We start from the raw sequence: 71,881 nt of genomic DNA, 5'->3' as shown, positions 1-71,881 counted from the left end.
TCTGTTGTCTCCCTCTCATCCCAGAATGTGTGTGTGTGTGTGTGTGTGTGTGTGTGTGTGTGTGTGTGTGTGTGTGTGTGTGTGTGTGTGTGTGTGCGTGCGTGCGTGCGTGCGTGCGTGCGTGCGTGCGCGTGCGTGCGTGCGCGTGTGTGTGTGCATGCGTGTGTGTGATGTGTGCATGTGTGCGTGCGTGCGTGTATGTGTATGTGTGTGTGCGTGTGTGTGTGTGATGTTTGATGTGTGTGTGTGTGCGTGCGTATGTGTATGTGTGTGTGTGTGTGTGTGTGTGTGTGTGTGTGTGTGTGTGTGTGTGTGTGTGTGTGTGTGTGTGTGTGTGTGTGTGTGTGTGTGTGTGTGTGTGTGTGTGTGTGTGTGTGTGTGTATGTGTATGTGTATGTGTGTGTGTGTGTGTGTGTGTGTGCGTGTGTGTGTGATGTTTGATGTGTGTGCACGCCAAGCATCCAGACAGGTATAGCTTTCAGCAGGTGCCTGGACACCAAAAAAAGCACTGTCAGAGCCATGGTCATCAACGCTTGAACACTGTGTTTGATCTCAGTGTCTCTGTACACTACCTGTATACCTCTCTTCTGAAATACACTACCTGTATACCTCTCTTCTGAAATACACTACCTGTATACCTCTCTTCTGAAATACACTACCTGTATACCTCTCTTCTGAAATACACTACCTGTATACCTCTCTTCTGAAATACACTACCTGTATACCTCTCTTCTGAAATACACTACCTGTATACCTCTCTTCTGAAATACACTACCTGTATACCTCTCTTCTGAAATACACTACCTGTATACCTCTCTTCCTACCTCTTCTGAAATACTACCTGTATACCTCTCTTCTGAAATACACTACCTGTATACCTCTCTTCTGAAATACACTACCTGTATACCTCTCTTCTGAAATACACTACCTGTATACCTCTCTTCTGAAATACACTACCTGTATACCTCTCTTCTGAAATACACTACCTGTATACCTCTCTTCTGAAATACACACTACCTGAAATACATACCTCTCTTCTGAAATACACTACCTGTATACTCTCTTCTGAAATACACTACCTGTATACCTCTCTTCTGAAATACACTACCTGTATACCTCTCTTCTGAAATACACTACCTGTATACCTCTCTTCTGAAATACACTACCTGTATACCTCTCTTCTGAAATACACTACCTGTATACCTCTCTTTTCACGAGAGAGGTATTACAGCAAATGAGTGGGGTATGAAGTCAGCTTAAGTGAGCTTAACACGAGAAAATGTAAAAACTCAAAGGTATTCACACTGTTTCTGTTTCTACAAGTCTCTTCTTATTATTGGTGTCTTTAATGGTTTCTTTGCAGCAATTCGACCACGAAGGCCTGATTCACAGTCTCCTCTGAACAGTTGATGTTGAGATGGGTCTGTTACTTGAACTCTGTGAAGCATTTATTTTGGGTTGCAATCTGAAGTGCAGCTAATGCCAATGAACTTATCCAAATAGGGCTATCTTCTGCATACTAAGCCTCCAATTGGCTCAAACACAATAAGAAGGAAAGAAATTACACAAATAAACTTTTAACAAGGCACACCTTAATTTAAATGCATTCCAGGTGACTGCCTCACGAAGCTGGTTGAGAGAATGCCAAGAATGTGCAAAATTGTCATCAAGGCAAACTTTGAAGAATCTCAAATTTAAATATATGGTTACTAAGTGATTCCATATGTGTTATTTCATAGTTTTGATGTCTTCACTATTATTCTGCAATGTAGAAAATAGTCAAAATAAAGAAAAAAAACCTTGAATGTGTGTGTGTGTGTGTGTGTGTGTGTGTGTGTGTGTGTGTGTGTGTGTGTGTGTGTGTATCATAGATCAGCTTAGTGGGCCTTGCACAGTTTAGAGCCACAGCTGATGTGAGATGAGGAAGCTGTTATTAAATTACCTGAATCCAGGAAGAGGAAAGGGGAGGGAAAAGGGGGATACCTAGTCAGTTGAGGAAGGGGAAAAGGGGGATACCTAGTCAGTTGATGAAGGGGAAAGGGGAGGGGAAAGGGGGATACCTAGTCAGTTGAGGAAGGGGAAAGGGGGGATACCTAGTCAGTTGATGAAGGGGAAAGGGGGGATACCTAGTCAGTTGATGAAGGGGAAAGGGGAGGGGAAAGGGGGATACCTAGTCAGTTGAGGAAGGGGAAAGGGGAGGGAAAGGGGGATACCTAGTCAGTTGAGGAAGGGGAAAGGGGGGATACCTAGTCAGTTTAGGAAGGGGTAAGGGGGGATACCTAGTCAGTTGATGAAGGGGAAAGGGGGGATACCTAGTCAGTTTAGGAAGGGGAAAGGGGGATACCTAGTCAGTTGAGGAAAGGGAAAGGGGGGATACCTAGTCAGTTGAGCAAGGGGAAAGGGGGATACCTAGTCAGTTGAGGAAGGGGAAAGGGGGATACCTAGTCAGTTGAGGAAGGGGAAAGGGGGATACCTAGTCAGTTGAGGAAGGGGAAAGGGGGATACCTAGTCAGTTGAGGAAGGGGAAAGGGGGATACCTAGTCAGTTGAGGAAGGGGAAAGGGGGATACCTAGTCAGTTGAGGAAGGGGAAAGGGGGATACCTAGTCAGTTGATGAAGGGGAAAGGGGGATACCTAGTCAGTTGAGGAAGGGGAAAGGGGGATACCTAGTCAGTTGAGGAAGGGGAAAGGGGGATACCTCGTCAGTTGAGGAAGGGGAAAGGGGGGATACCTAGTCAGTTTAGGAAGGGAAAGGGGGATACCTAGTCAGTTGAGGAAAGGGAAAGGGGGGATACCTAGTCAGTTGAGGAAAGGGAAAGGGGGGATACCTAGTCAGTTGAGGAAAGGGAAAGGGGGATACCTAGTCAGTTGAGGAAGGGGAAAGGGGGATACCTAGTCAGTTGAGGAAGGGGAAAGGGGGATACATAGTCAGTTGAGGAAGTGGAAAAGGGGATACCTAGTCAGTTGAGGAAGGGGAAAGGGGAGGGGAAAGGAGGATACCTAGTCAGTTGAGGAAGGGGAAAGGGGAGGGGAAAGGAGGATACCTAGTCAGTTGAGGAAGGGGAAAGGGGAGGGGAAAGGGGGATACCTAGTCAGTTGAGGAAAGGGAAAGGAGGGATACCTAGTCAGTTGAGGAAGGGGAAAAGGGGAGGGAAAAGGGGGATACGTAGTCAGTTGGGGAAGTTGAAGGGGAAAGGGGGATACCTAGTCAGTTGAGGAAGGGGAAGGGGGATACCTAGTCAGTTGATGAAGGGGAAAAGGGGAGGGAAAGGGGGGATACCTAGTCAGTTGAGGAAGGGGAAAAGGGGAGGGAAAGGGGGATACCTAGTCAGTTGAGGAAAGGGGATACCTAGTCAGTTGAGGAAGGGGAAAAGGGGAGGGAAAAGGGGGATACCTAGTCAGTTGAGGAAAGGGGATACCTAGTCAGTTGAGGAAAGGGGAAGGGGGGATACCTAATCAGTTGAGGAAGGGGAAAAGGGGATACCTAGTCAGTTGAGGAAAGGGGATATCTAGTCAGTTGAGGAAGGGGAAAAGGGGGACACCTAGTCAGTTGAGGAAAGGAGAGGGAGAAAGGGGGATACCTAGTCAGTTGAGGAAGGGGAAAGGGGAGGGAAAAGGGGATACCTAGTCAGTTGAGGAAGGGGAAAGGGGAGGGAAAAGGGGGATACCTAGTCAGTTGGGGAAGGGGAGGGGAAAGGGGGATACCTAGTCAGTTGGGAAAGGGGGATACCTAGTCAGTTGAGGAAAGGAGAGGGAGAAAGGGGGATACCTAGTCAGTTGAGGAAGGGGAAAGGGGAGGGAAAAGGGGGATACCTAGTCAGTTGAGGAAGGGGAAAGGGGGATACCTAGTCAGTTGAGGAAGGGGAAAGGGGGGATACCTAGTCAGTTTAGGAAGGGGTAAGGGGGGATACCTAGTCAGTTGATGAAGGGGAAAGGGGGGATACCTAGTCAGTTTAGGAAGGGGAAAGGGGGGATACCTAGTCAGTTTAGGAAGGGGAAAGGGGGATACCTAGTCAGTTGAGGAAAGGGAAAGGGGGGATACCTAGTCAGTTGAGCAAGGGGAAAGGGGGATACCTAGTCAGTTGAGGAAGGGGAAAGGGGGATACCTAGTCAGTTGAGGAAGGGGAAAGGGGATACCTAGTCAGTTGAGGAAGGGAAAGGGGGATACCTAGTCAGTTGAGGAAGGGAAAGGGGGATACCTAGTCAGTTGAGGAAGGGGAAAGGGGATACCTAGTCAGTTGAGGAAGGGGAAAGGGGGATACCTAGTCAGTTGAGGAAGGGGAAAGGGGGATACCTAGTCAGTTGAGGAAGGGGAAAGGGGGATACCTAGTCAGTTGAGGAAGGGGAAAGGGGGGATACCTAGTCAGTTGAGGAAGGGGAAAGGGGGATACCTAGTCAGTTGAGGAAGGGGAAAGGGGGATACCTAGTCAGTTGAGGAAGGGGAAAGGGGGGATACCTAGTCAGTTGAGGAAGGGGAAAGGGGGGATACCTAGTCAGTTGAGGAAGGGGAAAGGGGGATACCTAGTCAGTTGAGGAAGGGGAAAGGGGGGATACCTAGTCAGTTGAGGAAGGGGAAAGGGGGGATACCTAGTCAGTTGAGGAAGGGGAAAGGGGGGATACCTAGTCAGTTTAGGAAGGGGAAAGGGGGGATACCTAGTCAGTTTAGGAAGGGGAAAGGGGGGATACCTAGTCAGTTGATGAAGGGGAAAGGGGGGATACCTAGTCAGTTGAGGAAGGGGAAAGGGGGATACCTAGTCAGTTGAGGAAGGGGAAAGGGTGGATACCTCGTCAGTTGATGAAGGGGAAAGGGGGGATACCTAGTCAGTTTAGGAAGGGGAAAGGGGGGATACCTAGTCAGTTGAGGAAAGGGAAAGGGGGGATACCTAGTCAGTTGAGGAAAGGGAAAGGGGGGATACCTTGTCAGTTGAGGAAAGGGAAAGGGGGGATACCTAGTCAGTTGAGGAAGGGGAAAGGGGGATACCTAGTCAGTTGAGGAAGGGGAAAGGGGGATACCTAGTCAGTTGAGGAAGTGGAAAAGGGGATACCTAGTCAGTTGAGGAAGGGGAAAGGGGAGGGGAAAGGAGGATACCTAGTCAGTTGAGGAAGGGGAAAGGGGAGGGGAAAGGAGGATACCTAGTCAGTTGAGGAAGGGGAAAGGGGAGGGGAAAGGGGGATACCTAGTCAGTTGAGGAAAGGGAAAGGAGGGATACCTAGTCAGTTGAGGAAGGGGAAAAGGGGAGGGAAAGGGGGGATACCTAGTCAGTTGAGGAAGGGGAAAATGGGAGGGAAAAGGGGGATACGTAGTCAGTTGGGGAAGTTGAAGGGGAAAGGGGGATACCTAGTCAGTTGAGGAAGGGGAAGGGGTATACCTAGTCAGTTGAGGAAGGGGAAAAGGGGAGGGAAAGGGGGGATACCTAGTCAGTTGAGGAAGGGGAAAAGGGGAGGGAAAGGGGGATACCTAGTCAGTTGAGGAAAGGGGATACCTAGTCAGTTGAGGAAGGGGAAAAGGGGAGGGAAAAGGGGGATACCTAGTCAGTTGAGGAAAGGGGAAGGGGGATACCTAATCAGTTGAGGAAAGGGGAAAAGGGGATACCTAGTCAGTTGAGGAAGGGGGATACCTAGTCAGTTGAGGAAGGGGAAAAGGGGAGGGAAAAGGGGGATACCTAGTCAGTTGAGGAAAGGGGAAGGGGGGATACCTAATCAGTTGAGGAAGGGGAAAAGGGGATACCTAGTCAGTTGAGGAAAGGGGATATCTAGTCAGTTGAGGAAGGGGAAAAGGGGGACACCTAGTCAGTTGAGGAAAGGAGAGGGAGAAAGGGGGATACCTAGTCAGTTGAGGAAGGGGAAAGGGGAGGGAAAAGGGGATACCTAGTCAGTTGAGGAAGGGAAAGGGGAGGGAAAAGGGGGATACCTAGTCAGTTGGGGAAGGGGAGGAAAGGGGATACCTAGTCAGTTGGGAAAGGGGATACCTAGTCAGTTGAGGAAAGGAGAGGGAGAAAGGGGGATACCTAGTCAGTTGAGGAAGGGGAAAGGGGAGGGAAAAGGGGGATACCTAGTCAGTTGAGGAAGGGGAAAGGGGGATACCTAGTCAGTTGAGGAAGGGGAAATGGGGAGGGAAAAGGGGGATACCTAGTCAGTTGAGGAAGGGGAAGGGGGATACCTAGTCAGTTGAGGAAGGGGAAAAGGGGAGGGAAAAGGGGGATACCTAGTCAGTTGAGGAAGGGGAAAGGGGAGGAAAAGGGGGATACCTAGTCAGCTGAGGAAGGGGAAAAGGGGAGGGAAAAGGGGGATACCTAGTCAGTTGAGGAAGGGGAAAGGGGAGGGAAAAGGGGGATACGTAGTCAGTTGGGGAAGGGGAAAAGGGGAGGGAAAAGGGGGATACCTAGTCAGTTGAGAAAGGGGAAAGGGGGATACCTAGTCAGTTGAGGAAAGGAGAGGGAGAAAGGGGGATACCTAGTCAGTTGAGGAAGGGGGAAAAGGGGATACCTAGTCAGTTGAGGAAAGGGGGATACCTAGTCAGTTGAGGAAAGGGGAAAAGGGGATACCTAGTCAGATGAGGAAGGAGAAAGAGGATACCTAGTCAGTTGAGGAAGGAGAAAGAGGATACCTAGTCAGTTGAGAAAGGGGAAGGGGGATACCTAGTCAGTTGAGGAAGGGGAAGGGGGATACCTAGTCAGTTGAGGAAGGGGAAGGGGAGGTGGAAAGGGGGATACCTAGTCAGTTGAGGAAGGAGAAAGAGGGATACCTAGTCAGTTGAGAAAGGGGAAGGGGGTGGGGGAAAGGGGGATAACTAGTCAGTTGAGGAAGGGGAAAGGAGGGATACCTAGTCAGTTGAGGAAGGGGAAAGGAGGGATACCTAGTCAGTTGATGAAGGGGAAAAGGGAAAGGAGGGATACCTAGTCAGTTGAGGAAAGGGGAAAGGAGGGATACCTAGTCAGTTGAGAAAGGGGAAAGGAGGGATACCTAGTCAGTTGAGGAAAGGGGAAGGGGGGATACCTAGTCAGTTGAGGAAGGGGAAAGGGGAGGGGAAAAGGGGGATACCTAGTCAGTTGAGGAAGGGGAAAGGGGAGGGAAAAGGGGGATACGTAGTCAGTTGGGGAAGGGGAAAAGGGGAGGGAAAAGGGGGATACCTAGTCAGTTGAGAAAGGGGAAAGGGGGATACCTAGTCAGTTGAGGAAAGGAGAGGGAGAAAGGGGGATACCTAGTCAGTTGAGGAAGGGGGAAAAGGAGATACCTAGTCAGTTGAGGAAGGAGAAAGAGGATACCTAGTCAGTTGAGGAAAGGGGGATACCTAGTCAGTTGAGGAAGGGGAAGGGGGATACCTAGTCAGTTGAGGAAGGGGAAAAGGGGAGGGAAAGGGGGGATACCTAGTCAGTTGAGGAAGGGGAAAAGGGGAGGGAAAAGGGGGATACCTAGTCAGTTGAGGAAAGGGGATACCTAGTCAGTTGAGGAAAGGGGAAGGGGGGATACCTAATCAGTTGAGGAAAGGGGAAAAGGGGATACCTAGTCAGTTGAGGAAGGGGGATACCTAGTCAGTTGAGGAAGGGGAAAAGGGGAGGGAAAAGGGGGATACCTAGTCAGTTGAGGAAAGGGGAAGGGGGGATACCTAATCAGTTGAGGAAGGGGAAAAGGGGATACCTAGTCAGTTGAGGAAAGGGGATATCTAGTCAGTTGAGGAAGGGGAAAAGGGGGACACCTAGTCAGTTGAGGAAAGGAGAGGGAGAAAGGGGGATACCTAGTCAGTTGAGGAAGGGGAAAGGGGAGGGAAAAGGGGATACCTAGTCAGTTGAGGAAGGGGAAAGGGGAGGGAAAAGGGGGATACCTAAGTCAGTTGGGGAAGGGGAGGGGAAAGGGGGATACCTAGTCAGTTGGGAAAGGGGGATACCTAGTCAGTTGAGGAAAGGAGAGGGAGAAAGGGGGATACCTAGTCAGTTGAGGAAGGGGAAAGGGGAGGGAAAAGGGGGATACCTAGTCAGTTGAGGAAGGGGAAAGGGGGATACCTAGTCAGTTGAGGAAGGGGAAATGGGGAGGGAAAAGGGGGATACCTAGTCAGTTGAGGAAGGGGAAGGGGGATACCTAGTCAGTTGAGGAAGGGGAAAAGGGGAGGGAAAAGGGGGATACCTAGTCAGTTGAGGAAGGGGAAAGGGGAGGGAAAGGGGGATACCTAGTCAGCTGAGGAAGGGGAAAAGGGGAGGGAAAGGGGGATACCTAGTCAGTTGAGGAAGGGGAAAGGGGAGGGAAAAGGGGGATACGTAGTCAGTTGGGGAAGGGGAAAAGGGGAGGGAAAAGGGGGATACCTAGTCAGTTGAGAAAGGGGAAAGGGGGATACCTAGTCAGTTGAGGAAAGGAGAGGGAGAAAGGGGGATACCTAGTCAGTTGAGGAAGGGGGAAAAGGGGATACCTAGTCAGTTGAGGAAGGAGAAAGAGGATACCTAGTCAGTTGAGGAAAGGGGGATACCTAGTCAGTTGAGGAAAGGGGAAAAGGGGATACCTAGTCAGTTGAGGAAGGAGAAAGAGGATACCTAGTCAGTTGAGGAAGGGGAAAGGAGGGATACCTAGTCAGTTGAGAAAGGGGAAGGGGGATACCTAGTCAGTTGAGGAAGGGGAAGGGGAGGTGGAAAGGGGGATACCTAGTCAGTTGAGGAAGGAGAAAGAGGGATACCTAGTCAGTTGAGAAAGGGGAAGGGGGTGGGGGAAAGGGGGATAACTAGTCAGTTGAGGAAGGGGAAAGGAGGGATACCTAGTCAGTTGAGGAAGGGGAAAGGAGGGATACCTAGTCAGTTGATGAAGGGGAAAGGGGAAAGGAGGGATACCTAGTCAGTTGAGGAAAGGAAGGGAGAAAGGGGGATACCTAGTCAGTTGAGGAAGGAAAGGGGAGGAAAAGGGGATACCTAGTCAGTTGAGGAAGGGGAAAGGGGAGGGAAAAGGGGGATACCTAGTCAGTTGGGGAAGGAAAGGGGAAAGGGGGATACCTAGTCAGTTGAGGAAGGGGAAGTTGAGGAAAGGGAGGGAGAAAGGGGGATACCTAGTCAGTTGAGGAAGGGGAAAGGGGAGGGAAAAGGGGGATACCTAGTCAGTTGAGGAAGGGGAAAGGGGATACCTAGTCAGTTGAGGAAGGGGAAAAGGAGGGAAAGGGGGATACCTAGTCAGTTGAGGAAGGGGAAAGGGGGATACCTAGTCAGTTGAGGAAAGGAGGAGGGAGAAAGGGGATACCTAGTCAGTTGAGGAAGGGGAAAATGGGATACCTAGTCAGTTGAGGAAAGGGGGATACCTAGTCAGTTGAGGAAGGGGAAAGGGGAGGGAAAGGGGATACCTAGTCAGTTGGAGGAAGGAGGAAAAGGAGGGGGATACCTAGTCAGTTGAGAAAGGGGAAAGGAGGGATACCTAGTCAGTTGAGGAAAAAGGGAGAAAGGGGGATACCTAGTCAGTTGAGGAAGGAAGGGGGAAAAAGGGGATACCTAGTCAGTTGAGGAAGGAGAAAGAGGGATACCTAGTCAGTTGAGGAAAGGGGAAGGGGAGGGGAAAAGGGGATACCTAGTCAGTTGAGGAAGGGAAAGGAGGATACCTAGTCAGTTGAGGAGGGGAAAGGAAGTCAGGAAAGGGGAAGGGGATACCTAGTCAGTTGAGGAAGGGGAAGGGGAGGTGGAAAGGGGGATACCTAGTCAGTTGAGGAAAGAAAAGGGATACCTAGTCAGTTGAGAAAGGGGAAGGGGGTGGGGGAAAGGGGGATACCTAGTCAGTTGAGAAGGGGAAAGGGGGATACCTAGTCAGTTGAGGAAGGGGAAAAGGGATACCTAGTCAGTTGATGAAGGGAAAGGGGAAAGGGGGATACCTAGTCAGTTGAGAAAGGGGAAAGGGGGATACCTAGTCAGTTGAGGAAAGGGGAGGGGAAAGGGATACCTAGTCAGTTGAGGAAGGGAAAGGGGGATACCTAGTCAGTTGAGGAAAGGGGAAGGGGGATACCTAGTCAGTTGAGGAAGGGGAAAGGGGAGGGAAAAGGGGATACCTAGTCAGTTGAGGAAAGGAGGAAAAGGGGATACCTAGTCAGTTGGGGAGGGGAAAGGGGAAAAGAGGATACCTAGTCAGTTGAGAAAGGGGAAAGGGGGATACCTAGTCAGTTGAGGAAAGGGGAAAGGGGATACCTAGTCAGTTGAGGAAGGGGAAAAGGATACCTAGTCAGTTGAGGAAGGGGGATACCTAGTCAGGTGGAAAGGGGAAAAGGGGATACCTAGTCAGTTGAGGAAGGAGAAAGGGGATACCTAGTCAGTTGAGGAAGGGGAAAGGGGGATACCTAGTCAGTTGAGAAAGGGGAAGGGGGATACCTAGTCAGTTGAGGAAAGGGGAAAGGGGGATACCTAGTCAGTTGAGGAAGGAGAAAGAGGGATACCTAGTCAGTTGAGAAAGGGGAAGGGGGTGGGGGAAAGGGGGATAACTAGTCAGTTGAGGAAGGGAAAGGAGGGATACCTAGTCAGTTGAGGAAGGGAAAGGGGATACCTAGTCAGTTGAAGGAAAGGGGAAAGGAGGGATACCTAGTCAGTTGAGGAAGGGGAAGGGGGATACCTAGTCAGTTGAGGAAGGGGGAAAGTCAGGGAGGGAAAAGGGGGATACCTAGTCAGTTGAGGAAGGGGAAAGGGGAGGGAAAAGGGGGATACCTAGTCAGTTGGGGAAGGGGAAAAGGAGGAAAAGGGGATACCTAGTCAGTTGAGAAAGGGGAAAGGGGGATACCTAGTCAGTTGAGGAGGAGAGGGGAAAGGGGATACCTAGTCAGTTGAGGAAGGGGAAGGGGGATACCTAGTCAGTTGAGGAAGGGGGAAAATGAGATACCTAGTCAGTTGAGGAAAGGGGGATACCTAGTCAGTTGAGGAAAGGGGAAAAGGGGATACCTAGTCAGTTGAGGAAGGAGAAAGGGGGATACCTAGTCAGTTGAGGAAGGGGAAAGGAGGGATACCTAGTCAGTTGAGAAAGGGGAAGGGGGATACCTAGTCAGTTGAGGAAGGGGAAGGGGAGGTGGAAAGGGGGATACCTAGTCAGTTGAGGAAGGAGAAAGAGGGATACCTAGTCAGTTGAGAAAGGGGAAGGGGGTGGGGGAAAGGGGGATAACTAGTCAGTTGAGGAAGGGGAAAGGAGGGATACCTAGTCAGTTGAGGAAGGGGAAAGGAGGGATACCTAGTCAGTTGATGAAGGGGAAAGGGGAAAGGAGGGATACCTAGTCAGTTGAGGAAAGGGGAAGGGGGGATACCTAGTCAGTTGAGGAAGGGGAAAGGGGAGGGGAAAGGAGGGATACCTAGTCAGTTGAGGAAGGGGAAAGGGGAGGGGAAAGGAGGGATACCTAGTCAGTTGGGGAAGTTGAAGGGGGATACCTCGTCAGTTGAGGAAGGGGAAAGGGGGATACCTAGTCAGTTGAGGAAGGGGAAAGGGGGATACCTAGTCAGTTGAGGAAAGGGAAAGGGGGATACCTAGTATGTTGAGGAAGGGGAGGTGGAAAGGGGGATACCTAGTCAGTTGAGGAAGGGGAAAGGGGGGGATACCTAGTCAGTTGAGGAAGGGGAGGTGGAAAGGGGGATACCTAGTCAGTTGAGGAAGGGGAAAGGGGGATACCTAGTCAGTTGAGGAAAGGGAAAGGGGGGATACCTAGTCAGTTGAGGAAGGGGAGGTGGAAAGGGGGATACCTAGTCAGTTGAGGAAGGGGAAAGGGGGATACCTAGTCAGTTGAGGAAGGGGAAAGGGGGATACCTAGTCAGTTGAGAAAGGGGAAGGGGAGGTGGAAAGGGGGATACCTAGTCAGTTGAGGAAGGGGAAAGGGGTGGGGGAAAGGGGGATGGGGGAGACCTAGTCAGTTGTACAACTGAATGCATTCAACTGAAATGTGTCTTCCTCATTTAACCCAACCCCTCTGAATCAGAGAGGTGCAGGGGCTGCCATAATCGGCATCCACGTCTTCGGCGCCCGGGGAACAGTAGGTTAACTGCCTTCGTCAGGGGCAGAACGACACATTTTTACCTTGTCAGCTCGGGGATTCGATCCAGCAACCTTTCGGTTACTGGCTCAACACTCTAACAACTAGGCTACCTGCCGAGGAGGGTGTTATTAAAGTCTGAGATGAGGAAGATGAGGGAGGTGTTACTAAAGTATGAGTCGAGGAAGATGTTAATACATTGTGGGCATCTAAAACCAGAAGCTGCCCCACAAGAAGAAGATAACGATGGCCGTTCGCCTCTGCAGGTGGTGAATCAGATAAGTACCTTCTGTCAGCTGCTGAGCCACAGCCACATATTTGGCAATGATACAGACAGAGGCAGACCCTGCTTTACTGTTTTGTCCTCCTCTCTGTAGGAGAGATGCTCCTCTCCTCTCCTCTCCTTCCTCTCCTCTCCTCTCCTCTCCTCTCCTCTCCTCTCCTCTCCTCTCCTCTGTGTGGGGATGGTTTGGCAGCAGGGCAGTAACCAGTAGATGAAATGGAAGGGAGAAACATTGGGAGAAGTTCAGTAATTGCTTGGCAGACATAAAGAACGTATTTGCATGTATTTATCAAAATAGACATTTCTCCCTCACGGTCACACTCAGGTGTTTATTAGCTGTGAGTCTCAGTTCAGCCAGAGTAGAATAACATTCCCCGTCATGCACATTTACATCATGTAGTTGAAAAACAGGCATCACGATGGTAGCGTAATTATTTTTAATTATGTTTATTGCTGACGTGTTTCAAAGCAAAATAATTTGTCAAAGCACAACATAATCATGCATGAGTTCTTCAACTCTGAGCCTCCAACAAGGTTGAGTTTTCATTCTATTTCTTTAGTGGTTCAGGATGTATGACCTAACTGAGAGGTCTGATTTACATGAAGACATGGGACCAAGCTGGCATCAATGTAAAACATTATACAGCTGTTTTACATGAAGACATGGGACCAAGCTGGCATCAATGTAAAACATTATACAGCTGTTTTACATAAAGACATTATACAGCTGTTTTACATAAAGACATTATACAGCTGTTTTACATAAAGACATTACACAGCAGTTTTACATGAAGACATTACACAGCTGTTTTACATGAAGACATTACACAGCTGTTTTACATAAAGACATTACACAGCTGTTTTACATAAAGACATTATACAGCTGTTTGACATAAAGACATTACACAGCTGTTTTACATAAAGACATTATACAGCTGTTTTACATGAAGACATTACACAGCTGTTTGACATAAAGACATTACACAGCTGTTTTACATAAAGACATTACACAGCTGTTTTACATAAAGACATTACACAGCTGTTTAACATAAAGACATTATACAGCTGTTTTACATGAAGACATTACAGCTGTTTTACATGAACATTATACAGCTGTTTTACATAAAGACATTACACAAGACATTACACAGCTGTTTTTGAAGACATTATACATAAAGACATTACACAAAACAGCTGTTTTACATAAAGACATTACACAGCTGTTTTACATAAAGACATTATACAGCTGTTTTACATGAAGACATTACACAGCTGTTTTACATAAAGACATTATACAGCTGTTTTACATAAAGACATTACACAGCTGTTTTACATGAAGACATTACACAGCTGTTTTACATGAAGACATTATACAGCTGTTTTACATAAAGACATTACACAGCTGTTTTACATGAAGACATTACACAGCTGTTTTACATAAAGACATTATACAGCTGTTTTACATAAAGACATTATACAGCTGTTTTACATGAAGACATTACACAGCTGTTTTACATAAAGACATTATACAGCTGTTTTACATGAAGACATTACACAGCTGTTTTACATAAAGACATTACACAGCTGTTTTACATAAAGACATTACACAGCTGTTTTACATGAAGACATTACACAGCTGTCTCATAATCATGTCAGGTGTTGGATGTACTCCAGGGTGCACATCTATTTTCCATGTAGTGCACTAGGCTACCCCTCGGGGTGGCAGGTAACCTAGTGGTTAGAGTGTTGGGCCAGTAACTGAAAGGTTTCTAGATCAAATCCCTGAGCTGATAAAGTTGCAAATCTTTCGTTCTGCACCCTGAACAAGGCAGTTAACCCACTGTTCCTAGGCTGTAATTGAAAATAAGGATTTGTTCTGAAATGACTTGAACAGTTAAATAAAGATAACATATTTTTGACCAGACCTATAGTAGAGAATAGGGTGGCATTATGCAATGTCATACAACCTGATGGGACAGAATAACCAGGCAGCTGGCTCCAGCTGCGACTGACTGGGGACACAGCCAGATGAGACAGCCCAGGGAAGGTCCATGAATATGAGACCCTGTTTCAAATAGAGGTCCTGGCAGACTAGGCCTGGAAGCTCTGCTAAGGGCCCTGGTCAAAAACTAGCGGACTACGTATGAAATAAGGTGCGGTTTGAGATGCACACGGTGTCACATTTCCCTGAATTGGAATTGGGAAGCATTTAACGAAACGAGGAACAAAAGGTTTGGCCTCGGACTGGAAGGGAGGGATAAAATCAGACAGGACTGGAAGGGAGAGATAGAATCAGAGAGGACTGGAAGGGAGATATAGAATCAGACAGGACTGGAAGGGAGATATAGAATCAGACAGGACTGGAAGGGAGAGATAGAATCAGAGAGGACTGGAAGGGAGAGATAGAATCAGACAGGACTGGAAGGGAGATATAGAATCAGACAGGACTGGAAGGGAGAGATAGAATCAGACAGGACTGGAAGGGAGAGATAGAATCAGAGAGGACTGGAAGGGAGATATAGAATCAGACAGGACTGGAAGGGAGATATAGAATCAGACAGGACTGGAAGGGAGAGATAGAATCAGAGAGGACTGGAAGGGAGAGATAGAATCAGACAGGACTGGAAGGGAGAGATCGAATCAGAGGGGTTGAAAGGGGTAGGAATGACACACACACACACACACACACAATCACATACACACACACACACACACACACACACACACACACACACACACACACACACACACACACAGACAGTGGGACGGAGAGACAGACATATATTTTAGGCATAGATAAGGCAGACAGACAGATAAAGCATACAGACAGATAAAGCAGACAGACAGATAAAGCAGACAGACAGATAAGGCAGACAGACAGATAAAGCAGACAGACAGATAAGGCAGACAGACAGGTAAGGCAGACAGACAAATAAAGCAGACAGACAGATAAGGCAGACAGACAGATAGACAGACAGACATAGGCAGACAGACAGATAAGGCAGACAGACAGATAAGGCAGACAGACAGATAAGGCAGACAGACAGACAGATAAGGCAGACAGACAGATAAGGCAGACAGACAGATAGACAGACAGATAAGGCAGACAGACAGATAAAGCAGACCGACAGAAAGCAGACAGACAGATAAGGCAGACAGGCTGATAAAGCAGACAGACAGATAAAGCAGACAGACAGATAAAGCAGACAGACAGATAAGGCAGACAGACAGATAAGGCAGACAGCCAGACAAGGCAGACAGACAGATAAGGCAGACAGACAGACAGACAAGGCAGACAGACAAATAAGGCAGACATCCAGACAAGGCAGACAGCCAGACAAGGCAGACAGACAGATAAAGCAGACAGACAGATAGACAGACAGATCAGGCAGACAGCCAGACAAGGCAGACAGACAGACAAGGCAGACAGACAGATAAGACAGACAGACAGATAAAGCAGGCAGACAGATAAAGCAGGCAGACAGATAAAGCAGACAGACAGATAAGGCAGACAGACAGATAGACAGACAGATAAGGCAGATAGCCAGATAAAGCAGACCGACAGATAAAGCAGACAGACAAATAAAGCAGACAGACAGATAAGGCAGACAGACAGATAAAGCAGACAGACTGATAAGGCAGACAGACAGATAAGGCAGACAGACAGATAAAGCAGACAGACATATAAAGCAGACAGACATATAAAGCAGACAGACAGATAAAGCAGACAGACAGATAAGGCAGACAGACAGATAAGGCAGACAGACAGATAAGGCAGACAGACAAATAAAGCAGACAGACAGATAAGGCAGACAGACAGATAAGGCAGACAGACAGATAGACAGACAGATGAGGCAGACAGACAGATAAAGCAGACAGAGAGATAAGGCAGACAGACAGATAAGGCAGACAGATAAAGCAGACAGCCAGATAAAGCAGACAGACAGGTAAGGCAGACAGACAGATAAAGCAGACAGACGGATAAGGCAGACAGACAGATAAGGCAGACAGACAGATAAAGCAGACAGACAGATAAAGCAGACAGACAGATAAGGCAGACAGGCTGATAAAGCAGACAGACAGATAAAGCAGACAGACATATAAAGCAGACAGACAGATAAAGCAGACAGACAGATAAGGCAGACAGACAGATAAGGCAGACAGACAGATAAGGCAGACAGACAAATAAAGCAGACAGACAGATAAGGCAGACAGACAGATAAGGCAGACAGACAGATAGACAGACAGATGAGGCAGACAGACAGATAAAGCAGACAGAGAGATAAGGCAGACAGAGAGATAAGGCAGACAGATAAAGCAGACAGCCAGATAAAGCAGACAGACAGGTAAGGCAGACAGACAGATAAAGCAGACAGATGGATAATGCAGACAGAGAGATAAGGCAGACAGACAGATAAGGCAGACAGCCAGACAGCAGACAGATAAGGCAGACAGACAGATAAAGCAGACAGCCAGATAAAGCAGACAGCCAGATAAAGCAGACAGACAGGTAAGGCAGACAGACAGATAAAGCAGACAGACAGATAAGGCAGACAGACAGATAAGGCAGACCGACAAATAAAGCAGACAGACAGATAAGGCAGACAGACAGATAAGGCAGACAGACAGATAAAGCAGACAGACAGATAAGGCAGACAGACAGATAAGGCAGACAGCCAGACAAGGCAGACAGACAGATAAGGCAGACAGCCAGACAAGGCAGACAGACAAATAAGGCAGACAGCCAGACAAGGCAGACAGACAGATAAAGCAGACAGACAGATAGACAGACAGATCAGGCAGACAGCCAGACAAGGCAGACAGACAGATAAGGCAGACAGGCAGACAAGGCAGACAGACAGATAAAGCAGACAGACAAATAAAGCAGACAGACAGATAAGGCAGACAGACAGATAAAGCAGACAGACAGATAAGGCAGACAGACAGATAAGGCAGACAGACAGATAAAGCAGACAGACAGATAAGGCAGACATACAGATAAGGCAGACAGACAAATAAAGCAGACAGACAGATAAGGCAGACAGACAGATAAGGCAGACAGACAGATAGACAGACAGATAGATAGACAGACAGATAAGGCAGACAGACAGATAAAGCAGACAGAGAGATAAGGCAGACAGACAGATAAGGCAGACAGACAGATAAAGCAGACAGCCAGATCAAGCAGACAGACAGGTAAGGCAGACAGACAGATAAAGCAGACAGCCAGATAAAGCAGACAGACAGGTAAGGCAGACAGACAGATAAAGCAGACAGACAGATAAGGCAGACAGACAGATAAGGCAGACCAACAAATAAAGCAGACAGACAGGTAAGGCAGACAGACAGATAAAGCAGACAGACAGATAAAGCAGACAGACAGATAAGGCAGACAGACAGATAAGGCAGACAGACAGATAAAGCAGACAGACAGATAAGGCAGACAGACAGATAAGGCAGACAGACAGATAAGGCAGACAGACAGATAAGGCAGACAGACAGATAAGGCAGACAGACAGATAAGGCAGGCAGACAGATAAGGCAGACAGACAGATAATGCAGACAGACAGATAAGGCAGACAGACAGATAAGGCAGACAGACAGATAAGGCAGACAGACATATAAGGCAGACAGACAGATAAAGCAGACAGATGGATAATGCAGACAGAGAGATAAGGCAGACAGACAGATAAGGCAGACAGCCAGATCAAGCAGACAGACAGGTAAGGCAGACAGACAGATAAAGCAGACAGCCAGATAAAGCAGACAGCCAGATAAAGCAGACAGACAGGTAAGGCAGACAGACAGATAAAGCAGACAGACAGATAAGGCAGACAGACAGATAAGGCAGACCGACAAATAAAGCAGACAGACAGGTAAGGCAGACAGACAGATAAAGCAGACAGACAGATAAAGCAGACAGACAGATAAGGCAGACAGACAGATAAGGCAGACAGACAGATAAAGCAGACAGACAGATAAGGCAGACAGACAGATAAGGCAGACAGACAGATAAGGCAGACAGACAGATAAGGCAGGCAGACAGATAAGGCAGACAGACAGATAATGCAGACAGACAGATAAGGCAGACAGACAGATAAGGCAGACAGACAGATAAGGCAGACAGACAGATAAAGCAGACAGATGGATAATGCAGACAGACAGATAAGGCAGACAGACAGATAAGGCAGACAGACAGATAAGGCAGACAGACAGATAAGGCAGACAGACAGATAAGGCAGACAGATGGGGACGGGTCATGCTGATGATTAACTGATGTTCTCCAAGGTCAAACTCCCTGTCTGTCTGTGGGTTTCAACTTGGTAACTCGTGTTTCAGACAGATAAAATGAAATGAGATTAAATGTGATGTGATCCTATCGACCCTCAGATAGTGGACCTTCATATTACCACTGTAATGTTGTAGTCAACTGTGGAATACCTGCAGGGTTATGCGCAATGCCGTTTGGGGTACGCCAAATAAAAATGTGATTCACATAAAAAATATATTTAAAAAAATATCAAATTATATATTCAAATTTTCAAACAGTACATTTATATTTTCCAACGGGGCTATACATTTGGGTGAGTTTTTTCTTCTCTCGCTGTTGCGCCTTCTTCACCACACTGTTTGTGTTGGTGGACCATTTCAGATTGTTAGTGATGTGTACCCTTTTCAACTTTTCAACTTCTCCACTGCTGTCCCGTCGATGTGCATAGGGGTGTGCTCCCTTTCCTGAAGTCCACAATTAGCTCCTTTGTTCTGTTGATGTGAGGTTGTTTTCCTGGCACCCCTCCGCCAGGGCCCTCACCTCTTCCCTGTAGACTGTTTTGTTATTGTTGGTAATCAGCAAACTTGATGATTGAGTTGGAGGTGTGCGTGGCCACGGAGTCATGGGTGAACAGGGAGTACAGGAGGGGGCAGAGCACGCACCCTTGTGGGGCCCCTGTGTTGAGGATCAGCTAAGTGGAGGTGTTGTTTCCTACCTTCACCACCGTGGGGGCGGCCCGTCAGGAAGTCCAGGACCCAGTTTCACAGGGTGGGGTACAGACCCAGGGACCCAAGCTTACGGATGAGGTGTTGAAGGCTGAGCTAGAGTCAATGAACAGCATTTATACATATACATTCCTCTTGCCAGATGGGATAGGGCTGTGTGCAGTCAATTGCATCGTCACGGTGATTGCATCGTTTGTGGATCTCTTTTTTAAAATGTTAACCTTTGTTTAACCTTTATTTAACAAGGCAAGTCAGTTAAGAACAACGGCATACCCTGGCCAAACCCTAACCCGGACGATGCCGGGACAGTGGTGTGCCGCCCTATGGGACTCCCAATCACAGCCGGTTGTGAAGTTGGTCTAGGTTGTCAGGTAAGTTAGAGGTGATATGTTCCTTAACTAGCCCCTCAAAGCGCTTTGAGAGGCTAGCGACAACAGAAGTGAGTGCTACGGGGCGATTGTCATTTAGTTCAGTTAACTTTGCTTACTTGGGTACAGGAACAATGGTGGACATCTTCAAGCAAGTGGGGACAGCAGACTGGGATAGGAGAGATTGAATAGGTCTGTAAACACTCCAGCCAGGTGGTCTGCGCATGCTCTGAGGACATGGCTAGGGACACCGTCAGGGCCGGCAGCGTTGCAGGGGTTAACACGCTTTACTCACTTCGGCCACGGAGAATGAATCACAGTCCTTGGGAGCGGGGCATGTCGGTGGCACGTCTCGTGTCTGAGCCGTTGTCTCTGTACTGATGTTTTTCCTGTTTAATAACTGACTTACTGAAGGAATAACTACACTGTTTTGTATTCAATCATATTCCCAGTCCCCTTGCTATGGTTACAGTGCCTTGCAAAAGTATTCATCCCCTTTGGCGTTTTTCCTGTTTTGTTGCATTACAGCCTGTAATTTAAATGGATTTGATGTAATGGAAATACACAAAATAGTCTTGTTTAAAAAAAATAACTTGATTTGAAAAAAAAATCAAAACTGAAAAGTTGTGTGTGCATATGTATTCACCCCCTTTGCTATGAAGCCCCTAAATAGGATCTGGTGCAACCAATTACCTTCAGAAGTCACATAATTAGTCAAATAAAGTCCACCTGTGTGCAATCTAGGTGTCACATGATCTGTCACATGATCTCAGTATATATATACACCTGTACTGAAAGGCCCCAGAGTCTGCAACACCACTAAGCAAGGGGCACCATGAAGACCAAGAAGCTCTTCAAACAGGTCAGGGACAAAGTTGTGGAGAAGTACAGATCAGGGTTGGGTTATAAGAAAATATCAGAAACTTTGAACATCCCACGGAGCACCATTAAATCCATTATTTAAAAATGGAAAGAATATGGCACCACAACAAAACTGCCAAGAGAGGGCCGCCCACCAAAACTCACAGACCAGAAGGGCATTAATTAGAGAGGCAACGAAGAGACCAAAGATAACCCTGAAGGAGCTGCACAGCGGAGATTGGAGTATCTGTCAAAGGACCATTTTAAATTGTACACTCCACAGAGATTTATGGAAGAAAAAGCTCCATAGTGGAGATTGGAGTATCTGTCCGTGGGACAACTTTGAGCCTTACACTGTACAGAGCTGGGCTTTACGGAAGAGTATCCAGAAAAAAATACATTGCTTGAAGAAAGAAATAAGCAAACACATTTGGTGTTTGCCAAAAAGCATGTGGGAGTCTTCCCAAACATATGGAAGAAAGTACTCTGGTCAGATGATGAGACAAAGGAAAACGCTATGGGGGCCTTTTACACATCCCGTAAGGGGGAGTAACAATGGTTGAGCGTTTTTGCAGCGCGAGTACTACAGGCAATGTGTTGATTGAATTTCGGTAGCATTTTCCTCATATATGCTTTGTTAAAATCCCCAGTTACAATGGCCTCAGGATATTTGGTTTCCTTTGTAGATCCTTGAGGGCCGTTGTGGTATCGGCTTGAGTGGGAATATACATGGCTGTGACTATTACCGAATTCTCTTGGGAGGTAATATGGTCGGCATTTGATTTTGAGGTATTCTAGGTAGGTTGAACAAAATTACTTGAGTTTCTGTACGTTGTCACAATCACACTATTAGTAGTTAATCATGAAACATACACCACCATCTTTCTTCTCCCCGGAGAGTGCTTTATTCCTGTCTGCATGATGTACTTAGAACCCAGCTGTCTGTATGGACGGGGATAGTATATCTGGAGAGAGATGGACTGAGAACCCAGCTGGCTGTATGGACGGGGACAGTATATCTGGAGAGAGATGTACTGAGAACCCAGCTGGCTGTATGGACGGGGACAGTATATCTGTAGAGAGATGTACTGAGAACCCAGCTGGCTGTATGGACGAGGACAGTATATCTGTAGAGAGATGTACTGAGAACCCAGCTGGCTGTATGGACGGGGACAGTATATCTGTAGAGAGATGTACTGAGAACCCAGCTGGCTGTATGGACAGGGACAGTATATCTGGAGAGAGATGGACTGAGAACCCAGCTGGCTGTATGGACAGGGACAGTATATCTGGAGAGAGATGGACTGAGAACCCAGCTGGCTGTATGGACGGGGACAGTATATCTGGAGAGAGATGGACTGAGAACCTAGCTGGCTGTATTGACGGGGACAGTATATCCGGAGAGAGCCATGATTTTGTGAAACAGAATATCTTACAGTCCCTGACGTCTTTCTGGAAGGATATCCTTGCTCTGAGCTCTTCTACTTTATTGTCCAGAGACTGAACATTAGATAGCAATATACTCGGAAGCGTTGGATGGTGTCCATGCTTCCTGAGTCGGACTAGAAGTCCGCTCCGAATACCTCTTCTTCTCCGGTGGTGTCTTGGAGCAACCTCTGGGATAAGGTCAATTGCCCTGGGGGAGTACGAACAAACGATCCAATTCGGAAAAGTCATATTCCTGGTCATAATGCTGGTGAGTTTCCTCCGCTCTGATATCCCAAAGTTTTTTCCGGCTGTATGTAATAACACAAAAAAACATTCTGGACTAATAATGTAAGAAATAACACACACAAAAACAAAATACTGCAAAGTTGTTTAGAATCTAGAAGCAGAGCTGCCATGTCTGTCGGCACCATCTTTGCAACTTGGCCATTCACATGTCCTGTCTGACTAAGAGTACACTTAATGTTTATTACAAGACATAAAAGGAACAACATCATGATTCATGTTTTTAAGATTTGCACTGACGGTCTCATTTGCTGTGTTTTCTGTTGGGTTTTTCATCAATGTTTCAGGCTGCATTTAATTACAGTGTCTGTGTCCCAAAATTGACCCCTTATTCCCTATATAGAGCCCTATGAGCCCTGGTCAAAAGTACATACTGAATAGGGGTGCCATGTGGGATACATTCAGGCAGTACCTCATGAATAATTGCTACCTTGTAATAATCCAGTGTTTCTGTTTTGCAACAGATGTGAGTCAGAGAAATGAATCGTTTTATTCACATGAAAACTCCACTCATGACCCCAAGTCTTAGAAACCAAATATCTGATAGCTAATTTGTACATTAAGCCACCTGGAGTGTAATAGAGAGGCACAGAGAGAGAGGCATTGTCTGAGTGGTAAGGAGATAATACATATTCTGCTTTGAAATAAATGTACTGCATTGTTCTCAATGGGAGACAAACCGTGGATGGTAGGTAGACTTTCACTGTTAGAATAACTACTGAGCCGTGATGTCGTCATCTTTGTCATTTTAGGAATATGTCTTTCTGGAAAAACCCTTATGGCATCACTTGCCTTCTTTTGATAGAGAGAGATAGGGAGAGAGGGAAAGAGGGAGGAAGAGGGAGGGAGAGGGAAAGAGAGAGGGAGAGGGAGAGAGAGAAGGAGAGGGAAAGAGAGAGGTAGAGGGAAAGAGAGAGGGAGAGGGAAAGAGAGAAGTAGAGAGAAAGGGAGAGGGAAAGCGAGAGGGAGAGGGAAAGGGAGAGGGAGGGAGAGGGAAAGAGAGAAGTAGAGATGGAGAGGGAAAGAGAGAAGGAGAGGGAAAGAGAGAAGTAGAGGGAAAGAGAGAGGGAGAGGGAAAGAGAGAAGTAGAGAGAAAGGGAGAGGGAAAGAGAGAAGTAGAGGGAAAGAGAAAGGGAGAGGGAAAGAGAGAAGTAGAGAGAAAGGGAGAGGGAAAGCGAGAGGGAGAGGGAACGGGAGAGGGAAAGAGAGGGAGAGGGAAAGAGAGAAGTAGAGATAAAGGGAGAGAGAGGGAGAGGGAAAGAGAGGAGGGAAAGAGAGAAGTAGAGAGAGAGGGAAAGGGAGAGGGAAAGAGAGGGAGAGGGAAAGAGAGAACTAGAGATAAAGAGAGAGGGAAAGAGAGGGAGAGGGAAAGAGAGAAGTAGAGATAGAGAGGGAGAGGGAAAGAGAGAAGGAGGGGGAAAGAGAGAAGTAGAGATAAAGAGAGAAGGAGGGGAAAGAGAGAAGGAGAGAGAGAGGGAGAAGGAAAGAGAGAAGAGAGAGGGTGTCACGAATCCCGCCGAAGGTGGTTCCTCTTCCTATTTGGGCGGCCCTCGGCGGTCGTCGTCGCCGGCCTACTAGCTGCCACCGATCCCCTTTTCTGTTTCATTTAGTTTTGTCTGATTAGTCTCACCTGTTTCTTGTTTGGGTTTTGATTTGGGCTATTTAAACCAGGTATGACCGCCTGCTTTTGTGCAGGCTTGTTTTTCTGTTCATGTGTGTGTGGATTCTCGTGGACTCTTTCCTCCGGACTGTTTGGTCCTACTGTTGGGCTCGTTAAGTGATGCGCCTGTTTGGCATCACCGTTACTTGTTGTCCTGGAATAAATGACCACGATTGAACTACCTCTGCTCTCTGCGCCTGACTCCTCCATCCACTACTCCTAGAAGCCGTGACAGAGGGAGAGGGGAAGAGAGAGGGAGAGGGAAAGAGAAGGGAGGGCGAAATAGAGAAAAAGAGGAGGGAGAGGGAAAGAGAGAAAAGGAGAAGGAGAGGGAAATAGAGAAGGAGAGAGAAGGATAGAGAACTGTGATTTAGATGTCAAGGTGATTTGTGATATACACGTTGCCAGTCATGAAATCGGGCGTCTTTAATGCAATCCGTGGACAGCCGATGTTGCTGTTCTGAGTCAGTCGGGAAGAACAACAACGAACAACACTGGCGGTCATGACTAACAAAGCAGAACTGACAGAAACATGTTCATATCAGTGTCTTTCCTTTTCATATTCTAAAACCTCTGTGTTTTAGAATATGACTTCATCACAACATCATCTCCCATATGTCTCATATAGGCATGACTGTAGGTATGATTGTACCTACATGCCAGGCAATGAGTTTGATGGCGATCCCATCCATTGTGTTGGTGGATCTTCGAGAGAGTAACCCTCTATGCAAAAACAACCCCCTTTCTTCACACACAGGAAGGAACAATGCCTAATATGTTGCCCTATTCCTTTGGGGAGCATTGACAGGTCCCAGTCCAGTCAGACCTATAGTTACACACAGAGACAAGGAGCATTGACAGGTCCCAGTGCAGTCTATAAATATAGTTAGGGAGTGGCACAGCAAGCCAAATATGCCCCCCGATTGTCTTGTTCTGTCATTTCCCACAACATAGAACCTGCGTCCCAAATGGTACCGTATTGCCTATAAAGTGCACTACCACTACTATGGTAAAAACAAAACAAAATGGTGCACTTGGAAACAGGGTGCCATCTGGGAGGGATCCAGAGAGTGGGACAGATTAGATGAATGCATTTAGAATCTAGATAGCAAAGCCAGAGGACAGAAAGAGCTTGTAAAATATGCATGTGTGCTGAAAGACCTTTTGTCATAGTGGCCTGACTGAGCTTGACATGGGAATAGCCCAGCTTTCAGTGGTGGAGGAGGAGGAGGAGGAGGAGCGGAGCTGTGGGTACTTAAAATGTCAGGTACAAAGTGGCACATACAGCAACATGACGTGAGACCCCATCCGGCCCCGTTCTGCTCCTTTGTGCGGTTTGTGTGTGTGGGTTGTGTGTGTGTGTCCTGCTCTTACTCCTTGTCTCCTCTCCTGTCTGCCCATGGGTGGTTCATGGAACCTTCTAAAATAGAACTTCTGCAACCTCCCAAACAAAGGGGTCACAACTTGTCAGGAGCAGAAAAAGTCCAATCTGTCAGTCTGACTGACTGTCTATCTGCATCATCTGCTTGCTAGGGGAATCAAGTGGCTGGCTCAAAGACATATAGGTGAAATACTAAGCCCCTCCCACCCTAGCTGGAAATAAGGAAAGCTAGAACAGATATTCCCACAAGACAACAGCAGATGTTGAAAATGCTCAGCCCTGATCTACGTAGTTTGTATTGGGAATAGACTATAGACTAGGCTACCTCACCGCTAGGCTGCCTCACCGCTAGACTGCCTCACCGCTAGGCTAACTCACCGCTAGGCTACCTCACCGCTAGGATACCTCACCGCTAGGATACCTCACCACTAGGCTACCTCACCGCTGGGCTGCCTCACCGCTAGTAAACCTCATCGCTAGGATACCTCACCGCTAGGCTGCCTCACCGCTAGGATACCTCACCGGTAGGATACCTCACCACTAGGCTACCTCACCGCTGGGCTGCCTCACCGCTAGGCTACCTCACCGCTAGGATACCTCCCCGGTAGGATACCTCACCGCTAGGCTACCTCACCGCTGGGCTGCCTCACCACTAGGCTACCTCACCGCTAGTATACCTCACCGCTAGGATACCTCACCGCTAGGATACCTCACCGGTAGGATACCTCACCGCTAGGCTACCTCACCGCTAGGCTGCCTCATCGCTAGGCTGCCTCACCGCTAGGCTGCCTCACCGCTAGGCTACCTCACCGCTAGGCTACCTCACCGCTAGGATACCTCACCGCTAGGCTACCTCACCGCTAGGATACCTCACCGCTAGGCTACCTCACCGCTAGGATACCTCACCGCTAGGATGCCTCACCGCTAGGCTGCCTCACCGCTGGGCTGCTTCACCGCTAGGATACCTCACCGCTAGGATACCTCACCGCTAGGATACCTCACCGCTAGGCTGCCTCACCGCTAGGCTGCCTCACCGCTGAGCTGCCTCACCGCTAGGCTAACTCACCGCTAGGATACCTCACCGCTAGGATACCTCACCGCTAGGATACCTCACCGCTAGGATACCTCACCGGTAGGATACCGCACCGCTAGGCTACCTCACCGCTAGGCTGCCTCACCGCTAGGCTGCCTCACCACTGGGCTGCCTCACCGCTAGACTGCCTCACCGCTAGGCTACCTCACCACTAGGCTACCTCACCGCTAGGATACCTCACCGGTAGGATACCTCACCACTGGGCTGCCTCACCACTGGGCTGCCTCACCGTTAGGCTGCCTCACCGCTAGGCTGCCTCACCACTAGGCTACCTCACCGCTAGGATACCTCACCGGTAGGATACCTCACCACTGGGCTGCCTCACCACTGGGCTGCCTCACCGTTAGGCTGCCTCACCGCTAGGCTGCCTCACCGCTGCGCTGCTTCACCGCTAGTATACCTCACCACTAGGATACCTCACCGGTAGGATACCTCACCACTAGGCTACCTCACCGCTAGGCTACCTCACCGCTAGGATACCTCACCGGTAGGATACCTCACCACTAGGCTACCTCACCGCTAGGATACCTCACCGCTAGGCTACCTCACCGCTAGGCTACCTCACCGCTAGGCTACCTCACCGCTGGGCTGCCTCACCGCTAGGCTACCTCACCGCTAGGCTACCTCACCGCTAGGCTACCTCACCGCTGGGCTGCCTCACCGCTAGGCTACCTCACCGCTAGGCTACCTCACCGCTAGGCTACCTCACCGCTGGGCTGCCTCACCGCTAGGCTACCTCACCGCTAGGCTACCTCACCGCTGGGCTGCCTCACCGCTAGGCTACCTCACCGCTAGGCTACCTCACCGCTAGGCTACCTCACCGCTAGGCTGCCTCACCGCTGGGCTGCCTCACCGCTAGACTGCCTCACCGCTAGGCTACCTCACCGCTAGGCTGCCTCACCGCTAGACTGCCTCACCGCTAGGCTACCTCACTGCTAGGCTACCTCACCGCTAGGCTACCTCACCGCTAGGATACCTTACCGGTAGGATACCTCACCACTAGGCTACCTCACCACTAGGCTACCTCACCGCTAGGATACCTCACCGCTAGGCTGCCTCACCGCTAGGATACCTCACCGCTAGGCTGCCTCACCGCTGGGCTGCTTCACCGCTAGGCTACCTCACCGCTAGGCTACCTGTCCTCACCGCTAGGCTGCCTCACCGCTGGGCTGCCTCACCGCTAGACTGCCTCACCGCTAGGCTACTTCCACGCTGGGCTGCCTCACCGCTAGGCTACCTCACCGCTAGGCTACCTCACCGCTGGGCTGCCTCACCGCTGGGCTGCCTCACCGCTAGGCTACCTCACCGCTAGGCTACCTCACCGCTGGGCTACCTCACCGCTGGGCTGCCTCACCGCTAGACTGCCTCACTGCTGGGCTGCCTCACCGCTGGGCTGCCTCACCGCTAGGCTACCTCACCGCTAGGCTGCCTCACCGCTAGGCTACCTCACCGCTAGGCTACCTCACCGCTAGGCTGCCTCACCGCTGGGCTGCCTCACCGCTAGGCTACCTCACCCCTAGGATACCTCACCGGTAGGATACCTCACCACTAGGCTACCTCACCACTAGGCTACCTCACCGCTAGGATACCTCACCGCTAGGCTGCCTCACCGCTAGGATACCTCACCACTAGGCTGCCTCACCGCTGGGCTGCTTCACCGCTAGTATACCTCACCGCTAGGATACCTCACCGCTAGGATACCTCACCGGTAGGATACCTCACTGCTAGGCTACCTCACTGCTAGGCTACCTCACCGCCAGGCTGCCTCACCGCTAGGCTGCCTCACCGCTGCGCTGCTTCACCGCTAGTATACCTCACCACTAGGATACCTCACCGGTAGGATACCTCACCACTAGGCTACCTCACCGCTAGACTACCTCATCGCTAGGATACCTCACCGGTAGGATACCTCACCACTAGGCTACCTCACCACTAGGCTACCTCACCGCTAGGATGCCTCACCGCTAGGATACCTCACCGCTAGGCTGCCTCACCGCTGGGCTGCTTCACCGCTAGTATACCTCACCGCTAGGATACCTCACCACTAGGATACCTCACCACTAGGCTACCTCACCGCTAGGCTACCTCACCGCTAGGCTACCTCACCGCTAGGCTACCTCACCGCTAGGCTACCTCACCGCTGGGCTGCCTCACCGCTAGGCTACCTCACCGCTAGGCTACCTCACCGCTAGGCTACCTCACCGCTGGGCTGCCTCACCGCTAGGCTACCTCACCGCTAGGCTACCTCACCGCTAGGCTACCTCACCGCTAGGCTGCCTCACCGCTAGGCTGCCTCACCGCTGGGCTGCCTCACCGCTGGGCTACCTCACCGCTAGGCTGCCTCACCGCTAGGCTACCTCACCACTAGGCTGCCTCACCGCTGGGCTGCCTCACCGCTGGGCTGCCTCACCGCTAGACTGCCTCACCGCTAGGCTACCTCACCGCTAGGCTACCTCACCGCTAGGCTACCTTACCGGTAGGATACCTCACCACTAGGCTACCTCACCACTAGGCTACCTCACCGCTAGGATACCTCACCGCTAGGCTGCCTCACCGCTAGGATACCTCACCGCTAGGCTGCCTCACCGCTGGGCTGCTTCACCGCTAGGCTACCTCACCGCTAGGCTACCTCACCGCTAGGCTGCCTCACCGCTAGGCTGCCTCACCGCTGGGCTGCCTCACCGCTAGACTGCCTCACCGCTAGGCTACCTCCACGCTGGGCTGCCTCACCGCTAGGCTACCTCACCGCTAGGCTACCTCACCGCTGGGCTGCCTCACCGCTGGGCTGCCTCACCGCTAGGCTACCTCACCGCTAGGCTACCTCACCGCTAGGCTACCTCACCACTGGGCTGCCTCACCGCTAGGCTGCCTCACTGCTGGGCTGCCTCACCGCTGGGCTGCCTCACCGCTAGGCTACCTCACCGCTAGGCTACCTCACCGCTAGGCTGCCTCACCGCTAGGCTACCTCACCGCTAGGCTACCTCACCGCTAGGCTGCCTCACCGCTGGGCTGCCTCACCGCTAGGCTACCTCACCCCTAGGATACCTCACCGGTAGGATACCTCACCACTAGGCTACCTCACCACTAGGCTACCTCACCGCTAGGATACCTCACCGCTAGGCTACCTCACCGCTAGGCTGCCTCACCGCTGGGCTGCCTCACCGCTAGGCTACCTCACCCCTAGGATACCTCACCGGTAGGATACCTCACCACTAGGCTACCTCACCACTAGGCTACCTCACCGCTAGGATACCTTACCGGTAGGATACCTCACCACTAGGCTACCTCACCACTAGGCTACCTCACCGCTAGGATACCTCACCGCTAGGCTGCCTCACTGCTAGGATACCTCACCGCTAGGCTGCCTCACCGCTGGGCTGCTTCACCGCTAGGCTACCTCACCGCTAGGCTACCTCACCGCTAGTCTGCCTCACCGCTAGGCTGCCTCACCGCTGGGCTGCCTCACCGCTAGACTGCCTCACCGCTAGGCTACCTCCCCGCTGGGCTGCCTCACCGCTAGGCTACCTCACCGCTGGGCTGCCTCACCGCTAGGCTGCCTCACCGCTGGGCTACCTCACCGCTGGGCTACCTCACCGCTGGGCTGCCTCACCGCTAGACTGCCTCACTGCTGGGCTGCCTCACCGCTGGGCTGCCTCACCGCTAGGCTACCTCACCGCTAGGCTGCCTCACCGCTAGGCTACCTCACCGCTAGGCTACCTCACCGCTAGGCTGCCTCACCGCTGGGCTGCCTCACCGCTAGGCTACCTCACCCCTAGGATACCTCACCGGTAGGATACCTCACCACTAGGCTACCTCACCACTAGGCTACCTCACCGCTAGGCTACCTCACCGCTAGGCTACCTCACCGCTAGGCTACCTCACCGCTAGGATACCTCACCACTAGGATACCTCACCGCTGGGCTGCCTCACCGCTAGGATACCTTACCGGTAGGATACCTCACCGCTAGGCTGCCTCACCGCTGGGCTAACTCACCGCTGTGTTGCCTCACCGCTGGGCTGCCTCACCGCTAGGCTACCTCACCACTAGGATACCTCACCGGTAGGATACCTCACCACTAGGCTGGGCCTCACCGCTGGGACTGCCTCACCGCTAGGCTGCCTCACCGCTAGGATACCTCACCACTAGGCTACCTCACCACTGGGCTACCTCACCGCTAGACTGCCTCACCGCTAGGCTACTCACCGCCTCACCGCTGGGCTGCCTCAGGCTGCCTCACCGCTGGGCTGCCTCACCGCTGGGGCTACCTCACCGCTAGGCTGCCTCACCGCTGGGATACCTCACCACTGGGCTACCTCACCGCTAGGCTACCTCACCGCTAGGATACCTCACCGCTAGGCTGCCTCACCGCTAGGCTACCTCACCGCTAGGCTGCCTCACCGCTGGGCTGCCTCACCGCTAGGCTACCTCACCGCTAGGATACCTCACCGCTAGGATGCCCTCACCGCTGGGATACCTCACTGCTAGGACCTCACCGCCTCACCGCTAGGCTACCTCACCGCAGGCTGCCTCACCGCTAGGCTGCCTCACCGCTGGGCTGCCTCACCGCTAGGCTACCTCACCGCTAGGATGCCTCACCCTAGGCTGCTACCTCACCGCTAGGCTACCTCACCGCTAGGCTGCCTCACCGCTAGGCTGCCTCACCGCTGGGCTGCCTCACCGCTAGGCTACCTCACCGCTAGGCTACCTCACCGCTAGGATGCCTCACCGCTAGGCTACCTCACCGCTAGGCTGCCTCACCGCTAGGCTGCCTCACCGCTAGGCTGCCTCACCGCTGGGCTGCCTAGGCTACCTCACCGCTAGGATACCTCACCACTAGGCTACCTCACCGCTAGGCTACCTCACCGCTAGGCTACCTCACCGCTAGGGCTACTCACCCTCACCGCTAGGCTACCTCACCGCTGGGCTACCTCACCGCTAGGCTAGGCTACCTCACCGCTAGGCTGCCTCACCGCTAGGCTACCTCACCGCTAGGCTGCCTCACCGCTAGGCTGCCTCACCGCTAGGCTGCCTCACCGCTGGGCTACCTCACCGCTGGGCTGCCTCACCGCGCTAGGCTGCCTCACCGCTAGGCTGCCTCACCGCTAGGCTGCCTCACCGCTGGGCTGCTAGGATACCTCACCGCTGGGCTGCCTCACCGCTAGGACTGCCTCACCGCTAGGCTGCCTCACCGCTAGGCTACCTCACCGCTAGGCTGCCTCACCGCTAGGCTGCCTCACCGCTGGGCTGGGCTAGGCCTCACCACTGGGCTGCCTCACCGCTAGACTGCCTCACCGCTAGGCTACCTCACCGCTAGGCTACCTCACCGCTAGGCTACCTCACCGCTAGGATACCTCACCGCTAGGATACCTCACCACAGGCTACCTCACCACTAGGCTACCTCACCGCTGGGCTGCCTCACCGCTAGGCTGCCTCACCGCTGGGCTGCCTCACCGCTAGGCTGCCTCACCGCTGGGCTGCTTCACCGCTAGGCTACCTCACCGCTAGGCTACCTCACCGCTGGGCTGCCTCACCGCTGGGGCCTCACCGCCTCACCGCTAGGCTGCCTCACCGCTAGGCTGCCTCACCGCTAGGCTCACCTCACCGCCGCTGGGCTGCCTCACCGCTAGGCTACCTCACCGCTAGGCTGCCTCACCGCTGGGCTGCCTCACCGCTGGGCTGCCTCACCGCTAGGCTACCTCACCGCTAGGCTACCTCACCGCTAGGCTACCTCACCGCTGGGCTGCCTCACCGCTAGGCTACCTCACCGCTAGGCTACCTCACCGCTGGGCTGCCTCACCGCTAGGCTACCTCACCGCTAGGCTGCCTCACCGCTAGGCTGCCTCACCGCTAGGCTGCCTCACCGCTAGGCTACCTCACCGCTAGGCTACCTCACCGCTAGGCTGCCTCACCGCTGGGCTGCCTCACCGCTAGGCTACCTCACCCTAGGCTACCTCACCGGCTAGGATGCCTCACCGCTAGGCTGCCTCACCACTAGGCTACCTCACCGCTAGGCTACCTCACCGCTAGGCTACCTCACCGCTAGGCTGCCTCACCGCTGGGCTGCCTCACCGCTGGGCTGCCTCACCGCTAGGATACCTCACCGCTGGGATACCTCACCGCTAGGCTGCCTCACCACTAGGCTACCTCACCGCTAGGCTGCCTCACCGCTAGGCTAGGCCTCACCGCTAGGGATACCTCACCGCTGGGCTGCCTCACCGCTAGGCTACCTCACCGCTAGGGCTGCCTCACCGCTAGGCTACCTCACCGCTAGGCTACCTCACCGCTAGGCTGCCTCACCGCTAGGCTACCTCACCGCTAGGCTACCTCACCGCTAGGTTACCTCACCGCTAGGCTGCCTCACCGCTGGGCTGCCTCACCGCTAGGCTGCCTCACCGCTGGGCTACCTCACCGCTGGGCTGCCTCACCGCTAGGCTACCTCACCGCTGGGCTGCCTCACCGCTAGGCTACCTCACCGCTAGGCTACCTCACCGCTGGGCTGCCTCACCGCTGGGCTGCCTCACCGCTAGACTGCCTCACTGCTGGGCTGCCTCACCGCTGGGCTGCCTCACCGCTAGGCTACCTCACCGCTAGGCTGCCTCACCGCTAGGCTACCTCACCGCTAGGCTACCTCACCGCTAGGCTGCCTCACCGCTGGGCTGCCTCACCGCTAGGCTACCTCACCCCTAGGCTACCTCACCGGCTAGGATGCCTCACCGCTCACCTCACCGCTAGGCTACCTCACCACTAGGGCTACCTCACCGCTAGGCTACCTCACCGCTAGGCTACCTCACCGCTAGGCTACCTCACCGCTAGGCTACCTCACCGCTAGGATACCTCACCGCTAGGATACCTCACCGCTGGGCTGCCTCACCGCTAGGCTGCCTCACCGCTGGGATACCTCACCGCTAGGCTGCCTCACCGCTAGGCTGCCTCTGGATTAGGCTGCCTGTCACCGCTGCCTCACCGCTAGGATACCTCACCGGTAGGATACCTCACCACTAGGCTGCCTCACCGCTCGGCTGCCTCACCGCTAGGCTGCCTCACCGCTAGGCTGCCTCACCGCTTGGCTGCCTCACCACTGGGCTGCCTCACCGCTAGACTGCCTCACCGCTAGGCTACCTCACCGCTAGGCTACCTCACCGCTAGGCTACCTCACCGCTAGGATACCTCACCGCTAGGATACCTCACCGCTAGGATACCTAACCGCTGGGCTGCCTCACCGCTAGGCTGCCTCACCGCTAGGCTACCTCACCGCTAGGCTACCTCACCGCTAGGATACCTCACCGCTAGGATACCTCACCACTAGGCTACCTCACCGCTAGGCTGCCTCACCGCTAGGATACCTCACCGCTAGGCTGCCTCACCGCTGGGCTGCTTCACCGCTAGTATACCTCTCCGCTAGGATACCTCACCGCTAGGCTACCTCACCGCTAGGATACCTCACCGCTAGGATACCTCACCGCTAGGATACCTCACCGCTGGGCTGCCTCACCGCTAGACTGCCTCACCGCTAGGCTACCTCACCGCTAGGCTACCTCACCGCTAGGATACCTCACCGGTAGGATACCTCACCACTAGGCTACCTCACCGCTAGGCTGCCTCACCGCTAGGATACCTCACCGCTAGGCTGCCTCACCGCTGGGCTGCTTCACCGCTAGGCTACCTCACCGCTAGGATACCTCACCGCTAGGCTACCTCACTGCTAGGCTACCTCACCGCTAGGCTGCCTCACCGCTGGGCTGCCTCACCGCTAGCCTGCCTCACCGCTAGCCTGCCTCACCGCTAGCCTACCTCACCGCTGGGCTGCCTCACCGCTGGGCTGCCTCACCGCTAGGCTACCTCACCGCTAGGCTACCTCACCACTAGGATACCTCACCGGTAGGATACCTCACCACTAGGCTGCCTCACCGCTGGGCTGCCTCACCGCTAGGATACCTCACCGCTAGGCTACCTCACCGCTAGGATACCTCACCGCTAGGCTGCCTCACCGCTAGGCTGCCTCACCACTGGGCTGCCTCACCGCTAGGCTGCCTCACCGCTAGGCTACCTCACCGCTAGGCTACCTCACCGCTAGGATACCTCACCGCTAGGATACCTCACCGCTAGGCTACCTCACCGCTAGGATACCTCACCGCTAGGATACCTCACCGCTAGGATACCTCACCGCTAGGCTACCTCACCGCTAGGCTACCTCACCACTAGGATACCTCACCGGTAGGATACCTCACCACTAGGCTACCTCACCGCTGGGCTGCCTCACCGCTAGGATACCTCACCGCTAGGCTGCCACACCGCTTGGCTGCCTCACCACTGGGCTGCCTCACCGCTAGACTGCCTCACCGCTAGGCTACCTCACCGCTAGGCTACCTCACCGCTAGGATACCTCACCGCTAGGCTACCTCACCGCTAGGATACCTCACCGCTAGGATACGTCACCGGTAGGATACCTCACCGCTAGGCTGCCTCACCGCTAGGCTGCTTCACCGCTAGGCTACCTCACCGCTAGGCTGCCTCACCGCTGGGCTGCCTCACCGCTAGACTGCCTCACCGCTAGACTGCCTCACCGCTAGGCTACCTCACCGCTAGGCTACCTCACCGCTAGGCTGCCTCACCGCTAGGCTGCCTCACCGCTAGGCTGCCTCACCGCTGGGCTGCCTCACCGCTGGGCTGCCTCACCGCTAGCCTGCCTCACCGCTAGCCTGCCTCACCGCTAGCCTGCCTCACCGCTGGGCTGCCTCACCGCTAGGCTACCTCACCGCTAGGCTACCTCACCGCTAGGCTACCTCACCGCTAGGCTACCTCACCGCTAGGCTGCCTCACCGCTAGGATGCCTCACCGCTAGGCTGCCTCACCGCTGGGCTGCCTCACCGCTAGGCTGCCTCACCGCTAGGCTGCCTCACCGCTAGGCTGCCTCACCGCTAGGCTGCCTCACCGCTGGGCTGCCTCACCGCTAGGCTACCTCACCGCTAGGCTACCTCACCGCTAGGCTACCTCACCACTAGGCTGCCTCACCGCTGGGCTGCCTCACCGCTAGGATGCCTCACCGCTAGGCTACCTCACCGCTAGGATACCTCACCGCTAGGCTGCCTCACCGCTGGGCTGCCTCACCACTGGGCTGCCTCACCGCTAGGCTGCCTCACCGCTGGGCTGCCTCACCGCTAGGCTACCTCACCGCTCACCGCTAGGCTACCTCACCGCTAGGCTGCCTCACCGCTAGGCTACCTCACCGCTAGGCTACCTCACCGCTAGGCTACCTCACCGCTAGGATACCTCACCACTAGGCTGGCTCTCACCGCTGGGCTGCCTCACCGCTAGGATACCTCACCGCTAGGCTACCTCACCGCTAGGATACCTCACCGCTAGGCTGCCTCACCGCTGGGCTGCCTCACCACTGGGCTGCCTCACCGCTAGACTGCCTCACCGCTAGGCTACCTCACCGCTAGGCTACCTCACCGCTAGGCTACCTCACCGCTAGGATACCTCACCGCTAGGCTACCTCACCGCTAGGCTACCTCACCGCTAGGCTACCTCACCGCTAGGATACCTCACCGCTAGGATACCTCACCGCTGGGCTGCCTCACCGCTAGGCTACCTCACCGCTAGGCTGCCTCACCGCTAGGCTGCCTCACCGCTAGGCTACCTCACCGCTAGGCTACCTCACCGCTAGGATACCTCACCGCTAGGCTACCTCACCGCTAGGCTACCTCACCGCTAGGCTACCTCACCGCTGGGCTGCCTCACCGCTAGGATACCTCACCGCTAGGCTACCTCACCGCTAGGCTACCTCACCGCTAGGCTGCCTCACCGCTAGGCTACCTCACCGCTGGGCTGCCTCACCGCTAGGCTACCTCACCGCTAGGCTACCTCACCGCTAGGCTACCTCACCGCTAGGCTACCTCACCGCTAGGATACCTCACCGCTAGGATACTCACCGGTAGGATACCTCACTGCTAGGCTACCTCACCGCTAGGCTACCTCACCGCTAGGCTACCTCACCGCTAGGCTACCTCACCGCTAGGCTACCTCACCGCTAGGATACCTCACCACTAGGCTACCTCACCACTAGGCTACCTCACCGCTGGGCTGCCTCACCGCTAGGCTACCTCACCGCTAGGATACCTCACCGGTAGGATACCTCACCGCTAGGCTACCTCACCGCTAGGCTACCTCACCGCTAGGCTACCTCACCGCTAGGATACCTCACTGCTAGGCTACCTCACCGCTAGGCTACCTCACCGCTAGGCTACCTCACCGCTAGGCTACCTCACCGCTAGGCTACCTCACCGCTAGGCTACCTCACCGCTAGGCTACCTCACCGCTAGGCTACCTCACCGCTAGGCTACCTCACCGCTAGGCTACCTCACCGCTAGGATGCCTCACCGCTAGGCTACCTCACCGCTAGGCTACCTCACCGCTAGGCTACCTCACCGCTAGGCTACCTCACCGCTGGGCTGCCTCACCGCTAGGCTACCTCACCGCTAGGCTACCTCACCGGTAGGATACCTCACCTGCTGGGCTGCCTCACCGCTAGGCTACCTCACCGCTAGGCTACCTCACCGCTAGGCTACCTCACCGCTAGGCTGCCTCACCGCTAGGCTGCCTCACCGCTAGGCTGCCTCACCGCTAGGCTGCCTCACCGCTAGGCTACCTCACCGCTAGGCTACCTCACCGCTAGGCTACCTCACCGCTAGGCTACCTCACCACTAGGCTACCTCACCGCTAGGCTACCTCACCGCTAGGCTACCTCACCGCTAGGCTACCTCACCGCTAGGCTGCCTCACCGCTAGGCTACCTCACCGCTAGGATACCTCACCGCTAGGCTACCTCACCGCTAGGATACCTCACCGCTAGGATACCTCACCGCTAGGCTACCTCACCGCTAGGCTACCTCACCGCTAGGCTACCTCACCGCTAGGCTACCTCACCGCTAGGATACCTCACCACTAGGCTACCTCACCGCTGGGCTGCCTCACCGCTAGGATACCTCACCGCTAGGCTGCCTCACCGCTTGGCTGCCTCACCACTGGGCTGCCTCACCGCTAGACTGCCTCACCGCTAGGCTACCTCACCGCTAGGCTACCTCACCGGTAGGCTACCTCACCGCTAGGATACCTCACCGCTAGGATACCTCACCGGTAGGATACCTCACTGCTAGGCTACCTCACCGCTAGGCTACCTCACCGCTAGGCTACCTCACCGCTAGGCTACCTCACGGTAGGATACCTCACCGGTAGGATACCTCACCGTTAGGCTGCCTCACCGCTAGGATACCTTACCGGTAGGATACCTCACCGCTAGGCTGCCTCACCGCTGGGCTTCCTCACCGCTGTGCTGCCTCACCGCTAGGCTGCCTCACCGCTAGGCTGCCTCACCGCTAGGATACCTCACCGCTAGGCTACCTCACCGCTAGGATACCTCACCGCTAGGATACCTCACCGGTAGGATACCTCACTGCTAGGCTACCTCACCGCTAGGCTACCTCACCGCTAGGCTACCTCACCGCTAGGATACCTCACCGCTAGGATACCTCACCGCTAGGATACCTCACCGCTAGGATACCTCACCGCTAGGCTACCTCACCGCTAGGCTACCTCACCGCTAGGCTACCTCACCTCTAGGCTGCCTCACCGCTAGGATACCTTACCGGTAGGATACCTCACCGCTAGGCTGCCTCACCGCTGGGCTGCCTCACCGCTGTGTTGCCTCACCGCTAGGCTGCCTCACCGTTAGGCTGCCTCACCGCTAGGATACCTCACCGCTAGGCTGCCTCACCGCTGGGCTGCCTCACCGCTAGTATACCTCTCCGCTAGGATACCTCACCGCTAGGATACCTCACCGGTATACCTCACTGCTAGGCTACCTCACCGCTAGGCTACCTCACCGCTAGGATACCTCACCGCTAGGCTGCCTCACCGCTAGGCTGCCTCACCGCTGGGCTGCCTCACCGCTAGGCTGCCTCACCGCTAGGCTGCCTCACCGCTAGGCTGCCTCACCGCTAGGCTACCTCACCGCTAGGCTACCTCACCGCTAGGCTACCTCACCGCTAGGATACCTCACCGCTAGGCTACCTCACCGCTAGGCTGCCTCACCGCTGGGCTGCCTCACCGCTAGGCTACCTCACCGCTAGGCTACCTCACCGCTAGGCTACCTCACCGCTAGGCTACCTCACCGCTAGGCTACCTCACCGCTGGGCTACCTCACTGCTAGGCTGCCTCACCGCTAGGCTACCTCACCGCTGGGATACCTCACCGCTGGGATACCTCACCGCTAGGCTACCTCACCGCTAGGCTACCTCACCGCTGGGCTGCCTCACCGCTAGGATACCTCACCGCTAGGCTGCCTCACCGCTAGGCTGCCTCACCGCTAGGCTGCCTCACCGCTGGGGCCTCACCGCTGGGCTACCTCACCGCTAGGCTACCTCACCGCTAGGCTACCTCACCGCTAGGCTACCTCACCGGTAGGCTACCTCACCGCTAGGCTACCTCACCGCTAGGCTACCTCACCGCTAGGATGCCTCACTGCTAGGCCTCACCGCTAGGCTACCTCACCGCTAGGCTACCTCACCGCTAGGCTACCTCACCGCGCTGGGCTACCTCACCGCTAGGCTACCTCACCGCTAGGCTACCTCACCGCTAGGCTGCCTCACCGCTAGGCTGCCTCACCGCTAGGCTACCTCACCGCTAGGCTGCCTCACCGCTAGGATACCTCACCGCTAGGCTGCCTCACCGCTAGGCTACCTCACCGCTAGGCTACCTCACCGCTAGGATACCTCACCGCTAGGCTACCTCACCGCTAGGATACCTCACCGATAGGATACCTCACCGCTGGGCTGCCTCACCGCTAGGCTGCCTCACCGCTAGGCTACCTCACCGCTAGGCTACCTCACCGCTAGGATGCCTCACCGCTAGGATACCTCACCGCTAGGATACCTCACCGGTAGGATACCTCACTGCTAGGCTACCTCACCGCTGGGCTGCCTCACCGCTAGGCTACCTCACCGCTAGGCTGCCTCACCGCTAGGCTACCTCACCACTAGGCTGCCTCACCGCTAGACTGCCTCACCGCTAGGCTGCCTCACCGCTAGGCTGCCTCACCGCTAGGATACCTCACCGCTAGGATACCTCACCGCTAGGCTACCTCACCGCTAGGATACCTCACCGCTAGGATACCTCACCGCTAGGATACCTCACCGGTATACCTCAGGCTACCTCACCGCTAGGCTACCTCACCGCTAGGCTGCCTCACCGCTAGGCTGCCTCACCACTAGGCTGCCTCACCGCTGGGCTGCCTCACCGCTAGGCTACCTCACCGCTAGGCTACCTCACCGCTAGGCTACCTCACCGCTAGGCTACCTCACCGCTAGGATGCCTCACCCTCACCGCTAGGATACCTCACCGCTGGGCTACCTCACCGCTAGGCTACCTCACCGCTAGGCTACCTCACCGCTAGGCTACCTCACCGCTAGGCTACCTCACCGCTAGGCTACCTCACCGCTAGGCTACCTCACCGCTAGGCTACCTCACCGCTAGGCTACCTCACCGCTAGGATACCTCACCGCTAGGATACCTCACCGCTAGGCTGCCTCACCGCTAGGATACCTTACCGGTAGGATACCTCACCGCTAGGCTGCCTCACCGCTGGGCTGCCTCACCGCTGTGCTGCCTCACCGCTAGGCTGCCTCACCGTTAGGCTGCCTCACCGCTAGGCTGCCTCACCGCTAGGCTTCCTCACCGCTAGGATACCTCACCGCTAGGCTACCTCACCGCTAGGCTACCTCACCGCTAGGATACCTCACCGCTAGGCTACCTCACCGCTAGGCTACCTCACCGCTAGGCTACCTCACCGCTAGGCTACCTCACCGCTAGGCTACCTCACCGCTAGGATACCTCACCGCTAGGCTACCTCACCGCTAGGCTACCTCACCGCTAGGCTACCTCACCGCTAGGCTACCTCACCGCTAGGCTACCTCACCGCTAGGCTACCTCACCGCTAGGCTACCTCACCGCTAGGCTACCTCACCTCTAGGCTGCCTCACCGCTAGGATACCTCACCGGTGGGATGCCTCACCGCTAGGCTGCCTCACCGCTGGGCTGCCTCACCGCTGTACCACCGGTTGCCTCACCGCTAGGCTGCCTCACCGCTGGGCTGCCTCACCGCTAGGCTGCCTCACCGCTAGGCTGCCTCACCGCTGGGCTGCCTCACCGCTAGGTATACCTCACCGCTAGGATACCTCACCGCTAGGCTACCTCACCGGTAGGATACCTCACCGCTAGGCTACCTCACCGCTAGGCTACCTCACCGCTAGGATACCTCACTGCTAGGCTGCCTCACCGCTAGGCTGCCTCACCGCTGGGCTGCCTCACCGCTAGACTGCCTCACCGCTGGGGCTACCTCACCGCTAGGCTACCTCACCGCTAGGCTACCTCACCGCTAGGCTACCTCACCGCTAGGCTGCCTCACCGCTAGGCTCACCTCACCGCTCACCGCTAGGCTGCCTCACCGCTAGGCTACCTCACCGCTGGGCTGCCTCACCGCTAGCCTGCATCACCGCTAGGCTACCTCACCGCTAGGCTACCTCACCGCTAGGCTACCTCACCGCTAGGCTACCTCACCGCTAGGCTACCTCACCGCTAGGCTACCTCACTGCTAGGCTACCTCACCGCTAGGCTACCTCACCGCTAGGCTACCTCACCGCTAGGATACCTCACCACTAGGCTACCTCACCACTAGGCTACCTCACCGCTGGGCTGCCTCACCGCTAGGATACCTCACCGCTAGGCTGCCTCACAGCTTGGCTGCCTCACCACTGGGCTGCCTCACCACTGGGCTGCCTCACCACTGGGCTGCCTCACCGCTAGGCTACCTCACCGCTAGGCTACCTCACCGCTAGGCTACCTCACCGCTAGGCTACCTCACCGCTAGGATACCTCACCGCTAGGCTACCTCACCGCTAGGCTACCTCACCGCTAGGCTACCTCACCGCTAGGCTACCTCACCGCTAGGCTACCTCACCGCTAGGCTACCTCACCGCTAGGCTACCTCACCGCTAGGCTACCTCACCGCTAGGCTACCTCACCGCTAGGCTACCTCACCGCTAGGCTACCTCACCGCTAGGCTACCTCACCGCTAGGCTGCCTCACCGCTAGGATACCTCACCGGTAGGATACCTCACCGCTAGGCTACCTCACCGCTAGGATGCCTCACCGCTAGGATACCTCACCGCTAGGCTACCTCACCGCTAGGCTGCCTCACCGCTAGGCTACCTCACCGCTAGGATACCTCACCACTAGGCTACCTCACCGCTGGGCTGCCTCACCGCTGGGCTGCCTCACCGCTAGGCTGCCTCACCGCTAGGATACCTCACCCTGGGCTGCCTCACCTCTCGGCTGCCTCACCGCTAGGATACCTCACCGCTAGGATACCTCACCGCTAGGCTGCCTCACCGCTAGGCTTCCTCACCGCTGTGTTGCCTCACCGCTAGGCTGCCTCACCGCTAGGCTGCCTCACCGCTAGGATACCTCACCGCTAGGATACCTCACCGCTAGGATACCTCACCGCTAGGCTACCTCACCGCTAGGCTGCCTCACCGCTGGGCTGCCTCACCGCTAGGCTGCCTCACCGCTGGGCTGCCTCACCGCTAGACTGCCTCACCGCTAGGCTACCTCACCGCTAGGCTACCTCACCGCTAGGATACCTCACCGGTAGGATACCTCACCACTAGGCTACCTCACCGCTAGGCTGCCTCACCGCTAGGATACCTCACCGCTAGGCTGCCTCACCGCTGGGCTGCCTCACCGCTAGTATACCTCTCCGCTAGGATACCTCACCGCTAGGATACCTCACCGCTAGGATACCTCACCGCTAGGCTGCCTCACCGCTAGGCTGCCTCACCGCTGGGCTGCCTCACCGCTAGGCTGCCTCACCGCTAGGCTTCCTCACCGCTAGGCTGCCTCACCGCTGGGCTGCCTCACCGCTGGGCTGCCTCACCGCTAGGCTGCCTCACCGCTAGGCTACCTCACCGCTAGGCTACCTCACCGCTAGGCTACCTCACCGCTAGGCTGCCTCACCGCTAGGCTACCTCACCGCTAGGCTGCCTCACCGCTAGGCTACCTCACCGCTAGGCTGCCTCACCGCTGGGCTGCTTCACCGCTAGTATACCTCACCGCTAGGATACCTCACCGCTAGGATACCTCACCGCTAGGATACCTCACCGCTAGGCTTCCTCACCGCTAGGCTGCCTCACCGCTGGGCTGCCTCACCGCTAGGCTGCCTCACCGCTGGGCTGCCTCACCGCTAGGCTGCCTCACCGCTAGGCTACCTCACCGCTAGGCTGCCTCACCGCTAGGCTGCCTCACCGCTGGGCTGCCTCACTGCTAGGCTGCCTCACCGCTAGGCTACCTCACCGCTAGGCTACCTCACCGCTAGGCTGCCTCACCGCTGGGCTGCCTCACCGCTGGGCTGCCTCACCGCTGGGCTGCCTCACCGCTAGCCTGCCTCACCGCTAGGCTACCTCACCGCTAGGCTGCCTCACCGCTGGGCTGCTTCACCGCTAGTATACCTCTCCGCTAGGATACCTCACCGCTAGGATACCTCACCGGTATGATACCTCACTGCTAGGCTACCTCACCGCTAGGCTACCTCACCGCTAGGATACCTCACCGCTAGGCTGCCTCACCGCTAGGCTGCCTCACCGCTGGGCTGCCTCACCGCTATGCTGCCTCACCGCTAGGCTACCTCACCGCTAGGCTGCCTCACCGCTAGGTTGCCTCACCGCTGGCTGCCTCACCGCTGGGCTGCCTCACCGCTGGGCTGCCTCACCGCTAGCCTGCCTCACCGCTAGGCTACCTCACCGCTGGGCTGCCTCACCGCTAGGCTACCTCACCGCTAGGCTACCTCACCGCTAGGCTACCTCACCGCTAGGCTACCTCACCGCTAGGCTACCTCACCGCTAGGCTACCTCACCGCTAGGCTACCTCACCACTAGGATACCTCACCTGTAGGATACCTCACCGCTAGGCTGCCTCACCGCTGGGCTGCCTCACCGCTAGGCTACCTCACCGCTAGGCTGCCTCACCGCTAGGCTGCCTCACCGCTAGGCTGCCTCACCGCTGGGCTGCCTCACCGCTAGACTGCCTCACCGCTAGGCTACCTCACCGCTAGGATACCTCACCGCTAGGATACCTCACCGCTAGGATACCTCACCGGTAGGATACCTCACCGCTAGGCTACCTCACCGCTAGGATGCCTTACCGCTAGGATACGTCACCGGTAGGATACCTCACCACTAGGCTACCTCACCGCTGGGCTGCCTCACCGCTAGGCTACCTCACCGCTAGGATACCTCACCGGTAGGATACCTCACCTCTAGGCTGCCTCACCACTAGGATACCTTACCGGTAGGATACCTCACCGCTAGGCTGCCTCACCGCTGGGCTGCCTCACCGCTGTGCTGCCTCACCGCTAGGCAACCTCACCGTTAGGCTGCCTCACCGCTAGGATACCTCACCGCTAGGCTTCCTCACCGCTAGGATACCTCACCGTAGGATACCTCACCGCTAGGCTACCTCACCGCTAGGATACCTCACCACTAGGATACCTCACCGGTAGGATACCTCACCGCTAGGCTACCTCACCGCTAGGCTACCTCACCGCTAGGCTACCTCACCGCTAGGATACCTCACCGCTAGGATACCTCACCGCTAGGCTACCTCACCGCTGGGCTGCCTCACCGCTAGGCTACCTCACCGCTAGGATACCTCACCGCTAGGATACCTCACCTCTAGGCTGCCTCACCGCTAGGATACCTTACCGGTAGGCTACCTCACCGCTGGGCTGCCTCACCGCTAGGCTACCTCACCGCTAGGATACCTCACCGCTAGGATACCTCACCTCTAGGCTGCCTCACCGCTAGGATACCTTACCGCTAGGATACCTCACCGCTAGGATACCTCACCGCTAGGCTGCCTCACCGCTAGGCTGCCTCACCGCTAGGCTGCCTCACCGCTAGGCTGCCTCACCGCTAGGCTGCCTCACCGCTGGCTGCCTCACCGCTGGGCTGCCTCACCGCTAGGCTACCTCACCGCTGGGCTACCTCACCGCTAGGCTACCTCACCTGCTAGGCTACCTCACCGCTGGGCTACCTCACTGCTAGGCTACCTCACCGCTAGGCTACCTCACCACTAGGATACCTCACCGGTAGGATACCTCACCACTAGGCTACCTCACCGCTGGGCTGCCTCACCGCTGGGCTACCTCACCGCTAGGCTGCCTCACCGCTAGGCTGCCTCACCGCTAGGCTGCCTCACCGCTGGGCTGCCTCACCGCTAGGCTGCCTCCTCACCGCTAGGCTACCTCACCTCACCGCTAGGCTACCTCACCGCTGGGCTGCCTCACCGCTGGGCTGCCTCACCGCTAGGATACCTCACCGCTAGGCTGCCTCACCGCTGGGCTGCCTCACCGCTAGGCTACCTCACCGCTAGGATACCTCACCGCTAGGATACCTCACCTCTAGGCTGCCTCACCGCTAGGATACCTTACCGGTAGGATACCTCACCGCTAGACTGCCTCACCGCTAGGCTACCTCACTGCTAGGCTACCTCACCGCTAGGCTACCTCACCGCTAGGATACCTCACCGCTAGGCTGCCTCACCGCTAGGCTGCCTCACCGCTAGGCTGCCTCACCGCTAGGCTGCCTCACCGCTAGGCTACCTCACCGCTAGGCTGCCTCACCGCTAGGCTACCTCACCGCTAGGCTACCTCACCGCTAGGCTACCTCACCGCTAGGCTACCTCACCGCTAGGCTACCTCACCGCTAGGCTACCTCACCGCTAGGCTACCTCACCGCTAGGCTGCCTCACCGCTAGGCTGCCTCACCGCTGGGCTGCCTCACCGCTAGCCTGCCTCACCGCTAGGCTACCTCACCGCTAGGCTACCTCACCGCTAGGCTACCTCACCGCTAGGCTACCTGCTAGGCTGCCTCACCGCTAGGCTGCCTCACCGCTAGGCTGCCTCACCGCTGGCTGCCTCACCGCACTGGGCTGCCTCACCGCTAGGCTACCTCACCGCTAGGCTTCCTCACCGCTAGGCTGCCTCACCGCTGGGCTGCCTCACCGCTAGACTGCCTCACCGCTAGGCTACCTCACCGCTAGGCTACCTCACCGCTAGGCTACCTCACCGCTGGGCTGCCTCACCGCTAGGATACCTCACCGCTAGGCTGGCTGCTGCCTCACCGCTGGGCTGCCTCACCGCTAGGCTGCCTCACCGCTAGGCTGCCTCACCGCTAGGCTACCTCACCGCTAGGATACCTCACCGCTAGGCTGCCTCACCGCTAGGATACCTCACCGCTAGGATACCTCACCGCTAGGATACCTCACCACTAGGCTACCTCACCACTAGGCTACCTCACCGCTAGGCTACCTCACCGCTAGGCTACCTCACCGCTAGGCTACCTCACCGCTAGGCTGCCTCACCGCTAGGCTACCTCACCGCTAGGGATACCTCACCGCTAGGCTGCCTCACCGCTAGGCTACCTCACCGCTAGGCTACCTCACCGCTAGGATACCTCACCGCTAGGATACCTCACCGCTAGGATACCTCACCGCTAGGATACCTCACTGCTAGGCTACCTCACTGCTAGGCTACCTCACCGCTAGGATACCTCACCACTAGGCTACCTCACCGCTGGGCTGCCTCACCGCTAGGCTACCTCACCGCTAGGATACCTCACCGGTAGGATACCTCACCTCTCGGCTGCCTCACCGCTAGGATACCTTACCGGTAGGATACCTCACCGCTAGGCTGCCTCACCGCTAGGCTTCCTCACCGCTGTGTTGCCTCACCGCTAGGCTGCCTCACCGTTAGGCTGCCTCACCGCTAGGATACCTCACCGCTAGGATACCTCACCGCTAGGATACCTCACCGCTAGGCTACCTCACCGCTAGGCTGCCTCACCGCTCGGCTGCCTCACCGCTAGGCTGCCTCACCGCTAGGCTGCCTCACCGCTTGGCTGCCTCACCACTGGGCTGCCTCACCGCTAGGCTTCCTCACCGCTAGGCTGCCTCACCGCTGGGCTGCCTCACCGCTGGGCTGCCTCACCGCTAGGCTGCCTCACCGCTGGGCTGCCTCACCGCTAGGACTGCCTCACCGCTAGGCTACCTCACCGCTAGGCTACCTCACCACTAGGATACCTCACCGTGGGATACCTCACCGCTAGGCTGCCTCACCGCTAGGCTGCCTCACCGCTAGGCTGCCTCACCGCTGGGCTGCTTCACCGCTAGGTATGCCTCACCGCTGGGATACCTCACCGCTAGGATACCTCACCGCTAGGCTACCTCACCGCTAGGCTACCTCACCGCTAGGGCTACCTCACCGCTAGGATGCCTCACCGCTGGGCTAGGCTGCCTCACCGCTAGGCTACCTCACCGCTAGGCTACCTCACCGCTAGGCTACCTCACCGCTAGGCTACCTCACCGCTAGGATACCTCACCGCTAGGCTACCTCACCGCTAGGCTGCCTCACCGCTAGGCTGCCTCACCGCTAGGCTACCTCACCGCTAGGCTACCTCACCACTAGGATGCCTCACCGCTAGGATACCTCACCACTAGGCTACCTCACCGCTGGGCTGCCTCACCGCTGGGCTACCTCACCGCTAGGCTGCCTCACCGCTAGGCTGCCTCACCGCTAGGCTGCCTCACCGCTGGGCTGCCTCACCGCTGGGCTGCCTCACCGCTAGGCTGCCTCACTGCTAGGCTACCTCACCGCTAGGCTACCTCACCGCTGGGCTGCCTCACCGCTGGGATACCTCACCGCTAGGCTGCCTCACCGCTAGGCTGCCTCACCGCTGGGCTGCCTCACCGCTAGGCTACCTCACCGCTAGGCTTCCTCACCGCTAGGCTGCCTCACCGCTGGGCTGCCTCACCGCTAGCTGCCTCACCGCTAGGCTACCTCACCACTAGGCTACCTCACCGCTAGGCTACCTCACCGCTGGGCTGCCTCACCGCTAGGATACCTCACCGCTAGGCTGCCTCACAGCTTGGCTGCCTCACCGCTGGGCTGCCTCACCGCTAGGATACCTCACCGCTAGGCTTCCTCACCGCTAGGCTACCTCACCGCTAGGATACCTCACCGCTAGGATACCTCACCGCTAGGATACCTCACCGCTAGGCTACCTCACCACTAGGCTACCTCACCACTAGGCTACCTCACTGCTAGGCTACCTCACCGCTAGGCTACCTCACCGCTAGGCTGCCTCACCGCTAGGATACCTCACCGCTAGGCTTCCTCACCGCTAGGCTACCTCACCGCTAGGCTACCTCACCGCTAGGCTACCTCACCGCTAGGATACCTCACCGCTAGGATACCTCACCGGTAGGATACCTCACCGGTAGGATACCTCACTGCTAGGCTACCTCACCGCTAGGCTACCTCACCGCTAGGATACCTCACCACTAGGCTACCTCACCGCTGGGCTGCCTCACCGCTAGGCTACCTCACCGCTAGGATACCTCACCGCTAGGATACCTCACCTCTCGGCTGCCTCACCGCTAGGATACCTCACCGGTAGGGATACCGCCTCACCGCTAGACTGCCTCACCGCTAGGCTTCACCTCAGGCCGCTGTGCTGCCTCACCGCTAGGCTGCCTCACCGCTGGCTGCTTCACCACTGGCTGCTCACCGCTAGTATACCTCACCGCTAGGATACCTCACCGCTAGGCTGCCTCACCGCTAGGCTGCCTCACCGCTGGACTGCCTCACCGCTAGGCTACCTCACCGCTAGGCTACCTCACCACTAGGATACCTCACCGGTAGGATACCTCACCACTAGGCTACCTCACCGCTGGGCTGCCTCACCGCTAGGATACCTCACCGCTAGGCTGCCTCACCGCTAGGCTGCCTCACCGCTAGGCTGCCTCACCGCTGGGCTGCCTCACCGCTAGGCTACCTCACCGCTAGGATACCTCACCGCTAGGATACCTCACCGCTAGGATACCTCACCGGTAGGATACCTCACCGCTAGGCTACCTCACCGCTAGAATACCTCACCGGTAGGATACCTCACTGCTAGGCTACCTCACCTCTAGGCTACCTCACTGCTAGGCTACCTCACCGCTAGGCTACCTCACCGCTAGGATACCTCACCGGTAGGATACCTCACCACTAGGCTGCCTCACCGCTGGGCTGCCTCACCGCTAGGCTACCTCACCGCTAGGATAGCTCACCGCTAGGATACCTCACCGCTAGGCTGCCTCACCGCTAGGATACCTCACCGGTAGGATACCTCACCGCTAGGCTACCTCACCGCTAGGATACCTCACCGCTAGAATACCTCACCGGTAGGATACCTCACCGCTAGGCTACCTCACCTCTAGGCTACCTCACTGCTAGGCTACCTCACCGCTAGGCTACCTCACCGCTAGGATACCTCACCGGTAGGATACCTCACCGGTAGGATACCTCACCACTAGGCTGCCTCACCGCTGGGCTGCCTCACCGCTAGGCTACCTCACCGCTAGGATAGCTCACCGCTAGGATACCTCACCTCTAGGCTGCCTCACCGCTAGGATACCTTACCGGTAGGATACCTCACCGCTAGGCTGCCTCACCGCTGGGCTGCCTCACCGCTGTGCTGCCTCACCGCTAGGCTGCCTCACCGTTACGCTGCCTCACCGCTAGGATACCTCACCGCTAGGCTTCCTAACCGCTAGGCTGCCTCACCGCTGGGCTGCCTCACCGCTAGGCTGCCTCACCGCTAGGCTACCTCACCGCTAGGCTACCTCACCGCTAGGATACCTCACCACTAGGCTACCTCACCGCTAGGCTGCCTCACCGCTAGGATACCTCACCGCTAGGCTGCCTCACCGCTGTGCTGCTTCACCGTTAGTATACCTCACCGCTAGGCTGCCTCACCGCTGGGCTGCCTCACCGCTAGGATACCTCACTGCTAGGATACCTCACCTCTCGGCTGCCTCACCGCTAGGATACCTTACCGGTAGGATACCTCACCGCTAGGCTGCCTCACCGCTAGGCTTCCTCACCGCTGTGTTGCCTCACCGCTAGGCTGCCTCACCGTTAGGCTGCCTCACCGCTAGGATACCTCACCGCTAGGATACCTCACCGCTAGGCTTCCTCACCGCTAGGCTGCCTCACCGCTGGGCTGCCTCACCGCTAGGCTGCCTCACCGCTGGGCTGCCTCACCGCTAGACTGCCTCACCGCTAGGCTACCTCACCGCTAGGCTACCTCACCGCTAGGATACCTCACCGGTAGGATACCTCACCACTAGGCTACCTCACCGCTAGGCTGCCTCACCGCTAGGATACCTCACCGCTAGGCTGCCTCACCGCTGGGCTGCTTCACCGCTAGTATACCTCTCCGCTAGGATACCTCACCGCTAGGATACCTCACCGGTATGATACCTCACTGCTAGGCTACCTCACCGCTAGGCTACCTCACCGCTAGGATACCTCACCGCTAGGCTGCCTCACCGCTAGGCTGCCTCACCGCTGGGCTGCCTCACCGCTAGGCTGCCTCACCGCTAGGCTACCTCACCGCTAGGCTACCTCACCGCTAGGCTACCTCACCGCTAGGATACCTCACCGCTAGGCTACCTCACCGCTAGGCTGCCTCACCGCTGGGCTGCCTCACTGCTGGGCTGCCTCACCGCTAGCCTGCCTCACCGCTAGGCTACCTCACCGCTGGGCTGCCTCACCGCTAGGCTACCTCACCGCTAGGCTACCTCACCGCTAGGCTGCCTCACCGCTAGGCTGCCTCACCGCTGGGCTGCCTCACCGCTAGACTGCCTCACCGCTAGGCTACCTCACCGCTGGGCTGCCTCACCGCTAGGCTACCTCACCGCTAGTCTACCTCACCGCTAGGCTACCTCACCGCTGTGCTGCCTCACCGCTAGGCTACCTCACCGCTAGGCTGCCTCACCGCTAGGATACCTCACCGCTAGGCTGCCTCACCGCTGGGCTGCTTCACCGCTAGTATACCTCACCGCTAGGATACCTCACCGCTAGGATACCTCACCGGTAGGATACCTCACTGCTAGGCTACCTCACCGCTAGGCTGCCTCACCGCTAGGCTGCCTCACCGCTGGGCTGCTTCACCGCTAGTATACCTCACCGCTAGGATACCTCACCGCTAGGATACCTCACCGGTAGGATACCTCACCGCTAGGCTACCTCACCGCTAGGCTGCCTCACCGCTAGGCTGCCTCACCGCTGGGCTGCCTCACCGCTAGGATACCTCACCGCTAGGATACCTCACCGCTAGGATACCTCACCGCTAGGATACCTCACCGCTAGGCTACCTCACCGCTAGGCTGCCTCACCGCTAGGCTGCCTCACCGCTGGGCTGCTCACCGCTAGTATACCTCACCGCTAGGATACCTCACCGCTAGGATACCTCACCGGTAGGATGCCTCACTGCTAGGCTACCTCACCGCTAGGCTGCCTCACCGCTGGGCTGCCTCACCGCTGGGCTGCCTCACCGCTAGGATGCCTCACCGCTAGGATACCTCACCGCTAGGATACCTCACCGCTAGGATACCTCACCGCTAGGATACCTCACCGCTAGGATACCTCACCGCTAGGCTACCTCACCGCTAGGATACCTCACCGCTAGAATACCTCACCGGTGGGATACCTCACTGCTAGGCTACCTCACCTCTAGGCTACCTCACTGCTAGGCTACCTCACCGCTAGGCTACCTCACCGCTAGGATACCTCACCGCTAGGATACCTCACCACTAGGCTGCCTCACCGCTGGGCTGCCTCACCGCTAGGCTACCTCACCGCTAGGATAGCTCACCGCTAGGATACCTCACCTCTAGGCTGCCTCACCGCTAGGATACCTCACCGGTAGGATACCTCACCGCTAGGCTACCTCACCGCTAGGATACCTCACCGCTAGAATACCTCACCGGTAGGATACCTCACTGCTAGGCTACCTCACCGCTAGGCTACCTCACCGCTAGGCTACCTCACCGCTAGGCTACCTCACCGCTAGGATACCTCACCGGTAGGATACCTCACCACTAGGCTGCCTCACCGCTGGGCTGCCTCACCGCTAGGCTACCTCACCGCTAGGATAGCTCACCGCTAGGATACCTCACCTCTAGGCTGCCTCACCGCTAGGATACCTTACCGGTAGGATACCTCACCGCTAGGCTGCCTCAGGCTGCCTCACCGCTGGGCTGCCTCACCGCTGTGCTGCCTCACCGCTAGGCTGCCTCACCCTAGGTGCCTCACTGCCTCACCGCTGGGATACCTCACCGCTAGGCTTCCTCACCGCTGGGCTGCCTCACCGCTGGGCTGCCTCACCGCTAGGATACCTCACCGCTAGGCTGCCTCACCGCTGTGCTGCTTCACCGTTAGTATACCTCACCGCTAGGCTGCCTCACCGCTGGGCTGCCTCACCGCTAGGATACCTCACCGCTAGGCTGCCTCACCGCTGTGCTGCTTCACCGTTAGTATACCTCACCGCTAGGCTGCCTCACCGCTGGGCTGCCTCACCGCTAGGATACCTCACTGCTAGGATACCTCACCTCTCGGCTGCTTCACCGCTAGGATACCTTACCGGTAGGCTGCCTCACCGCTAGGCTTCCTCACCGCTGTGTTGCCTCACCGCTAGGCTGCCTCACCGTTAGGCTGCCTCACCGCTAGGCTGCCTCACCGTTAGGCTGCCTCACCGCTAGGATACCTCACCGCTAGGCTTCCTCACCGCTAGGCTGCCTCACCGCTGGGCTGCCTCACCGCTAGGCTGCCTCACCGCTGGGCTGCCTCACCGCTAGACTGCCTCACCGCTAGGCTACCTCACCGCTAGGCTACCTCACCGCTAGGATACCTCACCGGTAGGATACCTCACCACTAGGCTACCTCACCGCTAGGCTGCCTCACCGCTAGGATACCTCACCGCTAGGCTGCCTCACCGCTGGGCTGCTTCACCGCTAGTATACCTCACCGCTAGGATACCTCACCGCTAGGATACCTCACCCGGTATGATACCTCACTGCTAGGCTACCCTCACCGCTAGGCTACCTCACCGCTAGGCTACCTCACCGCTAGGCTGCCTCACCGCTAGGCTGCCTCACCGCTGGGCTGCCTCACCGCTAGGCTGCCTCACCGCTAGGCTACCTCACCGCTAGGCTACCTCACCGCTAGGCTACCTCACCGCTAGGATACCTCACCGCTAGGCTACCTCACCGCTAGGCTGCCTCACCGCTGGGCTGCCTCACTGCTGGGCTGCCTCACCGCTAGCCTGCCTCACCGCTAGGCTACCTCACCGCTGGGCTGCCTCACCGCTAGGCTACCTCACCGCTAGGCTACCTCACCGCTAGGCTACCTCACCGCTAGGCTACCTCACCGCTAGGCTACCTCACTGCTAGGCTACCTCACCGCTAGGCTACCTCACCACTAGGATACCTCACCGGTAGGATACCTCACCACTAGGCTGCCTCACCGCTGGGCTGCCTCACCGCTAGGATACCTCACCGCTAGGCTGCCTCACCGCTAGGCTGCCTCACCGCTTGGCTGCCTCACCACTGGGCTGCCTCACCGCTAGACTGCCTCACCGCTAGGCTACCTCACCGCTAGGCTACCTCACCGCTAGGATACCTCACCGCTAGGATACCTCACCGGTAGGATACCTCACCGCTAGGCTACCTCACCGCTAGGATACCTCACCGCTAGGATACCTCACCGCTAGGATACCTCACCGGTAGGATACCTCACTGCTAGGCTACCTCACCGCTAGGCTACCTCACCGGTAGGATACCTCACCACTAGGCTACCTCACCGCTGGGCTGCCTCACCGCTAGGCTACCTCACCGCTAGGATACCTCACCGGTAGGATACCTCACCTCTAGGCTGCCTCACCGCTAGGATACCTTACCGGTAGGATACCTCACCGCTAGGCTGCCTCACCGCTGGGCTGCCTCACCGCTAGGCTGCCTCACCGCTAGGCTGCCTCACCGTTAGGCTGCCTCACCGCTAGGCTGCCTCACCGCTAGGATACCTCACCGCTAGGATACCTCACCGCTAGGATACCTCACCGGTAGGATACCTCACCGCTAGGATACCTCACCGCTAGGATACCTCACCGCTAGGCTACCTCACCGCTAGGATACCTCACCGCTAGGATACCTCACCGCTAGGCTCACCCTAGGCACCTCACCGCTAGGCTACCTCACCGCTAGGCTACCTCACCGCTAGGCTACCTCACCGCTAGGCTACCTCACCGCTAGGATACCTCACCGCTAGGCTGCCTCACCACTAGGCTACCTCACCGCTGGGCTGCCTCACCGCTAGGCTACCTTACCGGTAGGATACCTCACCGCTAGGCTGCCTCACCGTTACGCTGCCTCACCGCTAGGATACCTCACCGCTAGACTTCCTCACCGCTAGGCTGCCTCACCGCTAGGCTGCCTCACCGCTGGGCTGCCTCACCGCTAGACTGCCTCACCGCTAGGCTACCTCACCGCTAGGATACCTCACCGGTAGGATACCTCACCACTAGGCTAGCTCACCGCTAGGCTGCCTCACCGCTAGTATACCTCAACGCTAGGCTGCCTCACCGCTGTGCTGCTTCACCGCTAGTATACCTCACCGCTAGGAGACCTCACCGCTAGGCTACCTCACCGCTAGGCTACCTCACCGCTGGGCTGCCTCACCGCTAGGCTACCTCACCGCTAGGCTACCTCACCGCTAGGCTGCCTCACCGCTAGGCTGCCTCACCGCTGGGCTGCCTCACCGCTAGACTGCCTCACCGCTGGGCTACCTCACCGCTGGGCTGCCTCACCTGCTAGGCTACCTCACCGCTAGGCTACCTCACCGCTAGGCTACCTCACCGCTGTGCTGCCTCACCGCTAGGCTACCTCACCGCTAGGCTACCTCACCGCTAGGCTACCTCACCGCTAGGATACCTCACCGCTAGGCTGCCTCACCGCTAGGATACCTCACCGCTAGGCTGCCTCACCGCTGGGCTGCTTCACCGCTAGTATACCTCACCGCTAGGATACCTCACCGCTAGGATACCTCACCGGTAGGATACCTCACTGCTAGGCTACCTCACCGCTAGGCTGCCTCACCGCTAGGCTGCCTCACCGCTGCGCTGCTTCACCGCTGCGCTGCTTCACCGCTAGTATACCTCACCGCTAGGATACCTCACCGCTAGGCTGCCTCACCGCTAGGCTGCCTCACCGCTGGACTGCCTCACCGCTAGGCTACCTCACCGCTAGGCTACCTCACCACTAGGATACCTCACCGGTAGGATACCTCACCACTAGGCTACCTCACCGCTGGGCTGCCTCACCGCTAGGATACCTCACCGCTAGGCTGCCTCACCGCTAGGCTGCCTCACCACTGGGCTGCCTCACCGCTAGACTGCCTCACCGCTAGGATACCTCACCGCTAGGATACCTCACCGCTAGGATACCTCACCGCTAGGATACCTCACCGCTAGGATACCTCACCGCTAGGATACCTCACCGCTAGGCTACCACACCGCTAGGATACCTCACCGCTAGAATACCTCACCGGTAGGATACCTCACTGCTAGGCTACCTCACCTCTAGGCTACCTCACTGCTAGGCTACCTCACCGCTAGGATACCTCACCGCTAGGATACCTCACCGGTAGGATACCTCACCACTAGGCTGCCTCACCGCTGGGCTGCCTCACCGCTAGGCTACCTCACCGCTAGGATAGCTCACCGCTAGGATACCTCACCTCTAGGCTGCCTCACCGCTAGGATACCTTACCGGTAGGATACCTCACCGCTAGGCTGCCTCACCGCTGGGCTGCCTCACCGCTGTGCTGCCTCACCGCTAGGCTGCCTCACCGCTACGCTGCCTCACCGCTAGGATACCTCACCGCTAGGCTTCCTCACCGCTAGGCTGCCTCACCGCTGGGCTGCCTCACCGCTAGGCTGCCTCACCGCTAGGCTACCTCACCGCTAGGCTACCTCACCGCTAGGATACCTCACCACTAGGCTACCTCACTGCTAGGCTGCCTCACCGCTAGGATACCTCACCGCTAGGCTGCCTCACCGCTGTGCTGCTTCACCGTTAGTATACCTCACCGCTAGGCTGCCTCACCGCTGGGCTGCCTCACTGCTAGGATACCTCACTGCTAGGATACCTCACCGCTAGGCTGCCTCACCGCTGGGCTGCCTCACCGCTAGACTGCCTCACCGCTAGGCTACCTCACTGCTAGGCTACCTCACCGCTAGGCTACCTCACCGCTAGGCTACCTCACCGCTAGGATACCCCACCACTAGGCTACCTCACCGCTAGGCTGCCTCACCGCTAGGATACCTCACCGCTAGGCTGCCTCACCGCTAGGATACCTCACTGCTAGGATACCTCACCGCTAGGCTGCCTCACCGCTGGGCTGCCTCACCGCTAGACTGCCTCACCGCTAGGCTACCTCACTGCTAGGCTACCTCACCGCTAGGCTACCTCACCGCTAGGATACCTCACCGCTAGGCTGCCTCACCGCTAGCCTGCCTCACCGCTAGCCTGCCTCACCGCTAGGCAACCTCACCGCTGGGCTGCCTCACCGCTGGGCTAGGCCTCACCGCTAGGCTGCCTCACCGCTCAGGCTGATACCTCACCGCTAGGCTACCTCACCGCTAGGCTACCTCACCGCTAGGCTACCTCACCGCTAGGCTACCTCACCGCTAGGCTGCCTCACCGCTGGGCTGCCTCACCGCTAGACTGCCTCACCGCTAGGCTACCTCACCGCTAGGCTACCTCACCGCTAGGCTACCTCACCACTAGGGTACCTCACCGCTAGGCTACCTCACCGCTAGGATACCTCACCGCTAGGCTGCCTCACCGCTAGGATACCTCACCGCTAGGCTGCCTCACCGCTGGGCTGCTTCACCGCTAGTATACCTCACCGCTAGGATACCTCACCGCTAGGATACCTCACCGGTAGGATACCTCACTGCTAGGCTACCTCACCGCTAGGCTGCCTCACCGCTGCGCTGCTTCACCGCTAGTATACCTCACCGCTAGGATACCTCACCGCTAGGATACCTCACCGCTAGGCTGCCTCACCGCTAGGCTACCTCACCGCTAGGCTACCTCACCGCTAGGCTACCCCACCACTAGGATACCTCACCGGTAGGATACCTCACCACTAGGCTACCTCACCGCTAGGCTGCCTCACCGCTGGGCTGCTTCACCGCTAGTATACCTCACCGCTAGGATACCTCACCGCTAGGATACCTCACCGGTATGATACCTCACTGCTAGGCTACCTCACCGCTAGGCTACCTCACCGCTAGGATACCTCACCGCTAGGCTGCCTCACCGCTAGGCTGCCTCACCGCTAGGCTGCCTCACCGCTAGGCTGCCTCACCGCTAGGCTACCTCACCGCTAGGCTACCTCACCGCTAGGCTACCTCACCGCTAGGATACCTCACCGCTAGGATACCTCACCGCTAGGATACCTCACCGCTAGGCTGCCTCACCGCTGGGCTGCCTCACCGCTAGGCTGCCTCACCGCTAGGCTACCTCACCGCTAGGCTACCTCACCACTAGGCTACCTCACCGCTAGGCTACCTCACCTCACCGCTAGGCTGCCTCACCGCTAGGATACCTCACCGCTAGGCTGCCTCACCGCTGGGCTGCTTCACCGCTAGTATACCTCACCGCTAGGATACCTCACCGCTAGGATACCTCACCGGTAGGATACCTCACTGCTAGGCTACCTCACCGCTAGGCTGCCTCACCGCTGCGCTGCCTCACCGCTAGTATGCCTCACCGCTAGGATCACCTCACCGCTAGGCTGCCTCACCGCTAGGCTACCTCACCGCTAGGCTACCTCACCGCTAGGCTACCCCACCACTAGGATGCCTCACCGCTGGGCTGCCTCACCACTAGGCTACCTCACCGCTGGGCTGCCTCACCGCTAGGATACCTCACCGCTAGGCTGCCTCACCGCTAGGCTGCCTCACCACTGGGCTACCTCACCGCTAGGATACCTCACCGCTAGGATACCTCACCGCTAGGATACCTCACCGCTAGGCTACCTCACCGCTAGGATACCTCACCACTAGGATACCTCACAGGTAGGATACCTCACTGCTAGGCTACCTCACCGCTAGGCTACCTCACTGCTAGGATACCTCACCGCTAGGCTTCCTCACCGCTAGGCTGCCTCACCACTGGGCTGCCTCACCGCTGGGCTGCCTCACCGCTAGGCTACCTCACCGCTAGGCTACCTCACCGCTAGGATCCTCACCGCTAGGGATACCTCACCACTAGGCTACCTCACCGCTAGGCTGCCTCACCGCTGGGCTGCTTCACCGCTAGTATACCTCACCGCTAGGATACCTCACCGCTAGGATACCTCACCGGCTATGATGCCTCACTGCTAGGCTACCTCACCGCTAGGCTACCTCACCGCTAGGATACCTCACCGCTAGGCTGCCTCACCGCTAGGCTGCCTCACCGCTAGGCTGCCTCACCGCTAGACTGCCTCACCGCTAGGCTACCTCACCGCTAGGCTACCTCACCGCTAGGCTACCTCACCGCTAGGCTACCTCACCGCTAGGATACCTCACCGCTAGGATACCTCACCGCTAGGCTGCCTCACCGCTGGGCTGCCTCACCGCTGGGCTGCCTCACCGCTAGACTGCCTCACCGCTAGGCTGCCTCACCGCTGGGCTGCCTCACCGCTAGGCTACCTCACCGCTAGGCTACCTCACCGCTAGGCTACCTCACCGCTGAGCTGCCTCACCGCTAGGCTGCCTCACCGCTGGGCTGCTTCACCGCTAGTATACCTCACCGCTAGGATACCTCACCGCTAGGATACCTCACCGGTAGGATACCTCACTGCTAGGCTACCTCACCGCTAGGCTGCCTCACCGCTAGGCTGCCTCACCGCTGCGCTGCTTCACCGCTGCGCTGCTTCACCGCTAGTATACCTCACCGCTAGGATACCTCACCGCTAGGCTGCCTCACCGCTAGGCTGCCTCACCGCTGGACTGCCTCACCGCTAGGCTACCTCACCGCTAGGCTACCTCACCACTAGGATACCTCACCGGTAGGATACCTCACCACTAGGCTACCTCACCGCTGGGCTGCCTCACCGCTAGGATACCTCACCGCTAGGCTGCCTCACCGCTAGGCTGCCTCACCACTGGGCTGCCTCACCGCTAGACTGCCTCACCGCTAGGATACCTCACCGCTAGGATACCTCACCGCTAGGATACCTCACCGCTAGGATACCTCACCGGTAGGATACCTCACCGCTAGGCTACCTCACCGCTAGGCTACCACACCGCTAGGATACCTCACCGCTAGAATACCTCACCGGTAGGATACCTCACTGCTAGGCTACCTCACCTCTAGGCTACCTCACTGCTAGGCTACCTCACCGCTAGGCTACCTCACCGCTAGGATACCTCACCGGTAGGATACCTCACCACTAGGCTGCCTCACCGCTGGGCTGCCTCACCGCTAGGCTACCTCACCGCTAGGATAGCTCACCGCTAGGATACCTCACCTCTAGGCTGCCTCACCGCTAGGATACCTTACCGGTAGGATACCTCACCGCTAGGCTGCCTCACCGCTACGCTGCCTCACCGCTAGGATACCTCACCGCTAGGCTTCCTCACCGCTAGGCTGCCTCACCGCTGGGCTGCCTCACCGCTAGGCTGCCTCACCGCTAGGCTACCTCACCGCTAGGCTACCTCACCGCTAGGATACCTCACCACTAGGCTACCTCACTGCTAGGCTGCCTCACCGCTAGGATACCTCACCGCTAGGCTGCCTCACCGCTGTGCTGCTTCACCGTTAGTATACCTCACCGCTAGGCTGCCTCACCGCTGGGCTGCCTCACCGCTAGGATACCTCACTGCTAGGATACCTCACCGCTAGGCTGCCTCACCGCTGGGCTGCCTCACCGCTAGACTGCCTCACCGCTAGGCTACCTCACTGCTAGGCTACCTCACCGCTAGGCTACCTCACCGCTAGGCTACCTCACCGCTAGGATACCCCACCGCTAGGCTGCCTCACCGCTAGGCTGCCTCACCGCTAGGATACCTCACCGCTAGGCTGCCTCACCGCTGTGCTGCTTCACCGTTAGTATACCTCACCGCTAGGCTGCCTCACCGCTGGGCTGCCTCACCGCTAGGATACCTCACTGCTAGGATACCTCACCGCTAGGCTGCCTCACCGCTGGGCTGCCTCACCGCTAGACTGCCTCACCGCTAGGCTACCTCACTGCTAGGCTACCTCACCGCTAGGCTACCTCACCGCTAGGATACCTCACCGCTAGGCTGCCTCACCGCTAGCCTGCCTCACCGCTAGCCTGCCTCACCGCTAGGCAACCTCACCGCTGGGCTGCCTCACCGCTAGGCTACCTCACCGCTAGGCTACCTCACCGCTGGGCTGCCTCACCGCTAGGCTACCTCACCGCTAGGCTACCTCACCGCTAGGCTACCTCACCGCTAGGCTACCTCACCGCTAGGCTGCCTCACCGCTGGGCTGCCTCACCGCTAGACTGCCTCACCGCTAGGCTACCTCACCGCTAGGCTACCTCACCGCTAGGGTACCTCACCACTAGGGTACCTCACCACTAGGCTACCTCACCACTAGGCTACCTCACCGCTAGGATACCTCACCGCTAGGCTGCCCCACCGCTAGGATACCTCACCGCTAGGCTGCCTCACCGCTAGGATACCTCACCGCTAGGGTACCTCACCACTAGGCTACCTCACCGCTAGGATACCTCACCGCTAGGCTGCCCCACCGCTAGGATACCTCACCGCTAGGCTGCCTCACCGCTGGGCTGCTTCACCGCTAGTATACCTCACCGCTAGGATACCTCACCGGTAGGATACCTCACTGCTAGGCTACCTCACCGCTAGGCTGCCTCACCGCTGCGCTGCTTCACCGCTAGTATACCTCACCGCTAGGATACCTCACCGCTAGGCTGCCTCACCGCTAGGCTACCTCACCGCTAGTCTACCTCACCGCTAGGCTACCCCACCACTAGGATACCTCACCGGTAGGATACCTCACCACTAGGCTACCTCACCGCTGGGCTGCCTCACCGCTAGGATACCTCACCGCTAGGCTGCCTCACCGCTAGGCTGCCTCACCACTGGGCTACCTCACCGCTAGGATACCTCACCGGTAGGATACCTCACCGCTAGGCTACCTCACCGCTAGGATACCTCACCACTAGGATACCTCACAGGTAGGATACCTCACTGCTAGGCTACCTCACCGCTAGGCTACCTCACTGCTAGGATACCTCACCGCTAGGCTTCCTCACCGCTAGGCTGCCTCACCACTGGGCTGCCTCACCGCTGGGCTGCCTCACCGCTAGGCTACCTCACCGCTAGGCTACCTCACCGCTAGGATCCCTCACCGCTAGGATACCTCACCACTAGGCTACCTCACCGCTAGGCTGCCTCACCGCTGGGCTGCTTCACCGCTAGTATACCTCACCGCTAGGATACCTCACCGCTAGGATACCTCACCGGTATGATACCTCACTGCTAGGCTACCTCACCGCTAGGCTACCTCACCGCTAGGATACCTCACCGCTAGGCTGCCTCACCGCTAGGCTGCCTCACCGCTGGGCTGCCTCACCGCTAGACTGCCTCACCGCTAGGCTACCTCACCTCACCGCTCACCGGATACCTCACCGCTAGGATACCTCACCGCTAGGATACCTCACCGCTAGGCTGCCTCACCGCTGGGCTGCCTCACCGCTGGGCTGCCTCACCGCTAGACTGCCTCACCGCTAGGCTACCTCACCGCTGGGCTGCCTCACCGCTAGGCTACCTCACCGCTAGGCTACCTCACCGCTAGGCTACCTCACCGCTGAGCTGCCTCACCGCTAGGCTACCTCACCGCTAGGCTACCTCACCGCTAGGCTACCTCACCGCTAGTCTGCCTCACCGCTAGGCTGCCTCACCGCTGGGCTGCCTCACCGCTAGACTGCCTCACCGCTAGGCTACCGCTGGGCTGCCTCACCGCTAGGCTACCTCACCGCTAGGCTACCTCACCGCTAGGCTACCTCACCGCTGGGCTGCCTCACCGCTGGGCTGCCTCACCGCTAGGCTACCTCACCGCTAGGCTACCTCACCGCTAGGCTACCTCACCGCTAGGCTACCTCACCGCTAGGCTGCCTCACCTGTATCCTAGCGGTGAGGTATCCTAGCGGTGAGGTATCCTAGCGGTGAGGCAGCCTAGCGGTGAGGCAGCCTAGCGGTGAGAGCTGAATACCTTGGCTGACTAGGTGAAAAATCGGTCAAAGTGCCCTTGCGCAAGGTAATTTGCTCCAGGGGCACTTTACTACTTTTTCCTGCCTTACACCTTTTCCTTCTGTATGTGGCAAAAAAACAACAACAGTTTTGATAAATAATCTCAAACCCTTTCCCTAACCCGGACAATTGTGCGCCGCCCTAATGGGTCTACTCGGTCGCCTGCCACACAGCCCAGGATCAAACCCAGGTCTGTAGTGATGCCTCTAGCACTGGCGTTGCAGTGCCTTAGACCGTTGCGCCACTCGACAGGCACCCCATCCATACTGTAAGTTATCAATACATTTTATTACAGTATGTTCAGTGTCCCCCCTCCCTCCTTTCCAAATGAACTGCCTCATATCTCATATAGAACACTAGTATGGTCCACAGCAAACATAAACGCTTCTACGTCACAGACACGGTATTAAACCACAGTAGAAACCTGAAACAGCACATCTCAACACTATGCATTACAGTTCCATAGAAAAAAACAGGGAGGGTGAATCAACAGAATGTCTCAGTTAACACTAGCCAGCCCACAGTCTGTAGCCACCCGTATGATCTTAACTAGACTAAACTAGCGAGCCCACAGTCTGTCCTGTAGCCACCCGTATGATCTTAACTAGACTAAACTAGCCAGCCCACAGTCTGTCCTGTAGCCACCCGTATGATCTTAACTAGACTAAACTAGCGAGCCCACAGTCTGTCCTGTAGCCACCCGTATGATCTTAACTAGACTAAACTAGCCAGCCCACAGTCTGTCCTGTAGCCACCCGTATGATCTTAACTAGACTAAACTAGCTCGCCCACAGTCTGTCCTGTAGCCACCCGTATGATCTTAACTAGACTAAACTAGCTAAACTAGCCCACAGTCTGTCCTGTAGCCACCCGTATGATCTTAACTAGACTAAACTAGCTAGCCCACAGTCTGTCCTGTAGCCACCCGTATGATCTTAACTAGACTAAACTAGCCAGCCCACAGTCTGTCCTGTAGCCACCCGTATGATCTTAACTAGACTAAACTAGCCAGCCCACAGTCTGTCCTGTAGCCACCCGTATGATCTTAACTAGACTAAACTAGCCAGCACACAGTCTGTCCTGTAGCCACCCGTATGATCTTAACTAGACTAAACTAGCTAGCCCACAGTCTGTCCTGTAGCCAATAACACCTCAGCTGGTTCAAAATGAACCAATAATAATAATAATGAAATGGGTGTCTCAAAATGGCACCCTATTCCCTATATAGTGCACTACATTTGACCAGGCCCTATAGGGAAGAATTGCACTATATAGGTGAGTAAGGTACCATTTGCGACAAAACATCCCTGTTTATCCCACTGAAAGTGCTGTGAGATTGCAAAACAGGACGGACGTCAAAACACCTGCTGTTCGAGAATGAGCAGCCCTAATGGTGTTTGACAAAAACTCAGAGACACTCTCTGTGGAACCACCAAAGGGAATTAATTAAATGAACTATGAGGCACAGAAGAAAAATCATCGCCACCACAGCAATACTGCAGTTGGGCTGGTTCATTATACAGTATAAAGTGTGTGTGTGTGTGTGTGTGTGTGTGTGTGTGTGTGTGTGTGTGTGTGTGTGTGTGTGTGTGTGTGTGTGTGTGTGTGTGTGTGTGTGTGTGTGTGTGTGTGTGTGTGTGTGTGTGTGTGTGTGTGTGTGTGTGTGTGTATTGCAGTTGGGCTGGTTCATTATACAGTATAAAATGTGCGTGTGTGTGTATTGTAGTTGGGCTGGTTCTTTATACAGTATAAAGTGTGTGTGTGTGTGTGTGTGTGTGTGTGTGTGTGTGTGTGTGTGTGTGTGTGTGTGTGTGTGTGTATGCATTGCAGTTGTTTCCTTATACAGTACAGTAACTAGGAACACACATTGCCTCAATCGTTCAACCAATCGTTGAACTGTCATGAACATGGCAGCTTTTAAACCAGCTTAGAATTACCCATTTGCTGCATGTGAGTCAATGAATCCATTTAACCACATGGCTCTCTCAACACTGAGACACAACCTCCCAGGGGGAAAGTCCACAAAGAATTTGAAAACAAATCCAATTTGGATAAGAGCGTCTGCTAAATGACTTAAATGTAAATGTAAATGATAAACTCCCATGGGTGAAATATCACAGTGTGCCATCACAGCAGCAAGATGTGCGACCTGCTGCCACAAGAAAAGGGCAACCAGTGAAGAACAAACACCATTATAAATACATCCCATATTTATGTTTATTTATTTTTCCTTTTGTACTTTAATAACACTCCTGTTATGTTTGTTTCATGTTAATTAATTCTGTGTTCCTGGTCCAAAATGGCCGCCTCCATTATAGCTGATTATAAATCCATAATAATGCATATATTATCACCTAATGTTGTGTTAGATATTTTTATCAACTTAAGTTCTTGTGAACATTACAAGTTTTGAACTTCTATTTGCTATTTATGGCCTGTAGGCCTCATTGACCTGAGCTCATACAACTAGTTTTTGAGTTTTAAAAATCTGTATGAATTATTTAGACTATAACAAATAGTCAGATGAAACAAACTGTGCTATTTCTCACAGACTACTTTGTGTCAAAGTTTAACAAGGACTCTCTCCTCCTCACCAGTGTCATGATCAAAGATATGATCAAGAGCCTCACATACAGTATATCGCTTGGTCATTGTGCTGCCACAGAATGAATAGTGAGCAAGGCCTCAAAAAAGCTTTATATACCAGAGCTGAAAGAAAAGTTCTATATATTATTGAAACAATGTTGCGATTGCTTGTGAGAATGGCAACAGCTGTGGGGTTCCGTGGGGAAATATTCTATTGGGGAAAGGTTCCTTGGGGGTTGCCATGGAAGGGTCTTAAAGGCCGGAAGGTGAGTGATGAAATGGAGTCCTAATGGCCTGAGAGTGAGTGATGAAATGGAGTCTTAATGGCCTGAGAGTGAGTGATGAAATGGAGTCTTAATGGCCTGAGAGTGAGTGATGAAATGGAGTCTTAATGGCCTGAAAGTGAGTGATGAAATGGAGTCTTAATGGCCTGAGAGTGAGTGATGAAATGGAGTCCTAATGGCCTGAGAGTGAGTGATGAAATGGAGTCCTAATGGCCTGAGGGTGAGTGATGAAATGGAGTCCTAATGGCCTGAGAGTGAGTGATGAAATGGGTCCTAATGGCCTGAGAGTGAGTGATGAAATGGAGTCTAATGGCCTGAGAGTGAGTGATGAAATGGAGTCCTAATGGCCTGAGAGTGAGTGATGAAATGGAGTCCTAATGGCCTGAGGGTGAGTGATGAAATGGAGTCCTAATGGCCTGAGGGTGAGTGATGAAATGGAGTCCTAATGGCCTGAGAGTGAGTGATGAAATGGAGTCCTAATGGCCTGAGGGTGAGTGATGAAATGGAGTCCTAATGGCCTGAGAGTGAGTGATGAAATGGAGTCCTAATGGCCTGAGGGTGAGTGATGAAATGGAGTCCTAATGGCCTGAGAGTGAGTGATGAAATGGAGTCCTAATGGCCTGAGGGTGAGTGATGAAATGGAGTCCTAATGGCCTGAGAGTGAGTGATGAAATGGAGTCCTAATGGCCTGAGGGTGAGTGATGAAATGGAGTCCTAATGGCCTGAGTGAGTGATGAAATGGAGTCCTAATGGCCTGAGGGTGAGTGATGAAATGGAGTCCTAATGGCCTGAGAGTGAGTGATGAAATGGAGTCCTAATGGCCTGAGAGTGAGTGATGAAATGGAGTCTTAATGGCCTGAGAGTGAGTGATGAAATGGAGTCCTAATGGCCTGAAGTGATGAAATGGAGTCTAATGGCCCGAGTGAGTGATGAAATGGAGTCCTAATGGCCTGAGGGTGAGTGATGAAATGGAGTCCTAATGGCCTGAGGGTGAGTGATGAAATGGAGTCCTAATGGCCTGAGGGTGAGTGATGAAATGAGGTCCTAATGGCCTGAGGGTGAGTGATGAAATGGAGTCCTAATGGCCTGAGGGTGAGTGATGAAATGGAGCCCTAATGGCCTGAGGGTGAGTGATGAAATGGAGTCCTAATGGCCTGAGGGTGAGTGATGAAATGGAGTCCTAATGGCCTGAGGGTGAGTGATGAAATGGAGTCCTAATGGCCTGAGAGTGAGTGATGAAATGGAGTCCTAATGGCCTGAGAGTGAGTGATGAAATGGAGTCCTAATGGCCTGAGAGTGAGTGATGAAATGGAGTCTTAATGGCCTGAGGGTGAGTGATGAAATGGAGTCCTAATGGCCTGAGAGTGAGTGATGAAATGGAGTCTTAATGGCCTGAGGGTGAGTGATGAAATGGAGTCCTAATGGCCTGAGAGTGAGTGATGAAATGGAGCCCTAATGGCCTGAGAGTGAGTGATGAAATGGAGTCCTAATGGCCTGAGGGTGAGTGATGAAATGGAGTCCTAATGGCCTGAGAGTGAGTGATGAAATGGAGTCCTAATGGTCTGAGTGAGCGATATGGAACAAGTAAATGGTTAGGGGAATTGGACCTTAAGAAAATAACGATTGAACTTTTTTAAACTGCATAACATAATGCCCTTAGAAATCTTCAGCTGCCTTCAGCATTTTACCTCCATTATACATAATCTACCATTTTATTAATGGGGAAAATTAAAATGGCAGTAATATTAAAAAGTAGAATAAACTGATTAAATTACTGGCAAAATAAAGACAATGAAAACACATAGAGTACTGTACTGGCTCAGAGAGCCTTCCAGGCAACAGAAAACGGAGTGAGATCTAAGCAAATCGAGCTCACATTTAAATTTAGAAGAATACCATTACTGTTAAGGTCTGACGCAATTCAGCCTATTTCTGTTTTCAGAGCAAAACACTGTCTGCGAAAATCTAGATATTTGGACAGTGATTGTTAAAAATGGGCACACACTGAAATCAAAACATGGCTCCTGTTCTTTGTCTTCTGCCCAGCTGATATGTTTATTCTATTGCAAGGCTTACCCTAGTAACAACTACCGTCCTGTTCCCTATGGAGGGCACTAGTTTTGACCATGGTCCAAGGAAGAAATGGCACCGTTTGGTACATAGTGTTATACAGACCTTGGGTGGACGTGCCGCACGTGTCACATGAGAGGGAGAAGTACATGTCTGTAAGATGAGGAAGTAGGTCTTCGGGGAGATCGTTAAAGATGACGGTGTGACTTCATCTGAATAATTTACATCAAAGTACATCAGCTGACAACAGAATCTTCTTCTTTTTTAAAAACTCTGCTGTATTACAGTGGCTGAGGAGAAGATTCAGCTTTTGTCATTATCTACTTCATAGTCAGAGTAGTGGCTCCTCCTACTTGATGTCATAGTCAGAGTAGTTGCTCATCCTACTTGATGTCATAGTGAGAGTAGTGGCTCATCCTACTTGATGTCATAGTCAAAGTAGTGGCTCATCCTACTTGATGTCATAGTCAGAGTAGTGGCTCATCCTACTTGATGTCATAGTCACAGTAGTTGCTCCTTCTACTTGATGTCATAGTCAGAGTAGTGGCTCCTTCTACTTGATGTCATAGTCAAAGTAGTGGCTCATCCTACTTGATGTCATAGTCAGAGTAGTGGCTCATCCTACTTGATGTCATAGTCAGAGTAGTGGCTCATCCTACTTGATGTCATAGTCAGAGTAGTTGCTCATCCTACTTGATGTCATAGTGAGAGTAGTGGCTCATCCTACTTGATGTCATAGTCAGAGTAGTGGCTCATCCTACTTGATGTCATAGTCACAGTAGTTGATCCTCTACTTGATGTCATAGTCAGAGTAGTGGCTCATCCTACTTGATGGCATAGTCACAGTAGTTGCTCCTTCTACTTGATGTCATAGTCAGAGTAGTTGCTCCTTCTACTTGATGTCATAGTCAGAGTAGTGGCTCATCCTACTTGATGTCATAGTCAGAGTAGTTGCTCATCCTACTTGATGTCATAGTGAGAGTAGTGGCTCATCCTACTTGATGTCATAGTCAGAGTAGTGGCTCATCCTACTTGATGTCATAGTCAGAGTAGTGGCTCATCCTACTTGATGTCATAGTCAGAGTAGTTTCTCCTTCTACTTGATGTCATAGAGTAGTGGCTCCTCCTACTTGATGTCATAGTCAGAGTAGTTGCTCATCCTACTTGATGTCATAGTCAGAGTAGTGGCTCATTCTACTTGATGTCATAGTCAGAGTAGTGGCTCCTCCTACTTGATGTCATAGTCAGATGTAGTGGCTCCTCCTACTTGATGTCATAGTCAGAGTAGTGGCTCCTCCTACTTGATGTCATAGTCATAGTAGTGGCTCATCCTACTTGATGTCATAGTCAGAGTAGTGGCTCCTTCTACTTTAACAATACAGGTTGGTTTTATTGGTACCGGTTGGTTTTATTGATACAGGTTGGTTTTACCAGTACAGGTTAGTTTTATTAGGACAGGTTGGTTTTATTGGGACATGTTGGTTTTATTGGGACAGTTTGGGTTTACCCGTACAGGTTGGTTTTATTGGGACAGGTTGGTTTAATTGGTACCGGTTGGTTTTACCAATGCAGGTTGGTTTTACCAGTACATGTTGGTTTTATTGGGACAGGTTGGTTTCACCAGTACAGGTTGGTTTTAACAGTACAGGTTGGTTTTACCAGTACAGGTTGGTTTCACCAGTACAGGTTGGTTTCACCAGAGGTTGATTTTACCAGTACAGGTTGGTTTTACCAGTACAGGTTGGTTTCACCAGTACAGGTTGATTTTAACAGTACAGGTTGGTTTTACCAGTACAGGTTGGTTTCACCAGTACAGGTTGATTTTGACAGTACAGGTTGGTTTTACCAGTACAGGTTGGTTTCACCAGTACAGGTTGATTTTAACAGTACAGGTTGGTTTTACCAGTACAGGTTGGTTTTATTGGGACAGGTTGGTTTTACCAGTACAGGTTGGTTTTACCAGTACAGGTTGGTTTTACCAGTACAGGTTGGTTTCACCAGTACAGGTTGGTTTCACCAGTACAGGTTGGTTTTACCAGTACAGGTTGGTTTCACCAGTACAGGTTGGTTTTACCAGTACAGGTTGGTTTCACCAGTACAGGTTGGTTTTACCAGTACAGGTTGGTTTTACCAGTACAGGTTGGTTTCACCAGTACAGGTTGGTTTTACCAGTACAGGTTGGTTTCACCAGTACAGGTTGGTTTTACCAGTACAGGTTGGTTTCACCAGTAGAGGTTGGTTTTACCAGTACAGGTTGGTTTTACCAGTACAGGTTGGTTTCACCAGTACAGGTTGGTTTCACCAGTACAGGTTGGTTTCACCAGTACAGGTTGGTTTCACCAGTACAGGTTGGTTTCACCAGTACAGGTTGGTTTCACCAGTACAGGTTGGTTTTACCAGTACTCTGTAAACTGACAGCCGGAGTCCCAAACAGATATAGCATTTGAGAAAAACAGAATAGTTTCATACCTTGATTGACATTGAGATACGATCACATATGCCTCTCTTAAACGTCGGATTACTGGGGAAATGATTTCCCAAATTAAAATAATTTCCTTGTGATTTGGTGAGGATTTTATGTCCAAGACCTGAAATTAAATACATATCTTTGTAAGTAAAACATTTTGGCCGAAGGGCCGACTATTGGGGAATCCTGGCCTACACATTTCTGGCATCAAATATGAAATAAAGCAATACATCTGATTCTGTTACACGTTCACTCCAGTAATAATGTTAGTATATTTTTCTGACATCAGTGTATCTGTCTGACTGTAATACGTTTCATTTATTACTGCACAAAGAGTATATACAGTATTTCTCCCATCTTGTCAGAAAGTGTCTGATCTCTTCCCTGCTGTGCCTGGGCAGACCCTCAGGGTTATACAGCAGTCTCTAATCCTTTCATTGGTCTGGGAGGAGATATCACAGTCTCACCCTGAGTTCCTCTCAATCTCTCCAACATGTCCTAGACTTCACAGTGGAAGTGTGTGTGTGGAAACAGTCAGGTTTCTCTCATCCTGTAGATGTGTGTGCCCTCTTCCAGCTAGACGCTGACACTAAGCACTCACCCTTAACTGGCACTGTGCCATGATATTATGATGAATGTGCCAAGTGGAGGCCGTGGAGTGTTGGTGGGGATTCTTATAGGAAATTCAAGCCTGAGTACACCAGTGAGACAATTATCGCTGTCTAGGAACCAAGTATGAACCCACTGCTCTGCTCTGCTCTGCTCTCTTCTTTTCCCCTGTCCTCTCCTGTCCTTTATTTTCCTGTCCTCTCCTCTCCCTTAGACAGTCCTTCTTTTACTCCACTGGTCACAATCCTTAAGAGGTAACAAGAGGGTTGAATGATTTAGCTTCTTATGGACAGGTGGGACGGTAATGTCCCACCTGGCCAATATCCAGTGGAATTGCAGAGCGCGAAATTCAAACTACAGAATTATAAATATTTAACTTTCATAAAATCACAAGTGTAACACATCAAAATAAAGCTTAACTTCTTGTTAATCCAGCCGCTGTGTCAGATTTCAAAAAGGCTTTACGGCGAAAGCACACCATGCGATTATCTGAGGACAGCGCCCCACATACAAAAGCATGAAAAACATATTTCAACCAGGCAGGTTGCGTTATAATAAACGCCTTACCTTTGATGATCTTCTCCTGTTGGCACTCCAAAGGGTCCCAGATACATCACAAATGGTCCTTTTGTTCGATAATGTCCTCCTTTATATCCATGAAAACTCAGTTTAGCTGGCGAGCTTCAGTCAATCCACCCAATTTCCCTCCATCAAAATGCATACAAAATTAATCCCAAACGTTACTAATAAACTTTTCCAAACAAGTCATACAGCGTTTATAATCAAACCTTAGGTACCCTAATACGTAAATACTTTCCACTTTCCCAAGATGGCGTCGCAGTAAGTCGTCCTGTCGTATCGTCTCTCTGTAAATCTCTGTAAATATAGTCTCTTTTTCGTTTTAGATATTTTTCTTTGCATATCTTTAAAAACATTTTGCTAAACCTAAGCTTCCAAATACTCTCCTGCAATCCGCCTCACCCAATGTAGCTACTTTTTCTAAAGTATTTATATTTACTTCGGAACTGGAACCCCTCAACTGAAGTTAGCCAGCTAACCACCAGCTATGCTAGCGGTCTTCAGCTAACCGGTCATCAGCTAACCCTTAGCTCGGAAAGCTCTCGCCAGTTCGAACAATGCGACGCTAACCAGAGCATAACGGACCTATTTTTTTTTTATCCCCGGATTCCCCGGATTCCCTCCGCAAACGGAACACTTTTTTCAGCTGGATCTTCACAACTAGCTATCGAGCTAAACCGCAACCCTGGTTGTTTACTCCTGGCTAGCGTTTCCACCCACGTAGCTTGAAGCTAGCCCAGCCAGAGCTCCTGTGTTCCTAGCATACTCCTGGGCTTCTATACCCGGATCCACGACCGGTCTATCGATGTCACTTCATGAAGAGGAATAAACAGACTCACCCCATCGCGACGTCCTCCAAAGGCTAACTCTCTAGCCCTCGCTATCTCCTTGCTTGCTAATTCGGCATGCTAACTGCTAGCTTGTTTAGCCCAGGTCCGCTAACTACTACCTTGTTTACCCCGGCCTGCTAATCTGTTAGCTTGTTAGCACAGGCCTGCTAACCGTCTGCATCGCAGTGGCCCATATGTACTTTCTATCTCTTCCCGATTTTAAAAATTTGTTTATACCTTCCGGAAACCTGCCTCACCCAATGTGATACGGAATCGCTATTATTTTTAATTTTTAGAACACACTCAAGAACCTCCAGAAGCGAACCAGCTAACTAGCTACAAGCTACTTAGTCATTGTTAGTTTTTTGTAACCTGGACAACACTCGCCAGTCCAGCCCCCCTGCCCCATCCACCGCTGCCCCTGGACTCTGATCACTTGGCTACATAGCTGATGCACGCTGGACTGTCCATTAATCACGGTACTGCATTCTGCTTGTTTGATTTATCTGTCGGCCCCGTTGCCTAGTCAATGCCATTTTACCTGCTGTTGTTATGCTAGCTGATTAGCTGTTGTCTCACCCACTGTTTTAGCTAGCTTTCCCAATTCAACACCTGTGATTACTGTATGCCTCGCTGTATGTCTCTCTCAAATGTCAATATGCCTTGTATACTGTTGCTCAGGTTAGTTATCATTGTTTTAGTTCACAGTGGAGCCCCTACTCCCACTCCTCATACCCCTGATACCTCCTTTATCCCACCTAATATATAATAATAATATAATATAATAATAATATATAATAATAATAATAATAATAATATATAATAATAATATATGCCATT

General features: G+C 54.6%; 4 long non-coding RNA genes across 6 annotated transcripts; all 4 read right to left on the bottom strand.

Annotated features, from left to right (window-relative positions):
* Nucleotides 1-591: 591 nt before the first annotated feature.
* LOC127913735 (uncharacterized) lies at nt 592-1,198 on the bottom strand. Of its 2 annotated transcripts, none has more exons than XR_008086604.1 (3): nt 1,088-1,198; nt 850-994; nt 592-812 (listed from the first exon to the last, which is right to left on the bottom strand). It is a non-coding gene; the product is annotated as an uncharacterized LOC127913735 (long non-coding RNA). The 2 variants fall into 2 exon arrangements; XR_008086605.1 differs by having other exon boundaries at nt 1,117-1,198.
* A 26,399-nt stretch (nt 1,199-27,597) lies between these two features.
* LOC127913733 (uncharacterized) lies at nt 27,598-28,980 on the bottom strand. Of its 2 annotated transcripts, none has more exons than XR_008086601.1 (3): nt 28,958-28,980; nt 28,526-28,589; nt 27,598-27,661 (listed from the first exon to the last, which is right to left on the bottom strand). It is a non-coding gene; the product is annotated as an uncharacterized LOC127913733 (long non-coding RNA). The 2 variants fall into 2 exon arrangements; XR_008086602.1 differs by lacking the exon at nt 28,526-28,589 and adding an exon at nt 28,462-28,525.
* Nucleotides 28,981-38,098: 9,118 nt separating this feature from the next.
* Nucleotides 38,099-42,525, bottom strand: LOC127913734 (uncharacterized). Its single transcript, XR_008086603.1, has 3 exons — nt 42,440-42,525; nt 41,992-42,087; nt 38,099-38,160 (listed from the first exon to the last, which is right to left on the bottom strand). It is a non-coding gene; the product is annotated as an uncharacterized LOC127913734 (long non-coding RNA).
* Nucleotides 42,526-51,165: 8,640 nt separating this feature from the next.
* Nucleotides 51,166-55,153, bottom strand: LOC127913732 (uncharacterized). Its single transcript, XR_008086600.1, has 3 exons — nt 55,098-55,153; nt 53,167-53,230; nt 51,166-51,196 (listed from the first exon to the last, which is right to left on the bottom strand). It is a non-coding gene; the product is annotated as an uncharacterized LOC127913732 (long non-coding RNA).
* Nucleotides 55,154-71,881: the final 16,728 nt, after the last annotated feature.

Source organism: Oncorhynchus keta, chromosome 30 (genome assembly GCF_023373465.1).
Source record: "Oncorhynchus keta strain PuntledgeMale-10-30-2019 chromosome 30, Oket_V2, whole genome shotgun sequence".
NCBI classification, from domain to species: domain Eukaryota; kingdom Metazoa; phylum Chordata; class Actinopteri; order Salmoniformes; family Salmonidae; genus Oncorhynchus; species Oncorhynchus keta.
Note: the sequence above shows the minus strand (reverse complement) of the source record. Positions and strands in the feature narration are given on the sequence as shown.